Here is a 67,773-nt window from a genome sequence, read left to right as displayed (position 1 = left end):
TCTTTACTTTGCAGTCTGTTTAGCAAAAGACCTGGGTCAAGACACACTGGAAATGTGAATATTAAAACCATCAATCCCATTACAAAGATCCTTTCTCTCCTCCCCCACCAAAAACTGAGACAACCTAAAGTCATCATTATTAAGTTAACCTTTTAAATTTAAACTTAGACCAAGAAGTTCAATGCCTGCTCAAATCACTGATGCATAAAAAATGAAACTTTGAAAAAGGTCCCATGTGAAACTTACTTCTGCCCCTGATGAGGATTCTCAACATTAGGGCATATATTTATGCAGTGAGGGGATGACTAGGCTATACTGGGAAAGGGTTCAAGTGAGCTGCCCTAAAACAGCAGGGAGAAAAAAGGAAACTATTTTTTTCACGTTTCAAGTTTAAACCCCCTTATCTTTGGATGATAAATGCCACCATAACTCAAAAATACCTTGTTACCCTTCATGAAGAAATGTTAGAAAGCTCATTCTGAGAAAGCTGGCTTTGGGAGGTTATTTGTTCTTAATAGCAGGGCCAAACAATGTGACCCAGAACAATACATCATTGACAAAATGTTATTTCTCTGTAACACCCTGGTAGCATTATTGCGGACTTTTCCCCATGGGGCGGGGGGGGGGGGGGGCTGCATCCTCCTATTAGGTCAGAGCTGTAGGACAAAACTTGCTGGTGTGCACCTAAAAGGACTTAATCTAAGGGGGAGACAGGAGACCCTGGATCTCTACTCCCAATGCAAAAGTATGTCTGAGGAATTTTGAGGGCTAAAAACTAACAACAAGGAATGCCACCTTCTCTTTCTGAATATGACTTCGAAATAATTATTTTACAGACCAGAGAAGGCCTAGGATCTCCCGTTTAGAGAGGTAAGGAAGCCAAGGCCCAAAAGGTAAGAATAAGAATGACTTGGCTAGGGTCATCCAATTGGTGTGACAGAGCTGTGCCTCCACTCTCAATCTTCTGACTCCTAGTCCAGCTGAGCGGAGAAGAGAGGGCCACCAGATTTGGTGTCAGAAAACCAGTTCTTCCACTTGAGTAAATAACTTAACTGCCCTGGGACTCGGTTTGCTAATTTGGATTCTACAACAATACAATCCACCTTACAAGTCTGTCCGAAGGAGAAAAGTAAATGATAAACACAAAATGTGTTCTGTAAACTGTAAAGAGCTATACAAATATAAGCGACCGTTATTACACCACCGAGGAGGAAGGAGAGGCTGCAAAAAGCAACCTCTGGCACCCCCCAAAATTGGAAAGGAAACTACTCCTGGTAGGGTAGGTAAACGAAAGAGGGTAAAGGGGAGCAAATCTACTTTTCCAACCCAAGACATACAAAAGCATTCTAAATGTGTGCTCCTGAGAGGCAGTTGTTTAAAGTTTGATTTTGTTTGTTTTCCTCAAGCCCCCAAAGAGTAGGCCCTAGAAAACTCCCAGATCTCTCTGCGATGATAGTAGCGACTGTTTCCTTCTCCTTGCCCTTTGCTAATTTCAGGGATACATAAAGGAAAAAAAAAGTACATAAAGACCTTGGGTTCCCACTCTGCACGCCGCCACAGCCCACCACACAGACCCTACTCATCTTCTGCGCTGGTTTGCACAGGCACCACCCCCGCCCTGTTGAAAACAACTACATCCCTTATATTCCACTTCGAGTGTTTATTTCAGAGGCCGCAATTAATAAGACTCTTGACGCTTTCCCCTGCGGTCTGAAGTGCGAGGTTCCTCACTGGCCACCCGCCGCGCTCTCGCGACCAGCCGCTCCGACCCACGGAAAACCCCACACGCGGCGGGGACTACTCAAGAGAAAGACGGGTCGCCTCCCGGCCCGGGTTCCCAGCCCCTCCGCCCCGGGAGGGAAGGGCTGGGGGAAGCCGAGGAGGCGCCCTCGAAAAGGAGGCGGAAACGCCTCACGTCCGACCCCAGAAAAGTTGACCGCGACCAGCCTCACGTGGCCCCTCCCAAGGCCATCTCTTTAACTAAGGCGACAGCAGCAAGAGCGCATCATTTAGTTTCGCCGAATCCATCTTCAAAGCACAGAACTACTACGACCCATTTGTTGAGTTTTGTGAAACCTTCTCCGGGGATCAAATTCGGAGTCGCGGCCACTACGATACGACACGCCGAATATCGTCACACCGCGGGGGGACGAAGAGGATTACGCCTCGCGTCCCCTCCCCACCTCCGGTCTCTGCGACGACTCCCAGAACTTAGCCGCCGCGGGGGAACCGACCGCTGACCCAGATTCCGCCCGGCGGCGGTCGGCGCGCGCCGCTTCCCGGGGGAGTGGGCGCCGCCGGCCGCGGGCGGTCCTCACACTCCGCCAGGGACCCCAGCCCGCGCCCGGCGCGACGTCACACACCCGCGGCCTCGAGCCCGAGGACACCCCCCAAAAAAGAAAGAGTTGGCAGCACTGCAGAAAAGTTGGACTAACTTCTCAGGCGACGATGGCTGCGGCAGGGGCAAGTGGGACTGGGGGGTCGCGCCCACGCCGCCGGCCCCTGGGAGGAGGAGGGAACCAAGCGGCGGAGCTGCCCCCAGCACCCCGCTTCCCGCCCCCACCAGGCCTGGACTCCCGACTCGAAGAGAGCCTAAAGAGGCTAAGCCCCCAGGCACACAAAAACGCCCCTAGAAACTTAAACCCTTCGCCATTTTAAGTAGAAGATTTTAATGATTTAACACTTAGAATTAAATATCCCCCCAACCCTAACCCCAGGTGGGGGGTTAATTCATTACCCCTCCCCACACACCCACCCGCACCCCCAGAAACCCGATCCTCTGAATACAGGTCTGGTGGGGAAGGGGAGGGGGCTGAGTCATCTCACCTCCTCCGGGGCTCTGTTCCTTAACTCCAGGTTAATCCTCTTCTTCATCTCCATGTCCTCCTCCTGCTCTTCTGCTACTACTCCCTTCCCTTATCCTTTCCTGCCTTTCGCACTACCCCCAACCCTTAAATTTTTAAAAGATTTGGAAATGAATGAAAAGAAAAGCAAATATAAACGCCCACCACCTCCAGATAGGTGTGGGGGAGAAAGAAGAGAATAGCAAATGGAGTCCAAGGAGTTGGGACTCTAACTCGGCTGCCCCCACCTCCTTGTCCACACACTCGCGCGCACTCACACGCACGCACACACACACACGCACGCGCGCACACACACACACGCACACGCACACGCGCGCACACACACACACACACACACACACCGCAGTTCCTTCCCCTTCAATGGCTGCTCTGAGACTGAGCCTCCATGACACGGCACCGCCAACCCCCTGGCCTACACTCCACCCACCTCCCGAATGTATTGGTTAATTCTTCAGCATCGCACTGTCTCATTGGGCTGCATTAATGTCCATCAGTCTTCAGGGTGGACCTGAACCAGAAGCGCTGTGTCTATTGGCTATGACCAAGCGCGCAGTTAACTCCGATAGGTCCGGGAGGGTGTTCGTCCTGGGGAAAAGATTTTGAATCCCAGTAGCCCCCCGCCTTTTCTTTGTGTGGTTGGCGCGCTTTCCCTAGGCGTTCGGACGGTTTTGATACCTGCTGGATTTGTTTTTTTGTTTTGTTTTGTTTTTAGTGTGAAAGGGAGGAAGAAAGCATCCTTCTTATGTACCCAGGTTGCAGGAACTCATAATCTGGCACACAAACACGCACCGGCTCTTGGCTGTTTTAAAGCACCTTGCGGCCAAGGTGCACATGGGCTTTCGTGGCACTGCCCGGCTGGGGGATAGGCTTCTGGTGCAGAGCCAGACGCGAGATAAAGATAGTATTTTAACTTTCAACATGAAGGAGTGAACGTTTTTTTAAAACACTTGGGTGATGTATGTAAGTTAGGCACCTTTAAACAAAACTAGCCTGGAGGAATTGTTACTGAGGTAATGGTTGCTGTAATAAACACCAAGACCTTGGAGAAAAAACAGTGCTGGACTAGTGAAAATCAGACATCAATTCTCATAGAAATGGTACTGCAATGCCTCTCCTTTCTAATTTCCCTTTGGTCGGTTTCCATGGATACCTGTAGGTTAAATGTGCTTTTAAAAGTCTATGAATGTGAGACATAAACGAGCGGGATAAGAATGATCTTTTTTTTTTAATTTTGTCTTGAGAGTCTAACTTCTTAGTTCTTGCTTAAATTTGTCCTTTCAATCCCTTACACCATTCTCAGGATAAATGCCCAAAGAAATTCCAAATGATTTGGGGAAGAAAGTGGGTGAATAAGTCCAACCCCTTTCAGAGCGGAGTGCTTGTTTGCTATGTTTTCAGTTTCTCCAGTTAGAGACCGTAGGGTTTCAAACAGACTCAACACTTTGCCACCATCCCTCCTCCTCCCACACAAAGACACACAACTCCTCAATTAGGCTTACCTTTAAAATGTAAATATTTGGTAGTTAGCATGTTAAATACTTTAAAGAAAAACAAAATAGTGATTGTCTTCTCCTGGATAAGTGTTTCCTTTGAGTTTGTTTTTTTTTTTTAAGATTTTATTTGTTTATTTGAGAGAGAGAGAGAGCACGAGAGGGAAGAGGGTCAGAGGGAGAAGCAGACTCCCCGCTGAGCGGGGAGCCCGATGAGCGGGGAGCCCGATGCGGGACTCCAGGATCATGACCTGAGCCGAAGGCAGTCGCTTAACCAACTGAGCCACCCAGGCACCCTCTTTTGAGTTCTTGAAAAGGAAATTTTGTGAAGATGAAAATAGGGGGAGAGGGAGAGCTTTTGGTATAAAATGACATCTCTACAGGGCAATTTGGTGTTAGTCAAGTTTGTTTTAACACGGGCTGAAGGAAGCCAGGATGATATGAAAACAACCAAAACGGATTGAGGAAGAGTTTAAAAAAAAAAAAAAGGATAAAAAGGCTAAAAAGAAACCTGAAAGCACATCTTAGTACCAGCTTGGGAAGAAGTCCTGTGGTCTCATCCCACCAGCCACTGGAACTCTGGAATGGAATCCCAAAGAGAGTTCGGGAAGGAGATTCAGATTTAGGAGTCATACACATATGAGTAATAGTTGAGGCTATGAGAAAAAAAATAAGATGCCCATAGAGAATATATTTAATAAGGCTATCAGGCAAAGGGGAGAAAAATGTGATTGAGGGGAAAGAGGAGAGAGGGATTGTCTACCAAAGTAGTCGAAGAAACTGAGGAACAGGTAGAAAAGAATGAAGTGAATCCGGGGGCGGAAACGTATGGAAGCCAAAGAGTTTCAAGGAAGAGATGATTATTGAGGTTAAATGGTAGGACTTTTATCAGAATACATTAGACAGAATGGGAGAGTTATGTTGGAAATAATGAATGTGAAGACAGGCCATGAATTCATTTTACCCTTAGATAATAGCTTCACAAAATACACTGTGGTAAGCATAGCCAGAGATCCACCAAAGTGAGCCTTCCCTCATACCCTTGGTCCCCACACTCATGTCATCTCTCACGTGCCCTACCTCAATACCTTGAAACCTACCTCTTTCTAGTCTTAATCAAGAAGCCAGGATAAGAGGCTGGGGGAAGAAAGATTCTCCAGAGGGCTGGTGCTTGGAAACAAAGGTGCCTGGGAAGAGGTTGGATGAAGAATATCACCAGGCTAGTAGGTGGGTGTATGGAGCTAAATGAAGGATGAAAAAATAAAATAGAGTCAGGAGAAAAGCCAAACTCATGAACTAGAACATGTTTTAAGCTGAAGTAATGAGGCAGAGTTTATTTTAAATGGTAGAATGAAAAGTGAGGTTAAGTTATCAGGAGGTGGATGAAAGCAAAGGAGCAAGGAAAGGAATGAATGAGAGGGTGGCTCAGAACACTCCTCTAATCCACCAATAAGAAGCATGCATCAGGATATTATTTAACTCAATATGCCTTTAATGTTCAAAAGGTAAACTCATCTGCTGCTGCTGAATATCTTCTGTTGCCCCTCCAGATCCACTCTTCACCCTTCTCCATCCTGCTCTGTGACTCAAAACCCACAGAGTCCTGTGACTTCCTGGGTTTGGTCCATAGGAGAGAGCACTGGCAGGAGATCAGAAGTCTGGAGGACTGTAAGGATGGAGCATTTATTCCCCAACTTCCTCATGCCAAGTCGTGACAAGAAGGCTGTCTCTACCAAAAGCTACAGATCCTGTGGTGACCACCATGATGTACCACCCAGATTTTCCTTCAGGAATGAAGGACTTATTCCCCCTGGAATCTTTTTTTTTTTTTTAAGTTTTTATTTATTTATTTGTCAGAGAGAGAGAGCGCGCGCACACACAGGGGGGAGTGGCAGGCAGAGGGGGAAGCAGGATTCCCCACTGAGCAAGGAGCCTGATGCAGGGCTCAATCCCACGACCCTAGGATCATGACCTGAGCCAAAGGCAGACACTTAAACGCCAGGTGTCCCTTATTCCCCCTGGAATCTTGAGTAAATAAAGCATGGTTGTTATTTTAAACTACTCAGTTTTGAGGTGACTTATTACAATGGATAACTAAACAAGAGCAATAGATAACTAAACAAGGTATACCCAAGGTCCTAAGATTAGTAATTTGTAAAGATGAATCTCAAATCCAGTTCCTGTGATCAAAGTTAAAATCTTTTTCCAAAGGGGACCATTATAATCCTGTTTAATTCATAAATGCACAGAATGTTCTGCTCCCTGAAATATTCTTACTCCCTACTGATGCCCAAAATACCATACAGATATTTGATATTATGACCCCTGTTGAGATACAAAGACTCCAGGATAACTAATAAGTAAACTTGATTATTCTATTAAACCTTAGTTGGAGATATTTATCAGATTTGAGAAAAGACTTTGATTGACGCCAAGGATACTATAAAATAATTGAACTACCCTACATCTTCCAGGAATGAATGAGAGGGTGGCTCAGAACACTCCAATTCAATTTTTCCAATTCCATTCTTTCTCTAATTTGAGATCCTTTTCACTTTAGGGACTGTTAGTAAATGCAGAAGTAGGAAGCATACATATTATTACAGTACATTTTTTATTATTGCTATGTAAAAAACAAATTTGGTGGAATAGCTGCAAAAATTTAAAATTTGTGGTTGAGATTTTCCAGTTTGAGTCACCTCTTTTTATGTCAACATCGTGCAACCTAGTTTTAACATTAACCAAAGTCAAACAAAATTAGAAGAGTAAGTCTCCCAGAAATAAATCCATATTGCAATAGCAAATACAAATGATTTAGAGATTTTGTAATCTAAGAATTATTGCATCACTGCATTCTCCCAGTAGCACAAGGAATAAATAGTTGTCTTAAAAGAAATTTGTAACCTTGGTAACAAAATTACTTCCAAAAAACTAACTTGAAACTTCTCTTTAAAAGGCAGAGAATTTGGGGCGCCTGGGTGGCTCAGTTGGTTAAGCATCTGCCTTTGGCTCAGGTCATGATCCCAGGGCCCTGGGATCAAGCCCCGCATCGGGGAGCCTGCTTCTCCCTCTCCCTCTGATCCTTCTCCCGGCTTGTGCTCTCTCTCTCTCTCTCTCTGGCTCAGATAAATAAATAAAATCTTAGAAATATATATATAAAAGATAATGTATTTGTGAAAGTAAAAATGCTCCGGGGTGGCTCAGTTGGATAGGCAGATGATCAGGTCAAGATCTCCGGGTCCTGGGATTGAGTTCCGCATCAGGCTCCCTGCTCAGCAGGGAGTTTGCTCCTTCCTCTCCCTCTCCCTCTGCTCATCTCCCCCGTCCCTAACTCATGCTCTCGCTCTCAAATAAATAAATAAATAAAATCTTTAAATTAAAAAAAAAAAAAAGGAGCGTGCCTGGATAGCTCAGTCCGTTAGGCGTCTGCCTTTGGCTCAGGTCATGATCCCGGGGTCCTGGGAACAAGTCCTGCGACGGGCTCCTTGCTCAGCAGGGAACCTGCATCTCCCTTTCCCTCTGCCTGCCCCTCTCTCTGCTTGTACTCTCTGTCAAATAATAAAAAAAAAGAACATTCATGGAAGAAAGAACTTATGAAAATTAAAAATATGAATGCAGAAATTAATAATCCAATAGGGGTGACAGATAAAGTTGAGCAAATCTCCCTGAAAATAGAATAATCAGCAAAAAGGTATGGGAGACTGGCTGGCTCAGTCATTAGAGCATGAAACTCTTAATCTTGGGGTGATGAGCTCAAGCCCCAACTGGGTGCAAAAATTACTTAAAATAAATAAATAAATAAGAAGTAAAAAGATGGAAAATAGAAGGAAAAAGCTGGGAATATTAAAGACCAGTCCAGAAGGTTCAACATACAATTAATAGGAGTTTCAGAAGAAGAGAACATATAAAACAAAATTATCAAAGAAAAATATGAGAAAACATCCCAGAGCTGAAGAGCATAAACTTTTAGGCAAATGAGCCCACTGAAGACCTACAGCATGAGGGGCACCTGGGTGGCTCAGACGGTTGGTTAAGCGTCTGCCTTCGGCTCAGGTCATGATCCCAGGGTCCTGGGTTGGAACCCCACATCGGGCTCCCTGCTCCGCAGGAGGCCTGCTTCTCCCTCTGCCTGCCGCTCCCCCTGCTTGTACTCTCTCTTTCTCTCTGTCAAAATAAATAAAATCTTTAAAAAAAAAAAAAAGACCTACACCACGATACATTATCATGAAATAATAGAACATCTAGGGTAAAAGAAATATACTAAAACTTCCTGAGAGAAGAGAAGTCAGTCTAACTTCTGAACTGAAGGACAGAGAGTTCCACGAGGAATATTCCTTTAAAAAAATGTTATGACCAGTTTCCTGATACATTTGAACATGAGAGAAGAGTTACATTTTCAACAGTGAGTTTAGAGATGAATAAGCAACTATAAAACAAAAGCAAAGGGAGGAGGCAGGGGGATGTCATTATCAATTCAAGGGAAATTAAAAAGTTGTACAAGAAAAGACATATACACTGCTTGGCTCAGCTGTGGGTAAATATTGATGATTTTCTAAATGCTGATTCAGCTAAAATTATTATTCAATAGTTAATCACCAGGGAAATGCAAATCAAAACCACAATGAGATATCTTACACCTGTCAGAATGGCTAGAATCAAAAAGACAAGAAATAACAAGTGTTGGGGAGGATGTGGAGAAAAAGTCATCCTCATGAACTGTTAGTGGGAATGCAAATTGATGCAGCCGCTGTGGAAAAGAGTATGGAGTTTTTCAAAAAATTAAAAATTGAATTACCATACTATCCAGTAATTCCACTATTGGGTATCTACCTAATGAAAACAGAAACACTAATTCAAAAAGATATATGCACCCCTATGTTTATCGCAGCATTATTTACAATAGCCAAGATATGAAAGCAACCCAAGTGTCCCTCCATGGATAAAGAAGTTGTGGTATATGTGGTATATAACACAATGGAATAGTCTTTATCCATAAAAAAGAATGAGATCTTGCCATATGCAACAACATGGATGGACCTGGAGGGTATAATGCTAAATGAAATGTCAGAACAGAAAAGGACAAATACCATATGATTTCACTCATAATGTGGAATTTAAGAAACAAAACAAATGAACAAATGAAGAAGAGACCAAAAAAACAGACTTTGGGGGGTTCCAAAGTTTTATTCAAGAACTTCTATAAAATATTCCAGATAAATGAGTTTTAATCCTCATCTTCCTCCTCTTCCTCATCCTGGTAAATCTGGAAGTAACAATTCATAACTGCTGTTGGCAACTATGCACACCCAGTGACATAGATTATTCTTCAAATATATTTTGGTGAGATATTTCAAATGCCTTTTGGAAAAAGGCACCTCAAAAGGTACAGTAATCTTGCTACTTTCAGTGGTTGCAACCCCTCCACCGAGATTCCCAGCTTTTCTATTCACTTTGAATCTCTCTTGAGGAAACCGCTCAAAAGGGGCTGCATCCGTGATTCCGTCTTCTACAGGGTGGCTGCGGTCAGGGGTAAACTTCAGAACTTGCTCCTTTTTTTGCCCCCCTTCACCACAAGTTTTTTCACAGGCGTCAGGGTGGCAATGGAGGCGGAAAGGGAAGTGGGCATACTACGCAGAGGCAAAGAGCCCGCCAAAAATACCAGAGCTTCGGGGTTTTGTGGGTTTTTTTACGATTTTATTTATTTATTTGACAGAGAGAGAGAGCACAAGCAGGGGGAGTGGCAGGCAGAGGGAGAGGGAGAAGCAGACTCCCTGCTGAGAAAGGAGCCCGACGTGGGGCTCAAGGTGGGGCTCGATCCCAGGACCCCGGGATCATGACCTGAGCCGAAGGAAGACGCTTAACCGACTGAGCCACCCAGGTGCCCCAAAAACCAGAGTTTTAATTACAGAGAACAAACTGATGGTTTCCAGAGGGGAGATGGGTGGAGGGATTGGTGAAATAGGTAAAGGGGATTAATAATACACTTACCCTGATGAGCACTGAGCAATGTACAGAATTATTGAATCATGGTATTGTACACCTGAAACTAACATAACACTGTTATGTTCATTATATTTCAATAAAAAATATAATAACTATATCAGGAGGATAGGATAGAAATATGTGTTGGGGAGTAACACACGATGAGGTAAATCCTCATCTTTTGTATTTGGAAGTTAAAAGGTAATAATATCTGGGGCTCAGTCGGTTAAGCATGGACTCTTCATTTCAGTTCAGGTCTTGATCTCAGGGTCGTGAGTTCAGGCCCCGCACTGGGCTCCACGATGGCCATGGAGCCTACTTAAAAAAAAGGGGGGGATGCCTGGGTGGTTCTGCCGGTTAAGCATCTGCCTTCAGTCAGGTCATGATCCCAGGATCCTGGGATCAAGCCCCGCATTGGGCTCCCTGCTCAGCGGGGAGCTTGCTTCTCCCTCTCCCTCTGCCTGCCATTCCCCCTGCTTGTGCTCTTTCTCTCTCTCAAATAAATAAATAAAAATCTTTTTTAAAAAATAAAAATAAATATTTAAAAAGTTTTTAAAGATATTATCTGAAACTGAAAAATCAAAAAATAGCAGTATAAACATGTTTTTGAAAATTTGGAGTTCTAGGGGCACCTGGGTGGCTCAGTCAATAAAGCATCTGCCTTCTGCTCAGGTCATGATCCCGGGATCCGGGGATGGAGCCCCACATCAGGCTCCCAGCCTGCTTTTCCCTCTCTTCCCCATTTGTGCTGTCTCTCTCTCTCTAAAATAAATAAAAATAAAATCTTTTTTTTCTAAAAAGAAAGAAAATTTGGAGTTCTAGACTGCAAGCAACCATTAAAAAGTTGCAGTGATTGAGGAAGTACAAGTTGGATATGGGGAGAATAGACTGTTATGACTTTTAACAATCTATTTGGCCTTTTACACTATGTACCTGTACTACTTTGATAAAAATCAAAATTAAATTTAAAAAATTAATATGAGGTAGTGGCACCTGGGTGGCTCAGTCAGTTAAGTGTTCGACTCTTGATTTCAGCTCAGGTCATGAACTCATGGTTGTGACATTGAGCCCTGCGCTGGGCTCTGAGCTGGGCACGGAGCCTACTTAAGATTCTCTCTCTCCCTCTCCCTCTGCTCCTCCCCCCTCCTTCCCTCTCTAAAAATAACAACAACAACAATAATAATAATATGTAGCTAACAACTGACTTGTGGACCTTCTACAAAGACAAGAAAATATATTGAGTGTTTTAGCTGTCTTTAAGCCAACATTTGCTTTTCTTATTCTGTAGTAAAAGGTAAGAATATATATATATTTTGTTATAGAGAAGTTTAGCATGCCAAATCCAAACTCACTGTTACAAGATAAAGAGCTTATTCAATGCACAATGCCTGTTGATGGGATTTTGGTATATTCTTCTGCCATGTGTTTGAATAAGTATGTTTCCCTGTTTATTTCTTAATACAGCCTGGATTTTTGCCAAGGCTGTGTTTGGGTTTCCATTTAACTTTAGTTCAATCACGTCAACAGCTTCCACAAATACCAAAAACAAAGTCTTAGTAACCCAAGAGTTTATTGCAATCCTACTGAAATATATTGAAATTTGATAGAAGCTGGGTGATTGGTGCAATGTGGTCCGTTTAATTCAGGTTTTCTCCCGCTTGGTTATTTCAGCTGCTTTAACAAGCAGTATTTTGCATTAGTATAAATTATTTTGGTGTTATTATTTCTTACAAAATGGTGGGTTTACTTTCTTTTTTTAATTTTATTTTATTATGTTATGTTAATTACCATACATTACATCATTAGTTTTTGATGTAGTGTTCCATGATTCATTGTTTGCGTATAACACCCAGTGCTCCATTCTATACCTGCCCTCTTTAATACCCATCACCAGGCTAACCCATCCCCCCACCCCTCCCCTCTAGAACCCTCAGTTTGTTTCTCAGAGTCCATAGTCTCTCATGGTTCATCTTGCCCTCCGATTTTCCCCTCTTCATTTTTCCCTTTCTACTATCTTCTTTTTTTTTTTAACATATAATGTATTATTTGTTTCAGAGGTACAGGTCTGTGATTCATCAGTCTTACACAATTCACGGCGCTCACCATAGCACATACCTTCCCCAGTGTCCATCACCCAGCCCCCCATCCCTCCCACCCCCCCCCCCTCCCCCAACCCCCCCTTCGTTTCCTGAGATTAAGAATTCCTCATATCAGTGAGATCATATGATACATGTCCTTCTCTGATTGAATTATTTAGCTTAGCATAATACCCTCTAGTTCCATCAACGTCATTGCAAATGGCAAGATTTAGGGTTTTTTGTTGGCTGCATAATATTCTGTTGTATATGTACACCACATCTTTTCTACCCATTCATCTGTTGATGGACATGTTGGCTCTTTCCATAGTTTGGCTATTGTGGACATTGCTGCTATAAACATTGGGGTGCACATACCCCTTCAGATCACTACATTTGTATCTTTGGGGTAAATATCCAATAACGCAATTGCTGGGTCATACGGGAGCTCTATTTTCAACTTTTTGAGGAACCTCCATACTGTTTTCCAGAGTGGCTGCACCAGCTTGCATTCAGTGGGTTTACTTTCAATACGTGTTTTGTGTTTGTGCCTTTTTTTGTTTCTTCTTCCTTGTTTCAATGTGTCTTTGAAGAGCTTGCTACACTCACTAATGTAGACTTTACTCACCTTTAAACCAAAATTTCCTCCAATTGAACATATCTCTCACTTTATACTGAAAATCCATGAAAAGATGGGATTTGTTGTACAAAAACTTAATCATGATACAAGTGAATTTTATTTCTGTGAAATAGCTAAAAGGTCATGAGAGAGAAAAATACTAAATTTTTGCCTAGTCCTGGAACAACAATTGTAGGGTCCTTTGTCCATCTCTCCAGAGAAAGAAGGAAAGAGTGACAACTCATGTATATACGTTTGGAGGAGTATAACCTTTATGGAGGGCAATATTACAATAAATATAGCAAAAAAAACCCCAAAAAGGTGCACACCCCAAATTAAAAAGAAATACCGCAACACATATATTAGGGTGGCTACTTTTTTGTTGTTTTATTTTGCTTTATGTATATACATATATATGTATGTATGTGTGTGAATGTACATTGTATATATATATAACACTGACAATGCCAAAGGCTGGACCAACGAGCTCTCACGCATTGCTGGTGGGAATGAACAACAGTACAACCACTATGACAGACAAGTTTGGCTGTTTCTTACAAAGTTAAACATACACTTACCATACAACCCAGCACAGGGTGCTCACTCCCACTACTACTCCCACTCAAGAACAATAAAAAAGTAGGTTCATTCAAAAACTTGTACTCAAATGTTTATAGTGGTTTGATTCTTGGTTGCTAAAAACTAGAAACAACCCACATGTTCTTCAACTGGTAAGTGGATAAACAGTGGTACTTCCATAGAGTGGAAAAACTCAGCAATAAAATGCAACAAATTTCTGATATGCAACAACATGAATGAATGCTAAGTGAAAGAAGCCAGACTCAAAAGACTACATACTGTATAATTTAATATATAAGACATTCTGGGAAAGGCAAAATTATAGGGTCAGAAAACAGATCAGTAGTTACCAAAGGATGAGTGTGGGAAGAGAAGCTGACTACAAAGGGCACAAGGGAATTATGGTGTGGCGGGGTTCTGTATCTTTATTATGATGGTGGTTATGTGAATGTATACATTTGTCAAAACACATAGAACTGTACACTAACAAGGATGAATTTTACTGCATGTAAGTTACACCTTCATAAACCTGACTTTTTAAAAGGATTGGGGGCGCCTGAGTGGTGCAGTTGGTTAAGCACCCGACTCTTGGTTTCTGCTCAGGTCCTGATGTCAGGGTCGTGAGATTGAGCCCTGTATCAGGTTCCATGCTCATCGTGGAGTCTGTTTAAGACTCTCTCTCCCTACCCCTCTGCCCACCCCCACCATACGCGTGCTCGCTCTCTCAAATAAATAAATATATTTTTTAAAAGGGTTGAGTTTGAACTTTTTCATAATAAAAAGTTAAAAGGAAAAGCATAGACCCTCTTGCAATTCTAGGAAACAATTGAACAATGTGTAAATATGTATGAACAAGAATATTCTCATTGAAGTATTGTTACAGATAAAAACTGAAAAGAAAAAGAAACTCAAACAATCCCAAGGCAGAGGATTGGTTAAATATACTAGGTTATTTCTATACAATACTATGAAGTTTAAACAACTGTTGACTGAGGGGCGCCTGGGTGGCTCAGTCATTAAGCGTCTGCTTTTGGCTCAAGTCATGATCCCAGGGTCCTGGGATGGAGCCCCGCATCAGGCTCCCTGTTCCACGGATAGCCTGCTTCTCCCTCTCCCCTCCCCCACTTGTGTTCCTTTTCTCTCTGTGTCTCTCTCTGTCAGGTGAATAAATAAATTCTTGTTTAAAAAATTTTTTTAATTAAAATAAATTGACGACAGAGAAGGGGAGAGTGGGCTCATAGTGAACTTTTTTGATTGGGTTCATTATGAAGCATAAACATTTCACTATCAAAAAATCCAAACATATCTGGTGCTTAGAGTAACTCCAAAAACACACGTGAGGTTACTGTTCTGCTTAGTTAGCATATTGATAAATATAAGATTAGTAGGGGAAGAAGTGAATGTAAATTATAATTAAAGAATTTTCTGAAAGTGATAATACTTTGTAGCTCTAGTAAATATGAATATATACTGGGTTTTATATATGTTCAATAATTTAATATATAGGTCTCATTCCTTTTGTAATTAAAGAAAGGAACAAGCCATCTATTAAAGCGAAAGAAAGAAAAACAGGGAAACATGTTTATTGACATTGAAGAATGTTCACAAAATAATGTTAGAAAAAAAGGTTACAGGCCAAGTATGTGCATGGTATGGTCCCATTGTGTAAAAAGTACAATATTTATACACATAAAATGTATGCATTCATTTTTTTAAAAGATTTTATTTATTCACCGGAGAGAGAGCACACAAGTGGAGGAGAGACCGAGACGGAGAGGGAGAAGCAGACTCCCCGCTGAGCAGGGAGCTGGATTCGGATGCGGGGCTTGATCCCGGGACCCCAGGATCATGACCTGAGCCCAAGGCAGACACTTAACCTTCTGAGCCACCCTGGTGCCCCAAAATATGCATTTAGATATAACTTCATAGAAAAACGTTTGTAAAATACCAAATATTAACACGGTTATTTCTTTTTTTTTAAGATTTTATTTATTTATGTGAGAGAGGGAGGGCAGAGGGGGAAGCAAGGGGAGAGGGTAAGAGGGAGCCCAATGCAGGACTCGATCCTAGGACTCCAGGATCATGACCTGAGCCGAAGGCAGTCGCTTAACCGACTGAGACACCCAGGTGCCCACGGTTATTTCTAACTGAAGGAATTTTAAGTGATGTTATTTTTTTTTCTTTTTTGAATCTCCTATTTTCCCTAAATTCATCAGATATTACCTGTATAATTAAAAAATAATAAAGTAGGGATGCCTGGGTGGCTCAGTCAGTTAAGTGTCTGCCTTCGGCTCAGGTCATGATCCCAGGGTCCTGGGATTGAGTCCCACATCAGGCTTCTTGCTCATCGGGAGGCTGCTTCTCCCTCTGCCTGCCATTCTCCCTGCTTGTCCTCTCTCTCTCTGTCTGACAAATAAATAAAATCTTAAAAAAATAATAATAAAGTAATAATAATAATTAAAAGGAAAAGTGACAAGTCATTGCTAAGATCCAGTGTTCTCTACCATTCCAGAGCCAACTCCAAGAAATTATTTCCTTGTTTTTATTTATTTTTTTTAAGTAGACTGCACGCCCAGAGAGGAGTCCAAAGTGGGGCTTGAGGGACGTCTGGGTGGTTCAGATGGTTAAGGGTCTGCCTTCAGCTCAGGTCATGATCCCTGGGTTCTCGGATTGAGCCCCACATGGGGCTCCTTGCTCGGCGGGGAGCCTGCTTCCCTCTCTCCCTCTGCCTGCCCCTCCCTCTGCTTGTGCTCTCTCTCTTTTTCTCTCTCTCTCTGTCAAATAAATAAATGAAATCTTTTTTAAAAATTAAAAAAAAAAAACACAAAGTGGGGCTTGAACTCAATACCAAGATCAAGATCTGAGCTGAGATCGAGTCGGAGGCTTAACTGACTGAGCCACCCAGGTGTCCCTCCTTTTTATTTTTTTTTCTTTAGAAGGAGCAAAAAAAGTCAATTTTTCCCAATGTGAATAGATTTATAACGAACCTGTGAGAGTACTACTTAATTAAAATATATGTCATACCTAAAATGATAAATGCGTTGGACAGTAGAACAGTAGAAAGAATGCAGGATCTACGAGCTCATTAACAGATGCATTTCACTTTTGCAGATGTTCCTTAGAAATGACTTGAAGCTTTTGTTGGGTTTTGGATTTCCTCCTCCGAGCAATGCCTCCTCCGCTACTGCAGGGAATTAATTGAGGCGGGAGCAGCAGCTGGAACCAGAAATGTCCTCTATTAAAAAAAATCCTCTATTTTTCTTAAAGGTTTTTTGTTTTTTTAATTATTTTAACACTTTTTTAAAGATTTTATTATTTGTTTGACACACACACAGAGAGAGAGAGAGAGATTACAAATAGGCAGACAGACAGGCAGGCAGGCGGAGAAGGAGGCTTCCCGCTGAGCAGGGAGCCTGATGTAGGACTCGATCCCAGCACCCTGGGATCATGACCTGAGCCGAAGGCAGACACTTAACCAACTGAGCCACCCAGGTGCCCCATTTTAACACATTTTGAGTGAGGGGTCGGTCAGAACCTGATTCTTTGTCCCAGTTGTATTTCTATATGACTTCAGCCAAGTCACTTTACCCTTTAAGATTCATATTCTCTTTAAAAAAATGTGTAGCTACAGTGGGGACTGCTTCTCCCTCCCCCTCTGCCTGTTGCTCCCCCTGCTTGTGCTCTCTCTCTCTCTCTGACAAATAAATAAATAAAATGTATAGCTATTTTGAGATCAAATAAGATGTGCATGAAAACGCAGCAAACTCTTTCTCTTATAAGATTTCAAAGAAATCCAAATCATTTGTCACAATCTGACCTGAGAACAGACTTCTTATCTGGGGGATGATTTAAACCAGTAATAAGCTACCCATTGTAACAAGATTACACTATTATATTATCCCCTGATTCTTATTCCTATAGTGATTCAGACATAACACTTTCTTGAAAAACAAAGCAAAAAATATCTCTAACTGGAATCTTCTCACCATGGAAGGGAAGTGGCAGAAGTGTTAATATCTTTTGCTTGGGTTGGTATACAACGTACATTTGAGTTAGACAAATGGTAGAGAATAAGGAGAAAAGGAAGAAGACAAGCAGAATGAGGCAGCTACCACAGCAGACGGAACAAATAACTACAATTCCAGCGCACCCTGCTATCCTTTTTCCTTCCTTCTTGCAGAGGAAGCAATTTATAAAATGTATTAAGGAGAATCCTGCTTTGACAGAACCTATCCTTTGGGGTCACTCTCCGAGACAGTGACGCATGAATCTGCCTGCCTTGGAGTGGAATTTTTTGTTGTTACATATCACTCTAGGACCTGCTCCTATTCTGAGGAAAGATTGTTGGTATCAGGTAAAGAAAACCTCACCGCTAGTTCCCCATCCTCTTTGATTCCCGTAACATTTTGCTCTACCACTATTTAGAACTCCTCAGTGCTGCAGTCTAGTAATTGGGTAAGGCATCTATAACCCTTAAGAGATTGTGAAATTCTTGAGGGCTGGGATTACCTCTTGTTAATTTTTTATTTCTAGGGCATGGCGTGGTGCCTAGCATCTAGAAGTCCTCAATATATGATTGTAAACTAATGAAGGTATTGTGGCTCATCTCTATAAAGATGACTGCAAATAACAATTCCAGATGGCTGGAAGCCCTACCAAGAATGGCAAACTCCCTACTCCCTCCCCTATTCCAGTTGGTGTAGGGCTTTGGTTCTCAAGTGGGGTCCCCTCAGACCATCAGCATCACCTGAGGACCTGCTATAAATGCAATTCTCTGGACATACTCCAGACCTACGGAATCAGAAACTATGGGAGGGAGGCCCAGAAATCTGTAATTTAACAAGCTTTCCAGATAATTCTGATGCACACTGATGTTTGAGAACCAGTAGTGTAGTAGGAAATCCAATGGGGTCTGTGCCCTTGCCCTGGTTCAGCTTAGCTGCTATGTGTCTAACCATGAGAGAATCCCTAAGCCCCTCAAAACTCTGCCTTCACAGGCTATAACAAGGGAGTTGGAATGATGCCTGAGAACCCTTCTGGTCTAAAATTCTGCAAAATACCAAAGACAGAAAGAAAGTAAATAAATGTTCCAATGACTAGATTTAGTCATTCATTCAGCAAATATGTACGTACCAGGCAGTGATCTGGACACGGAATCAGTGCAGGACACAAAATTACTCCTTTTTATTTTTTAAGATGTTATTTATTTATTTATTTGAGAGAGCGAGGACGCACGAGAGCATGAATGAACAGGGGTGGGGTGTGGGGACGGGGCAGAGGGAGAAGCCGACTCCCCGCTGAGCAGGGAGCCCGATGCAGGGCTTGGTCCCAGGACCCTGGGATCGTGACCTGAGCCGAAGGCAGACGCTTAACGACTGAGCCACCCAAGTGCCCCACAATTACTCCTTTTTAAATAAAGTTGCAAGATTTCAGACCACAAACTTACCTGTCTTCTGTCTACAATAGTCTCACATTGCATTTGTTGGGGAATATGAACTGGAAAGCTGAGAAAAATGATCCAGAATTCTGACCACACCTCTCCCAAATTACTTGGACTTTAATTCTTTTGTTTTTTATTTTTTCATTTTTTTTTTTTGTTGTTGTTGTTGTTTTTTACTTTGACTTCAATTCTTGAGCCTCTTGTGTTTACTTAAGGGGCTTCAGTACTCATGTGTTAGGAGACAAGCGTGTGATAATAAATGTGATTATCTACCAAATTAGAATATCTCTGGGTCTACATTATTTCATGGCACAAAGTTGCTTGCTCTTTTAGGAAATCGAATTCCAGGAGCGCCTGGGTGGTTCAGTCATTAGGCGTCTGCCTTCAGCTCAGGTCATGATCCCAGGGTCCTGGGATCAAGCCCCGCATCGAACCCGCATCCGGCTCCCTGCTCCGCAGGAAGCCTGCTTCTCCCTCTCCCACTCCCCCCGCTTGTGTTCCCTCTCTCGCTGTGTCTCTCTCTGTCAAATAAATAAAATCTTAAAAAAAAAAAAAGAAATCGAATTCCATCTAATGGTCTCCTCATTGATTCTCTTTTCTAGTTACCAACTGTATTGCTTGAGTAAGTTCTTGTGTTGGCCATTCGCCTTTCTTTTTGTTTGTGTTTTGTTTTGTTTTTTAATTTATTTATCTGAGAGAGAGAACAGGAGGAGGGGGAGGAGCAGAGGGAGAGGGAGAAGCAGACTCCCCGCTGAGCGGGAAGCCTGATGCAGGGCTTGATCCCAGGACCCCCGGGGATCATGACCTGAGCAGAAGGCAGACACTTAACTGACTGAGCCACCCAGGTGCCCCTCCTTTTTTTTTGATCGGCCTCCCTCCCACACTGACTCTTGTATACCCCCCCCATCACCACACAAACTCAGTACTTAGTGGGCTCCTGCAAGGTGTTTTAGACTATTTTGGACATTTATTGAGTTTAAACATCCTTTTTTAAAAAGAGATTTTATTTATTTATTTAACAGAGAGAGAGAGAAAGAGTATGCACAAGCAGGGGGAGCGGCAGACAGAGGCGCCCCTAAATATCCTTTTTAAAAGGACCTCTTAATGAGATGCCTGGCTGGCTCAGTTTGAAGAGTATGCCGACTCTTGATCTTGGGGGTTGTAAGTTCGAGCCGCATGTGGGGTATAGAGATTCCTTAAGTAAGAAAAATCATAATAAAATAAAAAGGACTTTTAAGAAAAAACAAACCAAAAAGCCACCAACCACACTTGGACATTTGATTCTCTGACCTGTTCACATTTCACTGCATTTGAAAGGACAGGAGATGGCGCCAGAAGGCAGTGGAATGCCTTGGGTTTAGCCAGCTCCAGGGTAAGGAATGTGCTGGAGAGAGGAGTAAGAATTAAAACAAAGGTGCCAGAGTTTGAGTAGCTACTGAGATGAAGGGAGTAGGGGGGGAGGATGGCATTTTGTTTTGTTTTAACATAGAAGGGTCCTCTTGACACGTACTCCAAATTAGCTTGGTGACTACAGAAATATCCACAGTATAGCCAAAGAGCAAAATAAAGGCAAGTGCCTGGAGGATGGTGCTTGCCTCCTTACTCCCTCCCTCCCAGAAACCAAGGCCTTTGTCCACTGGGGTAGCACGAGGGCCTGGAGAGGCTGCTCACTCAGAAGTGGGAAGGTGCTGATTTGGGGCTAAGACATTTTTGTGAAACAATGTTTATTTCTGGAGGCAAAATCCCAAATCCCACCAGCAGTGAAACACTTCCTCGAGGCAATCACACACAGATTTTAAATTAAAATTTTTAAAAATTACCAAAAAAAATTCACGAGACAACCAGCAGGTGGCGCCTGGCAAGACACACTATCTGCCCGGGGAAGCTGAATTACAGCCCCAGCTGCTGGACCGGGACTCTGACCTGACGAGGTCATTCTGTCCAGGCCCATTCTTTCCTCCCATGCAGTAGATGTCTCTGCTTTTCTTCCTTTCTCTGTTTCTCTGTGTTAACTATCCTGATTCCCAGGATGTCTAGTTTATTGCCTTTTATTCTTCTTAGACGAGAGGGGTGGGGCTTTGGGGGAACCCCAAAACATAAAATGCGCCTTGTAAGGGAAAAAGAATTCTGAGGGTGATGAGAAAATGAAGAGGGAAATGACATCCGCCAAATGGTTTTGCTTTGCACATCAATCACAGGGGCCAGAAAGGCATGGCTACTCCTGCCTCAGCAGGTACCGATGATCCAGCACATGCATTATTCTGTTCATTTGGCTTTTATCCTGCTCCCTTATTTAGCTTCTGCTCCCTTTGTTTTGGCTATTTCTTGCTCCTTGGCAGGAGGGACGAGCGCAGAGGGAGCTCAAACGGGTGCCTCCTCAGGGAGGGTGACTCTGGTGAAGGGCACGGAGGAGAAAGAGGTCTCAGTGTCTGGCTTGAAATTATCTGTGTGTTTCACATTCTCTAATGAGGGCTTTAGGATGTACATTCCGATCGGGATTTCCAGTCCCATGGGGAAACAGGCACCAGCCCACATTCCTGAGACCCAGCAGCCTCTATACTCTACTCATCCAGCTCCCCGGTGGCAGATTTCACTCAGTCCCACATGTCCGGCCTCAGCCCTTTGTTGAGCAGGAGGGAAGACCCTGGGCCCCACTTCCAACTAGATCACATGGTCTCTCTCTGCTCCCTCCCCTCCCTTTCTCTAGAGTCTGCCTTTTTTTTTTTTTTTTTTTTTTTTTACGGTGGTAATGATTGTTTCAGAGGTCTCCCCATCTCTCCTCCTGCCCTGGCCTCCCTGCCAGGGGTCAGTGTCCTCTTCAATGACAAAAGCCGCCCTAGATATGGGCTCCCTGGGGAGGGAGGTGGCTGGGTCTGGCAGTTGGAGCCGCCGTCTCTCTGTGGTGCTGCTGCAGCCCCTCCCCCGCTGGGCACACAAATGGGCTTTATACAGCAAACAAAACCACCCCCCCACCCAGGCCGCACAGGCACGTGGACCCAGGCCTCACCGTGGGAAGGGGGTGGTGACAGGCACAGGAAGAGATCGCTCCAAACCAGTTCTCTTGCCTCACTTCTCTTCTTTATTTTCTACAAGCTAGGTCTTAGCCCTTGACTTCCTACCCTCCACCTGCACCCTGAGTCCCCAGCTCCTATCTCCGAACTCTGGACCCTTCCTGTTCCGGGGCAGTTCATAATCTGCAGGGGACAGGGAACAGGTCTTCCCACCCGCTGGCCCATGCCACCCAGGGGAGCTGCTCCTCGGAGAAGCCAGGCGGGGAATGAGAACATGGTGTCCCCCTGAGGGGGCTGGATTGGACCCCCAAGCCCTCCTTCCGTGGCCCAGGCCCGCTCCAGGGGACCCCCACCTGGACAGTGCCCATGGGAAGAGCAGAGGAAGGAAGAGCACACCCCAGCTGGGCGCCTGAGCCAGGGCCCGGGCTCTGTGAGCCCGCCGCAAGCTCCAACTCTGCATGCCTAATCGGCTATTTAAGGAGCTGTTCGCCAGCAACCCCGGCAGCACCCCCCACCCCCACGTACACTCGTCCAGAGCCACCTTAAAAGCAGGAGGCAATTGTGAAGTCGCTGGCCAGCAAGTGGAGTGAAGATTGTAGAGGTAGATTAACAAAGAGAGAGAGATTTGTCCTAGGGACCCAAAACCCTTCGGTACCCTACTGAAAACCAAATCCTCTGGAAGCTCACAGAGACAGCAAGAGAAAAAGAGATAAATACAATCAGCTCAGGCCCAAGAAACTCCTCTCTCACTCTCTCTCTCTCCGTCCCTCCCTCCCTCTCCCTCTCCCTCTCCCTCCCTCTCCCTCTCCCCCCCAACTCCTTCTCTGCCAACCCTAGTCCTCTAGTCCCCAAACTCCCAGTACCTGCTTCTTGCGGGGACACCATGTTGTTCTTCACTCTCCTGCTGGAGGTGATTTGGATCCTGGCTGCCGAAGGGGGTAGGTACATCTGGATGTCTGTGTGTCTGTCTGTGCTGATGTCCACATGCTCCAGGTTTACTTAATGGGGGGGGTGTTATAAAAGGAAGCCTAGGAGCTTGAATAAAAGACTCAGGGATGTGGGGGAAGAGAGAGGAGTGGGGAGAAGAGCACTTTCCTTCTTGCCCTTTTGCCTGTCCAGCCTTGCTGTTTGTGGGGATGGGGGGAGGGTTGGGGAGCTAGCTGGGGAGCAGGATGTGTACACACACTGCGGGAATCGCTCTCTGCACTCTTTCCTGCACCGCCCTAGTCCCAGACAACCCTCCCAGGCCCTCTTTATTTCAGAACTCCCTCAACTAGGGAGCCAAGGAGGCAGCGAGTGAAAAAATAGAGAGGGCTCTATACCCCTGCGCCCCCTGACTAACTCAGACCCTGCTCCCCAACTATGAACTGCATGGCCAATGTCCACTCTTGATTCTATGGGGCGACTGGTTTCCCGGTTTCTCCCTGCAAGCAGTAGCAATAACAGTCAACACTGTTGGGCCCTTCACAGCTTAGGAAGGACTTTCAGAAGCTCCCAGGAGATGAGGAGGACTCGGAGAACAGGCTTCCGGATGCTCCCTATAGTGTCCCCAGGACCCTTGCCCCTTATTTTTGTGTTTCCTATGTCTAGCACAGAATCCGGTACACAGCAGGTGTGCAATCAAGACCCCTTGGAAGAGCAGGGGGTGAGGGGAAGGGCCTGGAGGACAGAAGGGGAACGCAGGGAGGATGATGAGGTGAGGGGGCCAGCCACATGGAGAGCTGGAAAGTACATCTGAGGGAAAAGAAAAAAACAGGGAAAGAAGAGGAAGAGATGAAGAATCAGCATGTCGAGGATTTGGTGGGAGGGGAAAAGCAAGGCTGTCAGCCTGCACCAAATGGAACTGGGGAATTCAAGTTGACTTGAGTGTCCCATGGCGCTGGTGAGTGAGAGGCTGCCTCCAGCCCTCCCCCTTGGGCTGCTTTTCAGAGTTGTCTGAACCAAGGGGTGGGTCAGAACAAGAGCCCAAGGATGAGATCAAGGATATCTCAGAAGTCTGAGGAATTTGAGAGAATAAGAGAGAGAGAGGAAGGAATTTCGAATTTTTTCCCACAGAGCTTGAATTTGAACTAGAATTGGAATAATCCAGAGAAAACCGGCAGGAAGGCGGAAGCCATTGGCCTTGCGTGAGACTGGACCAGCAGACCCCCAGGCTCTCAGCCTGAGATAGGGCTGCGCGAGAGGCTGGCATGTGACCCGGCTGGCAGCTCTCCCTTCCGCACACAATGCTTCACTTTCAGTCGGTCTCTGCCAGCCTGGCTGCCTGGGCCCACCCACCACCCTCAACGTGGCGGGGACCCTGCCCCGACTCCCACCTTCCCTAGCCATCTGGGGATCTAGAGAGCAGAGGCTCCCGCTAACGGGAGAGCTACTAGGACCCGAGGAGGAACTTCAGTGTTAATTCACAGCGGAGGGCCTCGCCTCACGTGCTTGACACTATGCTTCAGAGCAGATGAATAATGGCCCTTCTCCCCTGGGTAGCATCATCCCCCACACACAACCTCCGCCCCCACACGCCCCCCGCCCGGTTCTAGTCCCTCTCCTCCAAACCCTCTGTCCACGCCCTCACCTCACCCTAATCTTCTAAGTGTCGGACTGGCTTGGCCCCGGCTGGAGAACAGTGAGCGCGGGGCAAGCTGCACTTTTGGGTCCAGGTTAATTTTAGTCTCCGGGCTCTCTCTACTCCCTTCCCCTTCTCCTCCCCCTCTCCTCAGCACGCGCCCGCACTGCCCGGGGCCGGCGATTTTAAATCGGCCCCCCGACCTTTCCGCCGAGGTGTCCGGTTTCAGGGCTTCCTTCGGGAAGTGCTCGGGGAGGAGGGTGGAGAGAGAACAGAGCGAGGTGGGGCGGCACAGAGCGTCCGCGGGAGGGGGAGGGCCGGCCCACGCTGTCGCCCCCCCCCCCCCCCCCCCCCCGCTGCGCTGGCTGCAACCCCGCTCTCTCTGCCTTGCAGGTCAACACTGGACATATGAGGGTGAGAGCAGAACCCAAGGCCTTCCGCTACCCCTTCCACACTGGGACCTCTTCACCTGCCGGGAAGACTTCTGTCGAGTGTGTGGGGAGTTCCCTTTAGCTTCTTTAGCTTCTGACCCTAGCTCCTCCTGCCTCCCAGGCCCCCCCACCCCGGCCCTATTTTTTACGTCTATGACTCCTAGACCCTGTTCTAACTGTCAAATCCCGCCCCCACTCCTCCACCCCCACCCCCGACTCAGCAGAAAGGCCAGTGATGTCCTCAGTCAGTCTGTGTGGGAATGAGGGAGCTGGAGTGGAGAAGAAACCAGGTAGGGAAAGGAACACAGAGCTTAGCTGCCCATCCACTTCCTGGCTCTTTTTCTGACCTCATAGATCCTCCTTGCATCTGGAATTGGGACAGAGCCTGAGGTCAGGGGTGAGGAAGAGTCTGGCAGGATAGTCTGTGACCCTGGTGGGGGTGGACTCAATTCCCCTGAACTGCTGACAAACAAGCAAATTCCAGAGTCAATGCAAGGTTCTGTGTGAGAGCAAGAAATGAATGGTGGGAAGTCAGCAGAGGGAATGCAATCCCCAGGCCACTCCATAAGGGGGCTCCCAAGGAGACTTGCTCTTTCTAGGATCATTTTATTTCCCCAGCTTTCCTGCCTCTGTTCTAGTCCCACCTCTCCAGGCATGCAGGTTTTCTATCCATCCCCTTTTCCTTTCATTCAGCTTTCTTGTCCCCAAACTACAGGTAAGTAAAAGCCACTACTCTATCAGGAGTAGTCTCTCAGGAGAGCTGGGGAGTCATCACTGCCTCAGGGAAGGTGAAGGGTGCTGCCACATCAAGTCCAGCAGGGACCCCTGCCTCACCTAGCCCTGCACAACTGGGGTCTTCGCCAGGGTTGGGGGGGGGGCTAGTTCCTGAAGGGTGGCTGGAGCTTGGAGGGCAGGACAAATGTCCGTGGTAATCCCTACCAGGCCCACATGGTCAAGACCACTGGCCAGCCTCTTACCCTGAGTGTGGAAGCAATGCCCAATCCCCCATCAATATCCAGACAGACAGAGTGACTTTTGACCCTGAGTTGCCCGCTCTGCAGCCCCATGGATATGACCAGCCTAGCACTGAGCCTTTGGACCTGCACAACAATGGCCACACAGGTAAAAAGCCCAGGCTCCAAGGAGGTGTAAACTCCAGTTCCAATCTTAGGAGTCGGGGAAAAGAAGCATTTGCCTAACTTCTAAATTCCTAGAAGGCTTCATCTACAAATTCAGACATGTGAGAATAGGGATGTGGTTCCTTAAAGCCAAAGGTAGGGAGTGAATGTCTACAATCAGGGTGAATTCAGCATCATAACATCAACTTGACCCTCATTGAGAAAGGCAGAGCTATGCTGGAAAAGCAGTGGTGGGAAGGACTGGGTGCTACTGGGAGAGGGAGGTAGAAAAGGCTGGCCCGGGTCTCCCAAGGAGCAGCAGCATCGGAGGGGTAGGAATGTGGCCACACTCCTCCACCAACCCTAGCTTGCTCTCTTTTCCTCACAGTGCAACTCTCTCTGCCCCCTACCATGTATCTGGAGGGACTTCCTCGAAAATATGTAGCTGCCCAGCTCCACCTGCACTGGGGTGAGACAGGGTCCCTGGGCGGATCAGAGCACCAGATCAACAGTGAAGCCACAGTTGCAGAGGTACCAGGGAGCAAAGCTTGGCCTGGGACATGGTGACAGGCATGGTCGGTGCCAGAGAACAGAAGGATCTGGAAACTGAGAAGAGTCATACTTGGAGGATAAGGCCAACCTTTGTGGGACAGGTGTAGGGCACGCTGGAGGTGGAGGTGGTGGCGGCTAGGGTCAAAGCTTTTGGGAAGGGGTAGTGGAGAAACATTAAATGATTTCATTCCCTCTCCTCTCCCTCAGCTCCACATTGTACATTATGATTCTGATTCCTATGACAGCTTGAGTGAGGCTGCTCCGAAGCCTCAGGGCCTGGCTGTCTTGGGCATCCTCATTGAGGTCAGTGGCCCCCAGTCCCTCCCAGGTCTCTCGCCCTCTCTCTGCCCCCCCTCAGTCCTATTCTGCCCATGTCTTTTGCTGCTCTCCCTCCCTAGGCTAGTCAGCAACCCACTCTGACCGTTTACTCCATGTGTGAACGTCTTACTGCAGACACATACTCATCCCCAACTCTCTCCCTTTCCAGGTGGGTGAGACCAAGAATCCAGTTTATGAACACATCCTGAGTCACTTGCATGAAATTAGGCATAAAGGTGAGCCTGTGAGATTAGACTTCAGGGGCACTTCCCCAAAAAGGCCTATGAAGCCTGGGATGACGATGAGTTAGGGGCCGGGGCTTTGCTTCTGGGAGTGCCATCTAGGTAAGCTGGGGTACAGTGAGGGGAAGAGGAGTCCTAGTCTGATCTCCTCCAGATCAGAAGACTTCAGTGCCTCCCTTCAACGTGGGAGAGCTGCTCCCCCCACAGCTGGACCAGTTCTTCCGTTACAACGGCTCGCTCACCACACCCCCCTGCTACCAGAGCGTGCTCTGGACAGTCTTCAGTCGAAGGGCTCAGATTTCGATGGGACAGGTGAGTGGTGGAGAGGTGAGGCAGCAGAGACATAACCTCAGACCCTTTCCCACTCCACAAAGTGAGTGACACTTCTCCCCTAACCCCCCTCTTCTACTCCTCAGCTGGAAGAGCTTCAGGAGACATTGTTCTCCACAGAAGAGGTGCCCTCTAAGCTCCTGGTACGGAACTACCGAGCCCCCCAGCCTCTCAATCAGCGAACAGTCTTTGCTTCTTTCATCCAAGGTGACTGCACAGGGCTTGGAAAAGGAGATGGGAAATTGGGGGACTCGGTGGCAGGAACTAGGGAGCCTCTGGGAAGAAAAGGAAGGCTAGGACGGGAAGGAGTTTCTCAGACTTGCTGGGACTGGGAATACCCCCACCCCGGAACGCCAGGTGATGGTCTCCCCCAGCACAGAGGCAGAGTGTACTGCTCCCAGCTGGGATGGGGAGCTCAAGTCCCACTGACCCACGTCTTCCTCCCTTACAGCGAGATCCTCCTACACTACAGGTAAGACAGCCTGAACCAGGTGTGGGGGAGGGGAGTGGCGCTCCACGGTGCCTGAGGGAAGGTCTCAGTATCTATGTTAGTCCTAGGATGACATCTCCTGTGTTTCTCTCTCCCAGGTGAAATGCTGAGTTTAGGAGTGGGAATCTTGGTTGGCTGTCTTTGTCTTCTACTGGCTGTTTATTTCATCGCTAGGAAGATTCGGTGAGGTCCTACTTTCCATTCCTTCCGTCCTTTCTTTTCTACTGAAAATCACTCTATTCCATCTTTAATCTGTTTCACCTAGGATACTAGTCATTTCCATGAACCATTCCCCCTTCCAGGAAGAAGAGGCTAGGAAACCGGAAAAGCGTGGTCTTCACCTCGGCACGAGCCACAGAGGCATAGACTCCCTCGCCGACATCATAGATGCCTTCCCCTCATGCCAATCAGGGAGCTTCTAAAATGAGCTGCAGGGACTGGCCAGAAGTAGTGGGCAGACACCCCTCCTTCCTCCAGACAGCCCCTACAGAGAGGCACGGACAGGCTCTTGTTCATGGAATAAGAGCAGAGCCTTCGACCTCTCAAAACCTATAGATCAGGACAACCCCATGTTAACAATGCAGACAGCAAACTGTGTCTAGTTGTAGGGGAAGTTGGGGATGTAACCCCCAAAGTCCTCCACCCCCTCGCCTTTATGTCCTTTTCCCTAGATATAGGGTAGGACCTCCCCTTAGGAAAAAGACTTGTTGCTGTTGGGGTTATGTATTTTTTTGCTCAATATACCTGGAAATTAAAGTTTCTAATCCCACCTCTGGGTCTTCCTTTGGGGCTCTTGAGAGTGGGGGAGTTCCTTAATCTCTCAGGAGGCAGAGGTGGGCGAAGGACAGGGGGAAAGAAGCATGGATGAATAACTCTTTTTACCCCAGTCCTGCAAGGGGAGATCCGCCTCTGGAAAATACTTAACCCAAAGTTCCTGACATGTGAGACCGTGAGCCCAGATTTCTATCCTTGTACCAAAGCTATGCTGGAGGGGGTCAGAGGTTGCCAGATAAGGAAGGAGGTTGGATAAGAGATGTGGGAGGACAGAAATCTCGATGAACATGTTATCCCCTCCCTTAAAAGCCAAGTTCCCCCACAATTATAAAGTCCTTTTTATTAGTCAAAATCACAATCACCTTGATTAAAAGGATGGAACATGCCATCCTCAGCAGAAAATGATACAGTTTATAGAAAACCTCCCCCCCCCCCCCCCCCACCCCAATTAAAAACTAGAAAAAAATCTGCCCTCCTTCCCTGTGATGTCATGGTAGTCTGACTTCTCCAGTGGCATTGCAGCTCTGGAGTGGGCCAGCTCACCGCAGCACCCTCCACTTCACCTTGGGGAGGGGAGGGATGCTGGTGGTCAAGGAGGTTAAAACATTAGTTCCAGTATTACCAGTTTCCCAAACATGCACTTCCTTCCTTTCCCCCAAGGCCTGAGACAAAGGGGAAAGGTGGACAGATATAAGCCCCACCATGAGGAGCAATTTGAGGAGGGAAAATATAGTTCAAGGAGGTTAGAAGAATTCCAACACACCTCTTCCCTCCCCCATTCAAAAAAAGAAAAAAAGGAAGGAAGGAAGAAAAAGAAAGAAAGGAAGGAAGGGAGGGAGGGAGGGAGGGAAGGAGGGAGGGAGGAAGGAAGGAGGGAGGGAGGAAGGAAGGAAGGAAGGAAGAAAAGAAAAAAGAAAAAGGCAGTTTGGGGTCTTTATCACACCAAAAATGGTTCCCCTCAGACCTGAGAAAAATACCAAGACGCCCAGTCTGGGGAGGAGGTACTGGGAAACTGAGAGCTCGTCTACCCTTGAGCCTCCATTAATTTCATCTCCACGGCAACAGCTAAGCTAGGTCCCTTTTCTTGGCAACCTGCACTGTCCAGAACTGGAGATGGAGAAATACAGGGCGAGGAGATCAGGAGGGCACCCCAGGCCTAGGGGTTCCCCCCCACGTTCCCTCAGTCCTCGGGTGGGATGCGCAGGGCAGAATACACCATCACCCGACTGTCCTCCTGCCGTCGGCCTGCAGAGGGGAAGGGGGGTGAGTCTTGCGCAGGGTGAGGGCAGAGCACTGACACATGGGGAGTCCTGGACAACAAGGGGGTCCCCAGAGGGTGGGGATAAGTACAGATTCAAACCCACCAGTCACTGACTGGCTGAACCCAGGCTGCTCCTGGTGAAGCCTAGAGACTAAAGGTCACGAGTGGACAAAGCAAAACCCTGAAGGTGGTGGGACAGACCGACGAGGAGACAGAGAATGGTGGGCAATGGACCCGGGCTAGGGCTGGGCTCAGTCATGGGCAGTGGGCAGGCAGGTGGGATCTGTCAGGCGATCAGTCCAGGTAGTCAGTCCTTACACGAGAGGCTGCGCTGGATACTTCGGAGGGAACCTCCAGCTGTGATGAAGGCCCAAAGCCCCATGGAAACAGTGACTGCATAGATGGGCAGCAGGCTGGCCTCGTACCAGGGGTTCAGGAATGTCTAGGGATGGGGTAAGAGTAGAAAAGAAGTTAGCTTCTCTCTCTGCCTAATCCCCACATTCTCTCCGTGCCTTTGACCCAAACCTCCCCCCCTACCCCGCCCCAGGTGGCTCACTCAAATCCCTAGTCCTTCCTTTCAGGGCACCAACATCTTGAGAGGTTAAGAGGACTTTTGATTTTTAGCTCCCTCATAGGTTTCTGCCCCTTCCTGCTCACCTCAGGCCATTTGTATTAGAGTTTGACTAATCCATTCATACTCCTCCCGGAGCATCCCCAGAGCAGGTTATACAACTGATGCTGAGGTGAGAGACTTCTCAACACTTACCTCTCTGCCTCCTCCCTTGGTGTGTTTTCAAATGTTAAGAAGTGAGAATATACCTCCCCTCCATCCCACTCACCATTAAACTTTTTTCTCTCTAACTCGGGCCCATGTCCCCAACTCACCAGTCCCGAGGTCAGTAGGTGACTCCCAACCACCAGGCCCAAAGCCCAGTACCGTCTCCTCTCACAGGCATCAAAGAACACAACTCCCCAAAAGGTGTGGAGCAGGATAATGGCTGCTGTCAGAAAGGCTGCAGAGAGGGAGATGGGGATGAGCTACATCCCTCATCCTCTCCCAGCCTCCTGAGATGTTGAGCCAAAGAGGTCTCCCAGCGAAGGCTAATACATCAGATCAGGGCCAGGGATGGATGGGGCATGAAGGCAAGACAGAAAGCGGGCCTTACCTGAAGTCAGGAAGTAATAGGGTGAGTCTCCATGGATGCCAACCACACCTGGCCCGAGCGCATCAGCCAAAATATTGATAACAGAGAAGACACCACTGATGATACCGAAGGAAAGACCAGAAACTGGAGGGAAGGAGGGTCTCATCAATGTCAGAGGTCTTTATAGCCTCATTACCAGTGATCCCACCCCATTCCCAGTCACAATTCCCCCACACCTACTCTCCCTCCAGACCACCTCCTTGGAAGTCAGGTATGAAGGAAAAGCAGCAGCCACTTAGAACACGTGGTTGTTTTCCACTTCCCTGGGAGAGGGGGGTGTCCAACTCCCTCCTCCAGTCCCTCTCCCTTGGCTCACCATAGGCCATCTGGCGGATGGAGATGGGTGATCTTCCGTCCTCACTCAGCGATGCTAACCCCTCATCTGCCTTCCTGGGATGGGGCGGGGGTGGGGTGGGGTAGGGGAAATATGAGGGAGGGCAGTAATGCTCCTTTCCCTCTAACGTCCTCCCCTAGTGCCTCCTCTTCCAAACCCACCACCCAGGGGCTGCCCCACTTCTCATAGTGCAATCCTCTGCCCTTCTCCCCTCCTAACTATCCCATCTTCTTACTTAAGCAGCTTGTAGTAGGCAAAGCGGAACACCTCCTGTAGAAGGACGGAGACCGCAGCACCAAAAATCAGGAGGCCATACTGGAGCCGGGCATCTGAACGGTCGGTCACATGGACCAAGATGAACCAGACCACAGAGGCCAAGAGCAAGGAGACCAGCCAGAAAAATGCCCTGAGGAAAGACAAGGGCAATCAGACAGGTCAGGGTAGGCAGAGCCAGGGAAATCAAGGAGGGGAACCAATCAAGGCTGCAGCATGGAAAGTGGAAGTTAGACTTCCGGATGGTCAGGGAGACTGGGAGGAGACAGGATCGGTGTCTCCACCAAGGGGGTCATGTAGGGATCTGGACCGGGGGAAGGGACAGAAATCTGATTAATGAGTCTTCAGAGCGATGAGAGCCAGAATGTACGCGCACAGTAGGGAGAGGTATCCATTCCTGGATCCTCCCTTAGGCCGGCGGAGGTCAGCACACCCCCCTCACGCGTCTTGGCCTTGGGCCTCCTCTGACGTCGCCGGGAGGAGTATAGGAGGAATCTGTGCGATCCCTGGAAGGCGGAAACCAACTGCGGGAAAGGGCAAATCATCTAGACCCCTGACTCGACCCTTTCCAATCTTCACCTCCGACTTGTCTCCCCCAACTCAGGCTCCCAAGCTCGCCCAGCCCCTTCCGGATCTCTCTCTCTCTGGCGCCCTCCCGCGTCTTGTCGACCCCCTACTCACCCTGCGACCAGGATGATTACGCGAAGAGGGTCCCCAGCCACAGTGATCAAGAAAAGCGCAAAGGCCGGGCCGAAAGCGACGAAAGTGCATCCGAAAAACACTGCGGCCCCCATGGCTGGGCAACTGGGGGCGGGGTGGAAAGCCTGGCCAAGAGGGGTTGATAGGGGGAGGACGCTAGCTGGGGAGTCCGCTTGGGGTGGCGACGCGACCCCGTGAGGGGCGCGGTGCAATGTCACCCCCGGACCCCGGGGAAGGGGAGGGGGGACACCGAAACCCCAGATACAGGTCCGCGCGACTTCCTCTACGGAAGCCGAGGAGGGAACAAACCCCGCCGCAGCCCCATGGCCTCCTCCCATCCAATCCCCACCCCCGAAGGCCAATGGAGAATCAGCGGGGGCGGAGCTGCGGGGGCGGGGCGGCACTACCTGCTGGGAGTTGTAGTCCTTCTGCCCTACTGAGCTTTCGACCTGGGTTCTGGGAGTGGCTCGAGCCGGTCAAAGGAGGGAGTGGGTCGGGACTGGCCCGGGTTCCTGGGTCTCGTTGGGCCTTGGCGCGGCTTCCTTTTGTTATTTTGTGGGGGAAGGGTAGTAGCAATTCTACGTCTTCTTGAAGAGCGGCGGGGGGCGGGGGGTAGATCCTGTTGGAACCTAAAGGACAAATACAAAGAAAGCACAGGATAGAGGGTGCAGGGAGATAGGGACGGGTATTGTTCTTACTTGAATTAGAGGAAATGAGCTTGAGCTACTGCCTAAAAGATGAAGGTTAGACTTAAAAGTAAGATTCTTTCAACAGGCTAGTATAGGAAACATTCAATTCAGTGAGTGTATCGCTAACGAAGCCTTCATCTGTCATGACCAGAGAATCGGAGAGAATAGGAGCCTGGAGAGCAACGTTAGGAAGGAGGTTACATGGGATTTGGTGTTAAGATTTCAAAGTTAAGACAGTAAAAAAGCAATTCGAGCTATGGGGTTGAAGGAAAAGCACACGCACGCACACACACGCACACACACACACACACACCAGCCAAGTCACACAGTTCCTTTTAGATCATACTTCCTCCATTTATTTTCTGAAAATGAACTCGGTGGTGTCTTTTCTTCAGGCTGGGGGAAGGCACAGTGGTTGTGTGTATTAGAGTGAGAGAAAATTAAAATAGGAGAAGAGGGTATTGTAACCTCATTTGGATGGGGCAAAGGTCAGTCTTTAGGGAGGATATTTAGGTAAAAGAGTACCAGAATGGGAAAGTGACAAAATCTGGAAAATTGTTTTTGAGAGACTAATCAAAGTACCAAAAAACCATAGAAATTGTTCAAAGAGAACCAGGTTTCCTTTCCTTCCTGGAAGTGATTTATGACTTAATGCATATGGGTACATTCACATAAGCGTTTTACATTTTTTTCCAGGAAATTCTTAAAAGGAGCTAAAGGAATAGATTGTATAGATACATGGAAAATCACCATCACCAAGCAAATCCTCCCCCACCCCGCCCCACCAAAAGGCTGAGAGGGTGTAAACATCCTGGCCAGTGCTCAAAACTCCAGTGTGTCTTGCTTCTGAGCCTAGCAGGCCGAGTCAGGGGAGGTGATAGGAGGAAGACACCTCTTCTTATCTCTCCTTTGAGCTATTACCACAGCATCTTCTGACTGATGAGAGCAGGCGCCAAACCTAACTTGTCCACCCGTGGTTCCACAGAGACTCTCATAGCGCCTGACTCTTAGTAGACGTTGAATAGATATTTATTAACTTCCTCTTAAAAAACATCACTACTCTTATTCCCTTGCCAGTGGACCCTGAATTGCCTATCAGACTAGGCCTAGCATATACATTACTGAATGTTTCTGAGTTGAATCGAATACAAATGTGAAATATAAAAGCAGAGAGAAAAGTGAGATGAACTGTAGCCCTGTGGGCTGGAATGGAGGGAGCATACCAAGTGGCTGAAAGTGGGAGAAGGGGGTAGCATCTACATGGGAAAAGAGGCTGTTTCCTCCCTTCTTCCATCCTGTATCCAGAAAGGAGAGAAAGAAGTGAAGTGAGGTCAGTACTTACCAGAGAGGAAATAACTAGCCTTGGCTGAGAGATTTTTATCACAAGTAATGTGCTTTGAGTGTCAGACAATCATGTTGTTACTCCTGTACTTCATAGTGCAGGATAGGCAGAGGAGAGGGAATTTTTTTGGTCTAGAAAAAATGCTCATCCTTTCCTCAGAACATTTTGACTGTGAAGAAAGATTGTGAATAAGCCTTGACTCTGCTTGATGATGATAAGTTAGGGACAGTGAGAAGGAGGGTGAGCTTGTTGTAAGGACTGAGGAGGGAAGAAGGAGAGGCGGGGAGACAGGAAGCTCCTAGATAGGCTGGGGTTTTTTGTTTTGGTTTGGCGTTTTGCTTGTTTGTTTGCTTGTTTTGGTAGTGGCCGCGGGAGTCCTGAATGGATCTAATCTCGGGCTGGGGGAGCTCAGTGAGCCCGGTTCGCCTCAAAACCCACTTTGCCTCTCTTAATCTGGGCAGAATCTGGCTGACCAGTGGAAACTGATGATCTAGTCCATCAGCAAGTGGGTGGAGAATTCTACTCCCTGGGAGAAGAGTTGCAACAGCATTGGAGGAGGGCAGAAGGCGGGGTAAATTTGGTGAGAAACTCTGTAATTTCCTTTTTTACTTTCACAGCAATAGTGGAGAATCCAGAATGCATGCCCTCCTCATAACCGTCCTTGCAGTGCCACTTATCCGGGGTAAGTTCACTTCTCTCCCTGAGCTTCTGGGCCAGGTCTTCTGTCGTAAGTGGGGTGGGAGAAAAAAAAAAGTGAGGAGGGGGTGAGAGGCGCAATTTGATGGGGAGTGATAACACACATCTGTGCCCAAGTCCAGTGTTAGGGCGGAGGGGGAGGGGTCTGGAAAGAAGAGCCAGGAGAAGGGGAGGAAAGCAGAGTCCTGTCAAAGAAGAGACAGCTGATGCGGATGGAGCCCCGGACGCTTGGAGGTCCTAACAAGAGTCACCTCAGCTCTCTGACACCACGGAGTTGAACAAGATGGTGAGGGACTACAGAGAGGGTGGAGGAGAGAGATGGGCTCTTGGAAGGTGGGGCAGTCTGAAACCAGTGAGAGAAGCCAGGGTATCTTCTTTCCCAGACGGTCAGAGAAAAAACCGTTATATTAGTAAGGAAACAGAAATGGGGGGGGGGCCTTTAGGGTAGTGGAGAGAGTCCCAAAAGTAGCTTGGCTCCTTCCCTCCTTTGTTCCCAGTCTGCCAGGTACTCTCATTGTTTCCTTTTCCTCCAGATTTGTGTGTCATTGCCTGGGGTTCGGGAAGAGCATTTAAGGAGTTTAGGGAAGTGTTCAGTAGGAGGCCTGGAGTCCTTGATCTAATCATGTCAAAGCCACATATTTTTAGTCCTGGGAAGGAAGAAAAACTAATGCAGATACATCATTTAGTCCAGCTGACTCATTTTAAGAGAGCAGGTGTTAAGTGACTTCTTCAGGATTATTCTGCTAGTTAGCAGTGAATCCGGAACTAAAACCCAAGTCCAGTGATGAACATTGGGGAGGGTATGTGCTATGGTGAGCACTGTGAATTGTGTAAGACTGATAAATCACAGACCTGTACCCCTGAAACAAATAATACATTGTATGTTCGTTAAAAAAAATAATAAACAAAAACCCAAGTCCAAAAGCCTAAGGATGTGTTTTTGTTATGTGTGAGACACACTGAGAAGAGAAGAAAGTCTCTCACAAATCCAATACCGTCTGTGGAATACTGGAGAGGCGATTTGGAGTTGTTCGTTTCTGGCACCTCTGCTTCCTACCTTTTTAGCTTTACCTCTCATTTTGGGTTTAGGGACTGGTTTTCTCTTTAGGAGTTCCTGAATTGAAAGGGCATGGAGTAACAGGCCTCATCACAGATATGGAGCCCCAAAGACCGAGAAGGGTTTAGAGGTACACAGGCAGTGAGATAGTAAGACCCTTGGAGGGGAGGCAGAGAGAAAAGAAACTGATAGAGCTGAGGTCAACTTCAGGTGTTCTTCTCTCGCTAAGGAGTTCCAGATGCCCCCATAGGACAAGAATATAAGGATGAAGAAGGACTGGGAGAGGATGATTATTATCAGGTGGTCTATTATTACACAGTCACCCCCAATTATGGTAAGTATGTATAAGGCTCTGACCCATAGCAGGATGGACCGAGATTTGGGGGATACTTAGTTCTGAGACTTTGCCTTTCTCTTTGCCGTTGGAACAACTAGATCAGAGAGAAACTCAGCTATGAGCAAAGACCTTAGCAAGGCTCATAATGTTATTTCTCAAGCTAGTGATTTTCAGTTCTTTGGAACCTGGTTGAAACGATTTGAAGATTTTCAAATTTGTAAATTGTTTTAGATACCAGGTTGAAAATATAAATGCAGGTACATTCACAAACATTTTTAACATTAAAGTTCATTAGAATTAGATTACACCAGTAAATTTTACAACTTGAGGAAGTTCAAGTATTCGGAGCAATTTCTTCTTCTTTCCATTTATAGACCTACTGCTACCTTTTTTGTTTGTCACTACCGATTTTTTTATCCTCCCCAGATGACTTCGGTGCAAATTTCACTGTTGATTACTCCATGTTTGAATCTGAGGACAGACAGGTGAGTGATCTCTACATCTAAGAGGGTCGGGATAGGTAACGGTTTAAAAAGAAATTGGTCAATATTGACATATAAATGATTAGCAGGAACACAAATGAGTTAGGTGAAATGGAACTGGGAAGTCCCAAAGCATATGTGTCAACCACAATTGGGGAAGAAAATAAAGCCAGAACTCAGTAGGTTTGCTAAGACATTGAGGGGGAGGGGCAGTCCTTGAGTCAGGGGAATTGGTGAATGGGATGGGTACATAATCCATGCAAACATAAAGTAGGGAGGATTCCTGAGCTTAAGTTTGGGGGATGAGGGCTGCAGGAGAGAAGGAGTCTAAATAGAGAAACTCTGAGGATGTTGGATGGAAGCAATGATAGCTCTGTGTTTCTTGATCCTACCGAGGGCAGAACAGGGTGGATAAGAAGGTAAGGGAAGCAGCAGAGACTACCTTTAGTCATGAAACAGAAGGTGCAGACCCTCAGAAGCCTGAAACACTGAAACCAATGACAATGGAACCAGTGAGTGGATTGGGGATGGTGGGGCAGGGCGGGGGGATGGGGGGGGTGGGGGGGCAGATCCCAGGGCTGGTGACATAGAACAGAGGGAGGGCTGAAATAATAGGCTTTGGTGGAAGAAGGAACCAAATAACTAATATAGCAATGCAGGTGTCCAGCTCAGCTTGGCCATCGTACCTCTCATTGAGATTTTTTTTAGTTGTTTTTTTTAATTAATTTATTTATTTGAGAGAGAGAGAGAAAGAGCCAGGGGAGGGACAAAAGGAGCAGGGAAAAAGAGAATCCTCAAGCAGATTCCCCACTGAGTGTGGAGCCGATGTGGGCCTTGATCCCAGGACCGAGATCGTGACCTGAGCAGAAACCAAGAGTCAGCCGCTTAACTGACTGAGCCACCCAGGAGCCACTCCATTGAGATTTAATACTAACCTTGTATTCAGAAAACTGGGAAGATTTGGTACAGTTAAATTTCAGTTCGATAGTACTTAAATGTGCATGTAACCTATGACTAAAACTGTGAAGGAGGGCGCCTGCGCGGCTCAGTCTGTTAAGTGTCCGCCTTCGGCTCAGGTTGTGATCTCAGGGTCCTGAGAGTGAGTCCTGCATCTTGCTCTCTGCTCAGCAGCGAGCCTGCTTCTCCCCCCTCCCTCGGTGCTTTCTCTCCCTCTCTCACTCTCTTTCAAGTAAGTAAATAAAAATCTTTAAAAAATAAAAAAAAAACCGTGAAGGATGTTGATGATGAAGAAAAGGAAATCTATGATGTTGTTATTGCCCTCAAAGTATTTATAAAACCCAAGTTCACGCTTACAAAACATTTAGAACAAAATGAAAAGGTTCGTAACAAAGTTCAATTACATATAAATTTGAGAGCATATGACATAGGCAAGTGTTTTAGTCGGTGGAAGGACAGAAATCAGTATACACTGGAGTTGCCTGGAAGACTTTTAGAAGGTGACTGTGTTTGAGATATACTTGGAAGGATAGGTAAGCTTTTGAGTGGCAGTAAGTTATGAAAGTATGAAAACAATTAGAAGGAAGAATGGCAGATGAAAGAGCTGCATTGGTGAGGGGATGGCATAAGCATGGCATGTTTAGTAGCATAGGGTATGATTGAAGGAGAAGGTGAATGGGAAGGAACAGTGCAAAATTAAGAAAAAAAATTAAAATTTACAAGGCTCCTAATATTCGCTTGGTAATTTCACATAGGTAAGGCAATAGGGCTGAATCACAAGAGAATCTGAAGTGTCAGGCTGAAGTCTGGACTTATATAAACAACGGGGGAGCCTAGTAAGTTCTTCAGTGTGGTAAAGATACAGTGAAAGTAGTATTTTATTTATTTTTTTAAGATTTTATTTATTTATTTGACAGAGAGAGACACAGCGAGAGAGGGAACACAAGCAGCAGGAGTGGGAGAGGGAGAAGCAGGCTTCCCGCTGAGCAGGGAGCCCGATGCGGGGCTCAATGTGGGGCTCGATCCCAGGACCCTGGGACATGACCTGAGCCGAAGGCAGACGCTTAACGACTGAGCCACCCAGGTGCCCCGAAAGCGGTATTTTAGAAAAACTATTTGTTGTATGCAGGATGCAACAGAGTGGAGAGAGATGCATGAGATTTACATCATTCTGGAAACAATCCATTAAAGGCTTGGACTAGGGAAGTAGCATTTTAAAGGGAGAGGAGAAAAATAAGTATTTTGAAGAAAATGCAATGAGCGGTAAATGAGGAGAGAGTTGAAATAACTTACAAGTTTTGAATATGGATGTCTGGGGAAATGGCTGACCAAAATAGGAACTGTGAAGGGTCAGAGTGGTTTAAGACTGAAGGTATAAATCAGGTATTGGCCAAGCTGAATTTATGGTGAGGGTGTCCAAAGGTAGCTTAACTAGGTCAGAGCTTCAGTTCTAAGTGCAAAGTCACAGTTACGAAAGTAAACAAGCTCAACAGAGCTGGTACACAGAAGACCAGAGGCCAATGACTGTGCCTGTAGTTAGGAGGAGGAAAAGGAATCAACCAGGAAAATGGAGAAGAACTGATTGAACAGGCAGGCAGATAGCCAAGTCTGTATTATAGAATCTAGAAGATAAAGTTTAATATAGTCAATAAAAAGCGACCAAGAGGCCAAAGAAAAGGAGGTCATTGGTAGCTCCAAAGAAAGAAGTTTTAATTGAGTGGTTGAGCAAAAGTTAGGTTTTATGGAGTTAGAGAGGGAGTACATTGTGAAGAAGGGAAGGGAGAGTATAGACCAATCATCTGAGAAATCTGGTAATGAAAAAAGAAGCAGCCGCCAAAAAGGGCAAGAGGACCAAAGTGTAGCCTGAATATAGTTGAACACAGATGGGAGGGGTCAGTAGGAATGGAAAGCTGGGGATGGATGACCAGGACAGGGAAAGATTTTAAGGTACATAGTAGGCTCCACTTAGATTGTAAACTCTCTGAAGAAAGGAGGGAGGTCTTAATCACACTTATATCCCCGCTGTAGCACCTAGCACAGTGACTAAGCATAGTGTCATGCACATAACAGATTAAAAAAAAATGCACATTGTTGAACTGAGTTGACCCTCCCCGGTATGCTCAGGAGGCTGAAAGGCACAGAGGAAAGGACTCCTCATAGTTATGGGGAGGAGAGCTGGATCTTTCTCTAAGCTCCGAAGAAAGGAAGATGGAGGTTGGTATAAAGAGATGGCTATCCTTCCAGAGGGGGAGGAGGGTTGGTAGGAAGGATGACACTGGCCTACCATGGGGGGATGTCTGTATTTTTAGCAGAGTCCAGATCTGAACGATGCTGTATCCAGTCTGCAGAGTCCTGTTCCCCTCCTCCTGTCCTGGGCCCTCGTTCAGGGGGGGATGTATTTCATGTAGAAGGTGAGAGTGCAGCCACTGGCCTTGGGGAATCAGTGAAGTAATTTTTTATTAGCCAATTATTTTATTATTTATTATATTATTTAGCCAATATCTCTGGCTAGTGTTTCCAGCCTGGTCAATTCTCAGCTGCTTAAAGGACAAGGGATTCCATTTAGAAAAATCTTATCTAATTTTAAAGAGGTTTAGGAGATGTTGAGGCAGAGACTTTTCTAACAAGAGTCATTACTTTTTCTGAATTGGGAGGACTTCAGGACCTCCTACATCAGAAGCAGGTGAAACAGGGAAGAAACCTCTCCAGATTTCCAGTCTGCCTTGAGGAATCAAAGCTGGTTCCATCCAGGAGGTGGTTTAAGATATGGCAGTTGCCAGAGGGCATAATGGGAGGTGCCCTACAACCTGGCAGTCAAGAGGCAAAGGTCAGAGGCAGAAGGGGTCTGCCGGGTTGGTTCCCTAAAGTAGAGGAGAGATGGTGGAGGCAAGCAGGAGGGAAGAGAAGCCTATACTATAGGAAAGGAATTTAAAATTGGGATTCTAAAAAAAACTATTGGGGGGAGGGGGTGAAGAGATTTCCCAGAGGAAGGAGTGAGGAGGGGAGGGGACACATCTTCCAGGAGATGGGGGAAATCTTGCCCAGAATATGAAATCTGGGGAGTTTTCATAGAGGTGGGGGGCCACGAGGGGCTTCCTGAGCCACCTGAGCCTAGTGTTTTTCCCTTTCTTTCCTTTTTTAGGAGAAAAAAGGCTGCTACAACTCTTTGGATGGGGACTCGGGAAGAGGAAATTGGAAGATAAATAAATGAAATAATCTGGTTACTGTCTACTCCTTCGTGAGGGTCTGTCCTAATCTCACAACACTAAAGAGAGCACCAGGATATGGGGATAGGAAAGGTAGATTAGAAAGGGAGTTAGGTGGCAGTAGAATTAGAGGGAATAATTAGGACTGTGAATAAACCTGAAATGTTGTGAAGAATGGAGAAGAGCACCAACAGACAGTTAACTTCATCTAATTCTAATATTTTATTACACATGGCGTTGAAACAGTGTGTTTGGGAAAAGAGCTGAGGTTTATGAAGAACACTTTTTTCTTTTTATAAAATAAGCACATTGTTAAACATATGTAAAATATTAAAAACTACTTAGAATAGATCTTAAAAACTGACACCCTCCTCCACTTACACCCCCAACCCCCAACAATGTGCCTTTTCCAGCGTGTAATTAGGGCAGGCAGGGACATACTTTAATTCTCCCTCTGTCCCCGAGACCCTAATCAGAACTGGGCTGCCCCCTTGCGGTCTCTTCGGTGTCACAGCCTCAATCAGCCCACGGTCCCTGAGCCCCTATCCCCTTCGCCTCGCTGTACTTTCAGTACTGCGAGGGGCATTGAATAGTAAATTCCGGACTCTCTCAACTCCGGACTTGCCACCTTCCCTCCTTCCAAGCCTTTCGAATCTTCTCCAGGGAACAAATAAAGGAAATGAAGCTGGACAAAGGTATAATCTAGGCGATCAGGGACCTACCCATACTCCTTTCCCTGCGCTAGGAATCCGAGGACCCCGGACAGAAAAGTCAGGAACAACCGAGTTCGGCTTTGACCTCTAGAGTCGTGGCTGGCTGGCATCTGAGCTGGTAACGTGCGTGGCGGGTTATGTAAGGAAAGGGCCGGAGCCGCCCCAGTGGGAGTGCGCGAGAGGACGCGGTGTTCTCGGCAGCAGTCCCCACCCTCCTCACCCAGCAGGGCAGGAGGCACCCAACTTGTAGAAGGAGGAGGCGGAGAGGGTGAAGCAGAGACCCGAGAGTCACGAGGGCCGCGCGGCCCAGAGGGGGAGAGGATACACAGTGGCATACATCCATTCTCTCACACACGTTGCAGACCCAAGTCGCTGACGGCTTCCACGTGCTGCCCTCGTGAGAGGAGGCGCTCAGCGGGAGGGGGGCCGCGGGGGGTGGGGAGGGCGTCTGCTACCGAGGAGGAGCCCGGAGTCCCACATCCCAACACGCGCGCCTCAGATCGCACAACCAGTCTGCACACTCCAACCGCACGTCTCCTGCCCACCATCATCCTATTTAAGGCCTCGGGCTCCGCCCTTTTCCACTCTTTTTCCATCCTCCTCCTTTTCTCATCACCGGGTCCGGTTCGCCAGCCGCATGTAGGGGCGGGGCACGGAATGCTTCCCTTCCAGCCAATCGTCACCTACCAGCGTCTCTATTGGCCGAGCCCCTGCAGGCTGTAGCAAATGGGATGTGAACTTCAGTAACAAGAGTCACGTGCCACCGGCTAGGCAACCAATGAGGGTGCGAGGTCTGTGTACGCAGGGGGAAGGCACGTGCCCAGCCGCACGTGTCTGGGAGGGGGGGGAAGGGGCGGGACCCAGTGGGAGAGAGGCGGAGGTGGGCAGCCGAGACCCGCAGAGTTGGAGAAGGAGCCGGAGACAGCCTGGGCTGAGCCGACCGATACAGGTGAGGAGGCTTGCAGAATAAGGAAGCGATCCGCGCGAGAGGATCAGACCCGGAGGGGGTAGGTTTAGGGACCGAAAGCAGATCTTGGTACTGGGAAGGATAGCATCACGTGGCAGGCGAGACTGTAGAGGGTCCGGCTCAGGGATCCGGATCAGAAAGATTGGGAAGAGGCGTGAGGTCCCTGTGGGGAGTGGTCCCTACAGGGTCACTAGGTGGGTTACCGGAGATTTAGGGCTCTCCAGTAGCCCTCGCTGCGGGGTCAGGCTGGGAACAGACCTGGCGAACAACTCTCAGGGGAAGGTGTCAAGTTGGGTGATTTACTCTGAACAGAGGGGAGTAAAGAAGAAGAGTCTGTATCAGACTAAGAAGCTGTTCTGCGGAGGCCAGAGGGGCAGTCCAGGTTTTTAACTGAGGGGGGCAGGCGGGGAGATGACTTTTTCTATTGTCTCTGAGACATGTAATGCTGGGGAGAAGAGGTATTATCGTCCCATACAGTACACCCCAGTCTCCCGGTCCATTTCCTAATTTCCAGATTATGGTTACAAACTCCCTCGCTTTGCTCTTCAGTTGCAGGTTCCGATCGTTGGGTACTTCGCGATTTGCTCTCCAGCCCCTGCTTCTGAACCTATGGATTCTCCAGCTAGCATTTCTTCCTGTTCTTCCTACTCTCTCTGTTCCTCTTTTTCCACCTCCCCAGGGAACAGTGACTTTGGCCTCCCCTCCGATAGTGAGGGGGAGGACAAGGCTGCCCATGGCCCCAGGTCAGACCCTGTTGGGCAAAGGGGAGGTTCTCGGCCCAGCCCCGGTCCTATCCGGTGCAGGCAACGGCCCAAGGTTTCCAGCAACCAACATACAGCAGCATCTCACTTGGAACAGCGGGGCCTGGCCTCTCCCATGGCAGGATCTGGGGTCAAAAGATCAAGAGATGGTGGATTACAGACCAACATGATCATCCAGGGTTGTACCACAGAAGGAGACCTGCTTTTTGCTCAGAAGGTAAGAGAAAGCAGGGTAAAGTCGACAATAGTGGAATGGCTTAGCAGCCAGAGGGGTTAGTAAGGACCCAATTCTTCATTGGTTCCCAGATTTGGAGGTGGGGAAGAACAGTAATGTAGGGGCAATTCCCAGTCCTCTCATAGCCTTTGTCCTGTTTTCCTACAGTGTAAAGAGCTTCAAGGATTCATCCGCCCTCTCACAGACCTACTGAATGGGCTGAAGATGGGTCGATTTGAGAGAGGTAATTATCTGATTAGTTGCAATTATCTGGCTAGCTTCATCTCTTTCTCTTTCTCTCAATGTTTTAAATGTGTATTTGTCTTAAATCTTCACAGCCTACATTATTACTTTTCTGCCTCTGTGGTTTAATTTCTTTAGGTGAATTTATTTTATCCTGTTCTTTCCTTCCTTTACCTGACTAAATTCTTGAATCTCAATCTTTGATGTCTTTCTCTCTCCCTGACCCCAGGATTGAGCAGTTTCCAGCAGAGCGTGGCAATGGATAGAATCCAGCGTATTGTAGGCGTTTTGCAGAAGCCACAGATGGGGTAAGTTCCCCTGCTTCTTTCCTAAGTACTTCATAAAAAAGGAGATATCTACAATCCTGTCTTGTTGCTTTTTCACACTTAATGACTTTTTAAAGAAATGTCTTTTTCACAGGGAACGTTACCTAGGAACCTTGCTACAGGTAGAAGGGATGTTAAAGACTTGGTTTCCTCATATAGCTGCCCAGAAATCATCACTAGGTAATAGCAGGCACCAGCTGACCAAGGTAAGAACTTGTAAAACTGAGGGGGAGACAGGGATATAGGGAAACGAAGTGTACCTGCAGAAATGGGTTCCTTCTTCTGTTTTCTCTTGAGTCTTTTCCTCTTTTCCAACAGGTTCCTTTTCAGGGGAGGGAATGCCTCGCTTTCCTTCATTGTCTTGATTCTTGTATGGTTTTTGTTCTATTTTTGTTCTGATCACTACAAAGAACTCCATGAAGTTTAACCCTATCCCTCATGTGCAGCTTATCTGCTTTCTGCATAGATACAGAAGGCTTCTTGCTTGGCCAAATGAGTCATGCAGGAAGAGTCCTTAGCTTTTCTCTACAAATCCTTTCTTCTCTGTTGCCCTAAAATTCTTTCCTTCTCCCTCTTTTTACTCCTACCCAAGTATCCTTGTACCAAACCCTCTGGAAGCGTGGGTTTCAAGGACTGGTCATAGCAAGTATATCACTGGGAGGGGAGGAGGGCACCCATGGGGCACCCATAGAAGGAGTGTTGGATAGATTCTTAGACCCATTTGGAAGTGACCTATTTTTTGTGCCTTCAAACGATAGGGTATTTATGGGATACTCGAATTACAGGGAGGGTAAAGTCTCCTATAGATAATGGACAGTCGTTCTTGTATTCAATCAACCACAGTTATTATTGCTGTGGGAATAACTCATTCAAAAATAGGCAAGAGGATCTTGCCTGCATGTTAATTTACATTTCTTGAGAAACTCAACAAAGGGAAATTAAAATTTAAAATGCAGAAATTGGAGAATGATGATTCCAACTAAAAATTGACTTTTAAAAAAGAAGTTATAAAATGAGTTATTTTATAAATAGTGAGAACCTATGGGACTGTTTGTTTTATTTTGCCTGCTGGACGTCCAGTGCCTGATAGAGTGTGTGGTACATAAAAGCCTTCAAGTATTTGTTAAGTAAATGAAAGAATAACTAGGTTACTAAAACTTTTAATCATCACCTGGCAGAAAATGAGCTGTTGCATAAAACTAGGTATGTTTGCATTGCAAACAGATTCCCCAAGGAAATAAAAGTTTTAAGCAACCTAGTGCAGTTAATCTGAAAGCTCTCTCACATATTTTTTTTTCTTCTCATCTCCCCCTTCTAGCATTTTCCAAGCCACCACAGTTACTCAGCTGCTGCTTCTCCTGTACCTCCAATGGAAAAGATGGACCAGACACAGCTAGGACATCTACTGTTGAAACCAAAGCAGCCTTGGCACCTCACTGAATGGCCAACCATGCACCTCACTTGGATCCACACCACTCCAATTTGCAACCCCCCACTCAGTTCCCCAGGTACCATTTCCTTTAGCCATGGTCCTTTAGGCTCTGGGGCCAGCATTGGTGTCATCCTTTTTGTCCAGCATGGAGTGCAGCCCTTCACCCACTCTGCCCCAACCACTCCAGTTCCAGCTGCTACAGCATCTGTGGTCATCCCTGGTGATCCTAAGAAACTCCCTGGAGAGGGACCTCATTGCCACACTTTGCCAGTAACTCTGCCATAAGCCTGGAGCTGTACCCTATCTGGTCCTGGTCTACCCACCATGGCCAGAGAGATGACTGTGGGACATCTAGAGCAGATGAGAAGCCATCCTCCAGTTGCTCCTGATGTCCATTTTCTCAACCCCTAATCCAGGACTCGAGACTGTGGTTTCTAATTTGTGTAAATATATGTCTCTCTCATATATATTTTTTACTTTTAATGTGTGCATTTGTGTTGAGGGAAGAGAAGTGCTTTTTGATTAAAGAAATTTTATACCTAAAGAGTTTGTTGATTAAAGGAAGTTGAAACTTTCTGCTTGAAATACCAATATTGATCCTCTGAGCAGCAGAGAAGAAGAAAGAAAGGGGATGGGAATGTTTGAGACAGTGAGCTCCAGCAAGTCAGAAGTCTGGATGGGATGACAGAAATCCTGTGGAGAGCAAATGAGACTCTGCTGCTGGCTTCCTAGGGACCAGTTACAGGGTTCAGAAAACTTCCTGGGACAGTTACAGGGTTCAGAATTGGGCTTGTGTTTTCATTTAGTCTCAGAGACTAGTACCTTTCCCTTTGTACTCTTCCAGCTGGCCCAGACTAGCAGGTTCTTCTGCTCTGGGATAGCTCTTTGCTTTGATGGGAGCTGTTGATGCTTGTGGATAAATGCATATGTCATCTACTGTGGGCCAGAGGAGGGACACAAGAGCCAGAACAGCCACTGTGGTTGCCAGTTTTGAAGAGGAAGGGGTGCCCTAGAACTGTCATAATGGGGAGTCTCCTCAGACGCAGGGCCACATCTTGATTCAAAAAGCTGCAGGAGGGGTGCCAAGGTGGCTCAGTTGGTTAAGCTTAAGCCTCTGACTCTTGATTTTGGCTCAGGTCACGGTCAGGGTTGTGAGATCAAACCCCATGCTGGGCATGGAGCCTACTTGAGATTTTCTCTCTCCCTCTCCCTCTACCCCTCCCCCACTAAAATAAATAAATAAATAAATCTTAAATTTAAAAAAAGCTTGCAGCCAAACGTGTGCAAGACTAAGGAAAGCTACCCAGTGTCACGGGGAGGCAAACATGAAAGTCTGTGAATTTATCTGCATCTGCCCTTCTCTGTATATCACTCTGACTTATTTGTCCCAGTTTCCACCAAAACTATGTCTTCTCCCATCCTAAGCCTTGGCAGTGTATCAGACTACTTGGTCATTTTAGTTATTGTTTATTGGCCACTTAGCATGTTTCTCACAGCTGGTTACACATCTTTCCCCTATTTCTCAAGTCCTCCATTTTCAGGGAATAATTGTCTCTTGATTTCAAAGAACATGACCTCCTTTCTCTTCTATTTTATTTTATTTATTTGAGAGGGAGCATGAGCAGAGAGAGGGGCAGAGGAGCAGAGGGAGAGGGAGAAGCAGACTCCCGGCTGAGTAAAGAGCCGTGGGGCTCGATCCCAGGACTCCTGAGGTCATGACCTAAGCCAAAGGCAGATGCTTGACCAACTGAGCCACCCAGGCGGCCCACATGACCTCCTTTCTAAGGCAAACCTATTTGTGCTCTTGATTACCTTTCTCCTCTGGAACTTTTGCCATATCGTTTATCCCTTCTTCACCTTGTAACTTCACGTTGTTCTTGAATTGTTTATTTATTTGTTTATTTCTCCTACAAATAATATTTATTCCTCCCATAAGTGGGATCAGGTCTCTCCCTTCCGGAAAACATCTCTTGAGTCTGATTGTTCTCTTTCTTATCTTTTCCTCATATTTTTTTTAAGATTTTATTTATTTATTCATGAGAGACACACAGAGAGAGAGAGAGAGAGAGGCAGAGGGAGAAGCAGGCTCCCAAGGAGCAGGGAGCCTGATGCGGGACTCGATCCCAGGACCCTGGGACCACGACCTGAGCCGAAGGCAGACGCCTAACCATCGAAGCCACCCTGGCGCCCTTTTCCTCATATTTTTAACAGTCTAATCTTTCTGACTCCTTTCTACCACTCAAGCCTTAGGCTCCTGCAGCTTAGCTACTGTCACTCTAGTGCACCTTCCAGAGTCACTAACTATTGCACGGAATCAGGTATTCTTTTTTTTTTTTTTAAGACTTTATTTATCGGGGGTGCCTGGGTGGCTCAGTCAGTGAAGCGTCTGCCTTATGCTCAGGTCATGATCTCGGGGTCCTGGGATCGAGCCCCTCATCGGGCTCCCTGCTCAGCCAGGAGTCTGTTTCTTCCTCTGCCCTTCCCCCTTCTTCCCCCCACCCCCACCTGGCTTATGTTCTCTCTCTCTCAAATGAATGAATAAAATCTCTTTTAAAAATTAAAAAAAAAGATTTTATGTATCTATTGAGAGAGCGCACAAGCAGTGGGGAGGGGCAGAGGAAGAAGCCGACTCCCCACTGAGCAGGGAGCCCAATGCCAGGCCTTGATCCCAGGACCCCGAGATCGTGACCCAAACCTGAAGGCAGATGCTTAACAAACTGAGCCACCCAGGAGCCCCCAGGATCAGGTATTCTAATGTAGCTTCCACCAAATCAATAGCTAGATCCAAGCACAAAGGCTATGTGCTTCATGCTCTCTGTAGCACTTGACACTCTTGATGCTACCTACTGAAACTCTCCTCCCTCGGATCCCATGACAACACACTATCCTAATTCTCCTCTTACCTACCTGGCAGCAACTTCCATATCTCTTAATGGCCCCACTTCTGCCTGCTCTGGAGTGTGGGTGCTCCCTTAGGCTCAGTCCTTGATCCTTTACTCTTCTCTGACTACATTGTTTCACTTAAAGATTTCATCTTTCATGGCTTTATTGCCTCACCTTTGAAGACTTCTGAATCCCCATCTCTAGTCCCGCTCTCTCCCCTAGAAGACATATTGAAAGTCTACATCTCTGCTGAACAATTCTATTTCCATGTTATTAACACCTAAATATTGTTGAAAATTTCAGCATTTTAAAGCCAAGAGGTATCATTCACCCCCTAATTTTTTAGAGATGAGGAAATTTAGGTGGCTTGTGTAAGACAGCACAATGTGGGTACAAAACTCTGGGTTTCCAGTCTGGTGCTTTTTCCAGTGGTCACCAATCAAAATATTATCTTTCCTTTAAAGATGTCCTGTTCTTCCTTTTTATACTCTTTTTCTTCTGTTAACACTGTCTAAGCTACCATTGTTTTTCTGGATAACTGAACTTAAAACTTGGTGCCATTCAGTCACCAAATCCTTCATATACATATATATATATAATTATATTGTATTACAGATTATTTATTATATATATTATTATTATATATATAAATATATACATATTTAAAGGGAGCGCACAAGCAGAGGGAGAAGCAGGCTCCCTGCCAAGCAAGCAGCCTGATGTGGGACTCGATCCCAGGACCCTGGGATCATGACCTGAACCAAAGGCAAACGCTCAACCTACTGAGTCACCCAGGCGTCTCACCAAATCCTTCTTATTCTGTATTTGGAATGTCTCTTAAAATCCATTTCTTCCTACCCATTTCATTGCCACATCTTTGGCCTAAACTTTAATTATAGCAATAGTCTCTCTTACCTCTAATCCCTTCTCACTGATACCAGATTACTTTTCCTAGAACAGTGTTTTGCATGTCATTTCCTATTCAAATCCTTCAAAGGCTCCTCAGTGCTTTGAGAAGTTCAAAGCCTTTACTCAAAGTCTTTGTTTCTCCTTCTGTTCACCTACTTGATCCCTTTGTTCGCTTTTTTATTTGCCCTTGATGAACACTGTAAGACTTTTTAACTCTAAACTCTTGTTCACGCTATTCACCTTGCCCAGCCTTTCATGCTTCTCTCAATTAAACCCTACCCTTCTTTAAGAGACTCACTCAAGTCCTTTTCCCAATTATTCTCTCCATTAAACATGATATATAAGCTCTCTTTGGCCCTTTACTCCAACAAATGAGATCATGCGCATAAAGTGCCCATACAAGGTTTGGTATATAAGAGATTCTCAAAATGTTACTTTCCCTCTTCCTTTATTTCAAAAAGAATTTTATATTTTATCCCATTTGATTCCCACGACAAATTTTTTTTCCCATGACAAATTTTGTGTGATTGAGTGCAACTACCCAACTCTGTCATTGTTGCCCAGAGCAGCCATATCTGATAAGGTAAACAAATGAGCACAACTGTGTTCCAATAAGGTTTTATTTACAAAAACAGGAGTGGAACTGGATTTGACCTATAGGCAGTAAATTTCGGACTACGGGTTTAAGTGACATAGACATATGAGTATCAGAATTTGGACAGAAATCAGATCTCTTAACTTCTAATCCAGTGCTTTTCCATCATATTATCCTTTTGCCTATATAATTTATTTTGCATTTATCATATGCTAACTTGTTTTACTATTTAAAGTTATGTTTACTGTACTGTCTTCTGGTGGTCCAAAGGGCACTGGAATGGTATCAAAACACCTAACAGGGGCGCCTGGGTGGCTCAGTCGGTTAAAGGTCTGCCTTCAGCTCAGGCCATGATCCCAGGGTCCTGGGTTCGAGCCTCACATTGGGCTTCCTGCTCAACCAGGAGTCTGCTTCTCCCTCTTCCCCTCCCCTTGCTTGTGCATTCTCCCTCTCACTCGCTCTCTATCTCAAATAAATAAAATCTTAAAAAAACACTTAACAGAGTAGGCGTTCAATAAAAGTTTGTTAATAAGCCTAATGATGTCCCAGTCTAGCTCTATTTTGGTTCTTTGAACCTGGCTTAACTTATAAGACAAGTACCCGCTTGTGTACCTTTTTTTTTTTTTTAAGATTTTATTTATTTGTCAGAGAGAGAGAACGCGCACTAGCACAATCAGTGGGGAGCGGCAGGCAGAGGGAGAAGCAGGCTCCCCGCTGAGCAAGGTGCCCTATGCGGGATGCTTGTGTAACCTTTCTTCTTTTGAGCCTTTCTCTACTGTTTTCCAGTAGCCACTAGATCTGAATTTATGTGAATAACCACAGATGGATATGTAGATGTAACATATGAATAAAAGAAAATCTGTTTCCACAGTGAAGAAATAAAGGAGATATTTCTACTAGGTCTCACTGGGAGGCAAAGGGATAGAAGTTGTCATAAAAGTCTTCAATTCAGGGCGCCTGGCTGGCTCAGTCCGTGGAGCTCCGGGCTCTTGATTTCGGGTGGTGGGTTCGAGCCCCACCTTGGGTGTGGAGATTGCTTAAGAACAAAAATCTTAAAAAAAAAAAAAAAAAAGTCTTCAATTCTAAAACCTGCAGGCGTTTCCCAACTCTCTGTTTAGTAATTTCACTTTATTTAGGGAAATGCCTGGGCAGATGATGTTATAGGAAACTCACGGTATGTTCATTTCGTTTCTTTTCCTTAGTTTTTAAGCAGATGAGGGGCGTGAAGCTGAATCTGTGTCCTTTGAGAAAACAGGAAGCGTGTTCAGGAAGCTTTGCCTATTTCTCTAATTTCCATTCCAGAAAAAGAAATGACTTAAATATCTATTACAGATTTGACAGGATTAGGGAATACGGAATCGCGCTGACCTTCTCAGAGACCAAAGGATGAGAAAACGAGGAACCTGTTTTGGGCAAATTTAAGGCAACGAATATCTTGCTTTGTCAGGTGTCGAATCCGGGCTGGAGGCGTGGGGAGTCTGGCAGGGGGCGTCGGGGAAGGGGGCGTGGAGAAGCCATCAACTGGAGCCAGGGAGAATGTTGCCATGGTTTCCAAGCAGTTTTTCTCCTTCCAGCCTGAATTTCTTCGCGCGGCGCAGGAGATGACGTCTTTCCGCTTCCGGCCGCGAGCTAGCTTTGTGGAGCTGGTCCCTGAGGGAGTTGGGTGAGGATCTGGGGCTGGGCATGGGGAAAGCAAAGTGGCTTTGGAGGGAGGGGAAGCTTGCGCGAGAAAGACTTCGTACCCAGCTCCCACCCCAAACCCTCCTGGGGCGGTGAGCGGTAACTGGAGTACCCTGTGGCGCGTCCGGATCCTCCCGTGCCCGGCCACGTACATCCCCGTGATGACGCCCTGCTACCGTCTCTTTTCTTCCCTATGCTTGGCAAAGACAGCTAGGCAGTCTTGATTATGATTAGTGTATGATCTCTAGGATATGAAGAATTCCACGTGCCCCTGTGTCCCTTGTTCCTGGGGCCGTTGCTTTTCCAGACCCTGAGTAAGCCATGCGGTAGAGTGTGCATTCTGCTGTTTCTCTTTCTTACCTGGTCTCTATACTTTGCCTTTATCCATTATCCTTTAGGTCCTGCAGAGTGAAGATTTAAATCCCAAGGTCATGGCAAAACATATGAAGTTCATTGCCAGGACTGTGATGGTACAGGAAGGGAACATAGAAGGTGCATACAGGACCCTAAACAGGTAACCAGAATCGTGCCTAGACAAGCTCTCTTGGGAAGTGCTTGGGTGGTTATTCTCTCCCATTGCCTGTCATAGATTGTTCTCAAACCTCCGCCAGCCCAGGTATTTAGTCTCTTGAAACTTTTCAGCCCCTTAGTTTATTATCTTAAAAATGAAGTTTTTCCCCAAAACCTAACTGTATGGGGTTTGTAGATACAGAGCCTGAATTCTCTCCCCCAAGACTTAAGGAACCCAAAGGGAAAATAAAAATATAAAGTTGCTGGGAAGCAGGAATGTAGTACATGATAAATAGAGGGTCGAGGGAGGGATTGGTGTAGGGCAAGGCTAATGGAAAGATGAATTCAGATTTGGGATCTTGGAGAAGGAAGCAAGAGATAGAAAAGTGTATCAGGTTTAGAGGAAGGTTACAGCAAAAGCAAAAGCATAAAGGTGGAAATGAACTGGGAGTAGAAGACCTGTTTTGAAAGGTTTTGAATGCTAGACTAAGAGATGTAGAAGGGCTGTAATAAAGAATACCTTAACGTCATACGTTCTCAGGCCAATAGTTCTTTAGTCTTCCCTTATTATTGGTTGTAAGGATTTTGACTTTCTGGCTTGCTTCATCATTTTCTCTCCCCAGTGTGAAAGAAACAAATGCTTGTTGAGTTGAATTATCAAAGAATTGCATGAAAGAGATCTTAAGAGAATATATGAGCTGACCTTCTGCCTTAAGGCCAGTATGGTGGTAGCTTTATTACACAAGTAAGGGAAGCTTAGGACATGTAAATTTATGTTTCTTGGATTACACAATTATTGAATGGTGGAAAGGAGCATAAAACACACCTTTCTACTACAGTGTTCTTTGCTTTTATGTCACTAGATTGTTTACTAGTTCCTCTGGAAATGTAGACACCTATGGCAGTCATTTTCCAGTTAAGAATCTTTATTTCATTGGGTTTATTAGTGGGGTTCTTGGGGGCTGAGAGGATAAATGAAGGAGAAACTACTTCTTAGCAAGGAGTTTTAGGTGTGGAGGCACCTGTGGATGGCAGAAGACCATAGTTAATGAGGACAAAGATGCTGTCAGAAGCTCTGTAATTGAGAAGCAGTTGCAAGCTCAAGATGAATTGTGTCTTTTAAGGATCTGGTCTTAGGTCATCCCCATTACCTCATTCAATGTCTGTGCATACCAGTCATATCCTTGCACAGAAGGTGTTCCCTAAAGATAATCAGTTAAGTACTATGTGGTAAGATACCCTATATCATTTTTTCTATCGCTGCTCATTCCCAACTCTTTACTATTTCAGACCTAGTGGCGTGTCTGTGAGAGGGTCAAAATGTCTAATGACCTTTCTCTGTCCCTGTAAGCACAAAAAGAATGTCTTTATAGACAGTAGTGAATTAGCTAGTGAGATGAAATACTGACTTTGGGAAAAGGAAGTCTTGTAGATTTCTCCACCCTTTTTCAGATCTTTTCCTGTGAGTCTTTGTATGATTTTTTTTTTTTTTTGGTGGATTTAGATGGGTCTGTTAGCCAGGGTGATTGAGATGTTTGTATTATTGAGGGATGTCAAAGGCCAGCTGTTACTTGATGGTAAAACAGATTTCCAAAGGTTTAGCTTTAGCTCCCCTAACCTCCCCTGTTCCAAAAGTGCAAATAACACAAAAGCAAAAATTTGATTTTTAAGAAATGAGCTGCTTTGGCAAAGAATGAAAAAGATTATTTATTAAACCATTTCTTATATTTGTATCAAGAAAGTAGCTACAACTTTAATACTTTTGACCAAAGCCATGGCTTGAATATAAGAGCACAGAACTCCCTTCCCTGGGTGTCTGGGTGGCTCAGTCAGTTGAATGACCATCTCTTGATTTCAGCTCAGGTTATGATCTAAGTCTAAAAAAAAGAAGAGCACAGACCCTTAAGCAGACTGCCTGGTTCAGATAGATCTCTGCTCTGCCATTTATTAGCTTTATGATCTATGGTAAGGTACTTAATGTCTCTCTGCCTCAGTTTCTTCATCTGTAAAGTGGAACTAATAATAGTACCTGCCTCTTGGGGTTGATGTGAGGATTAAATTAGTTAGTATGATTAAATTGCTTAGAATAGTGTTTGGCACATTGTACATTAGCTGTTATGATAAGTTGGAAGTCATTGTAAGGAAGTTTTTACCCTTTTGGTTTTGCTTGTGGGTGATTTATTTATTTATTTTGAATGGTTAAGTTTACTTTAGCTGTTTTTTCTCTATCTTCCTTGATCATTAGGTTATGCTCAAGGTGGCCTGGAGATGAAAAAATGAGAAAATTAAGCTTTATTTTTTTAGGACAATCCAGTTTGCTGCTAATACTGGAATGACTTTTTTTTTTTTTTAAGATTTTATTTATTTATTTGACACAGAGAGAGAGACAGCTAGAGAGGGAACACAAGCAGAGGGGAGCAGGAGAGGGAGAAGCAGGCTCCCGGCTGAGCAGAGAGCCCGAGGCGGGACTCGATCCCAGGACCCTGAGATCATGACCTGAGCCGAAGGCAGACGCTTAACGACTGAGCCACCCAGGCGCCCCTGGAATGACTTTTCTTATAGACAGTGATACTTTCCAACCAAGTCTCTTCTATTTAGCCTATTGCTACTCTCATTTTGAAATAATAGCATTTATTCCCTCTGTATGCTCTGCTCTTTCATCTCTATTTCTAGTTATAAAAATGTAAAACCTGAAAAACAAGGTATTCCTAATTTCCTGCCTGAAGGAGTTGATCCTCTTTCCATTGATGTCAGACCTGAAGAAAACATTAGGCCTTCTACCTTCTGAGATACCTTTCCGATGTCTTTGTCTGGGATCATTCTAATTAACTTAGAACCAAACCTCTATATATCTGCATCTTCCAAAATCCAATATATTTTAATTTTAATCGACATTAGAGTTTTTCTTTTCCTGTTTTTTTTCTCTTTTTTTCATTTTATCTAAAAATCCTTCCTGATTCCAGATGCAAGTGGGTGGCAGGTGAAGGAAGAATAAATAAATGGCAGAAGATGAGGCATGTTTGGATTCTTTCTGCCATCTGGCCTGGCCTGGTACTACATCAGTTCTTGTTCTTAGGAATCTGTTTTCATATCCCTCTCTGTCTCTCTTTTTTTTCCTCTCTCTCTCTCTCTCTCTTTTTTTTTTTAATTCATTGCCATTGCATCTGTTCTAGGGCTAGCACCTCCACCCCTATTCAAGTTAAAATTGGTGCTCTGGGCAAATGCATCAAATTTACCCAGAGACTTTTGTCTCTGGATTATACCCTTGGCACACTGTCAAATATCCTAATTAAGAAACATGGCGTTACTGGGGAGCCTGGGTGGCCTGGGTGGCCTGGGTGGCTCATTCGGTTAACTGGCAGACTCTTGATTTTGGCTCAGGTTATGATCTCGGGGTTCTGAGATCAAGCCCCACGTCAGGCTCCTTGCTCATCGAAGAGTTGGCTTGAGGATTCTCTCTCCCTCTCCCTCTGCCCCTCCCTCCACTTCTGGTGTCTCTTCCCACCCCACCCCCCAAATAAATAGATAAATCTTTACAGAAGAAAGAAACATGGCATTACTTTTTCTTCATTTCAGGGATTAAAACACCAATTTAGGAATAGCTTTTGGAGAAAAATTATATAGTACTTAAAAAGGAAAGAATATGATCAGAAAGAAGAGGAATGGTTGGAAAGAAAAATAGACGAAAAGATTCAAGACCCAGAGACTCAGGGCCTCAGGTATGATGATGTCTTTTTGGCTTCCTTATGAATTTAGAAAATTCATACTTTGTGGCTGGGATTATCTAGGAAAGCAGTGCAAGATGTGCATGTTGTTGGGGTGCTTGGTGGTCCAGTCGGTTAAGCACCTGCCTTCGGCTCAGGTCATGATCTCAGGGTCCTGGGATCGAGCCCCATGTCGGGCTCCCTGCTCAGTGGGGAGCCTGCTTCTCCCCCTGCTTCTGCCCCTCCACCCGGCTTCTCTCTCTCTCTCTCTCTCTCTCTCTCTCTCTCTCTCTCTCCTCTCAAATAAGTAAATAAAATCTTTGAAAAAAGAATTAAAAAAAAAAAAAAAGAACGTGTTGTTGGAAGGTGCCAGGTTGGAACAAGTGTTACAGTAGTGATTTTAATAGTCTTTCGGGAGGATACTTATTTTGTCAATTGGCATTCAGTCTTTAGGAAGCTATATTTCTCTTCCTTTTAATCTTGGAGTATTAAATATATATGCTATAAATTGTATTTTAGCTTCAGGGGGAGAAAATGGACAAATATTTTACCCTTAGAAGGATTTTCTAGGCAAGGAGTTTAAGCATGAAAATGTGAACCAGCTGGTTCTGGAGTATCCCAGTCTTCCTGTCAAACACAGTATTTTCTGATGTACTTTTCTTATTTTTCTCTGCTTTTTCTTAATGTCCTCTCTGGCCACCTTTTCTGTATTACACCTTTTCTGTATTCTGTATTCTGTATTCCACCCCAGGCTTCTCCTTATCTCTCCCAGCTTTCTGATGGTTGGTAGTTTAAAAATGAGTTGCATGTCCTGTGGTCTAATTACAACAGTAGGCAGGAGAGCAAATGAGATAAGAGGAAGGTGGTTAAAGCTTTGGCGTGTTTGGAGCACAAAGGCAGTCTTACAAAGGAAACGGCCTATGTGTCTGTCCAGTGAGACCACCACAAAATGTTTGTTGTATAACCAAGAGCCCTCATTCCTGCCCTCAGATAAGGAGATGGAGAGTGGGGGTTGCTAGGAAGCCCTGTATGATTGGCTGGCCCCCAAGCAAGGAAAGGCAAGCACACTAGAAGTGTGCCTGGTTGACCTCTTTTAGTCCCGGTAGGCAAGCTTCTGGGCCCAGTGAGTCCTTGTGCATACACGTTATCCTGACGTAGGCTGGCTACACTGACATGTGAGTTTGCCACTTTCAACCTCCCCCAGCCTGGGTAGCTCAGCTCCTTTTACATAATCTGATGAATTTAACTAAAATTGGCAGCAGATTTCTCCTTCAGTGTTAGGTTGCCAAGTGCCCAAACTCCAAGCTGATTTGTTTACTCTAAAGCCCTTGGTCTGCTCGTCCTTGAACTACCTTTGGAAGCAGAAGCCTCCTTAGTAACACTTCTCTGTTTACTTCATTAGTTCTACAAAGCTCTTTCTGCATCCTTTTTTATTAGAAGTATGTTGAGTAGATGCCTCTACTGTAGGGACTCTGGAGCTTTTGAAGGTAATCTGTACTTTTTTAGGATAACTAGAAAGAACTGGGTAAGGCTTAGGTAGTGTAGTTAGAACCATCCAGGGAACACCATTTAGCAACCCCATGGACCATGATCTTTTCATTCTTTCCCTTCCTCCATTCTTAGATCCTTCTTTTACTTTTTTCTTATCTTGCTTTTTTTGCCTGACCACACAGGCATTTACTTGGTAAGATGATCACTTTTTTTTTTTTTTAAGATTTTATTTATTTGAGATAAAGAGTGAGAAAGAGAGCACGAGCAGGGGGGCAGAGGGAGGAGCAGGATCCCCACTGAGCAGGGAGCCCCGACATGGGGCTGGATCCCAGGACCCTGAGATCATGACCTGAGCCAAAGGCAGAGGCTTAACGGACTGAGCCACCCACGTGCCTGGTAAGGTGATCACTTCTGTTTCAAACCCTTTGAAACTCCAGTAGGATACCTGACTGAGTATATGTCTGAACTCCCCCTTCCTTTTGCAGTTTTCTTTCATCACACTTTTAAACTGTCTTTGTCAAAAATAAATAAACTGTCTTTTTTGTCATTCCAAATAGGATTCTCTTCCTAGTGAAGTCATATCCAATGTCCCTGTTTTTTTTTAATGGTCTCTCTTCAAACCCAGTTTCCATGTCCTTTTTATATTATATATCCAATTTTTTTCTTTCAGAGACTTTTCTGTTGTTTCTCTAATGTACTAGACTAGTCCAAAATGTGGTCTTCATTAGACAGCAGCAAACAAGATCTAGACAAATTAAGGCTTAGATCTTTGGATCATTCCTTTCCCAACAGTGTGCCATGTCTTTTTGGCTCCCATCTTTTTTTTTTTTTTTAAGATTTTATTTATTTATTTGACAGAGAGAGACAGTGAGAGAGGGAACACAAGCAGAGGGAGTGGGAGAGGGAGAAGCAGGCTTCCAGCTGAGCTGGGAGCCCGATGTGGGGCTCAGTCCCAGGACCCTGGGATCATGACCTGAGCCGAAGGCAGACGCTTAACGACTGAGCCACCTAGGTGCCCCTCCCATCTTTTCATCTGGATTCTATTTCTAGCTCCATTTTGTGATCTTGGGCAGGTCATCCTCTCTGGACTTCTGTTTCCTACTCTGTAAAAAGATGACATTGCCTGCTTCTTTAATTTTATAGGATTGTATTAGGATCATGGATGTGAAAATGCTGTCTAAACTCTAATGTGCCATCTTAGGAAAGGTAATATTATTGAGACTTTCTGAGCTGTTATTCCCAAGAACTGTGTCTATTATAAAGCCGCTTAATCCCCTGAGCTGTGGACATGTGTCAGTCACCTAGAAGATTCATTTTTATGAATTCATTTTCAAAAATGAATACAAAAATAAACAATTTCTAACCGTAGAAAGCACACACCCCAATAAGGGAGATTTTATTTATTTATTTATTTGAAAGAGAGAATGTGAGCAGGGGGAGGGGCAGGAGGAGAGGGAGAAGACCCCAAGCAGACTCTGTGCTGAGTGCAGAGCCCGACGCAGGGCCCCATCCCAGGACCCTGAGACCGGAGCCAAAATCAAGAGTCGGATGCTTAACCGACTGACCCACTCAGGAGCCTCAGCAATCTATGTTTTAATGGGTTATCCAGGCGATGGCTGCAGGCTAAAGTTTGAGGACCACTGTGCTTTGGGAACAGAAGGAAGGAGTGATCACACTCTATTGTAATTCTTGTATAATTATCTTCTTTACTAGACTGCAAGGGTAGGGAACCATGTTTAAGCTTGTTTTCTGTCCTCAGCATTTAACACAATGCCTGGTACCAAGTTGGAATTCCATAAACATTTATTGATTAAATGACCAGTTAGATGTTTATTTCTGTAGTCCAGGTATAAGATGATAAGGACCATAATTAGAGCTGTGGCCATAGGAAAGGAGAGAAGAAAGAGATCTAAGGTTATAGAATTCTCAGGTTATAGAATTTATAGGATACGGTAAGTGTGGATGTGGGAAGTAAAAGAGAAGGCCTAGTCCAGGAACATGCTGAGATTTTTAGCTTGAGTAATTGCTGATGTCATTAATAGTATAGAGGAGGAAAAATAGATTTTAGGAGGAGACAGTAACTTTGGTCTTTGTAAGGTTTTTTGTGTGTGTTTTTTTTTTTTTTTTAAAGATTTTATTTATTTATTCATGAGAGACAGAGGGAGAGAGAGAGAGAAGCAGAGGGAGAAGCAGGCTCCCAAGGAGCAGGGAGCCCGATGCGGGCCTCGATCCCAGGACCCTGGGACCATGACCTGAGCCGAAGGCAGACGCTTAACCATCTGAGCCACCCAGGCGCCCTGTGTGTTTGTTTTTTAAATGTACAGAACTTTATTACTCAGAAATGCAAACCATCATCTGAGCTTTCAGTGAGTCATAATCACTGACCACAGATCATGGTCTTTGTAGGTTTTGAGGCAATTGGAAATAACAGTCTAGCTCTAAGGGAAGATTGGGACTAGAGATAAAAAGATTCAGGAGTCAACAGTATCTGTGTCCGTTCTCAGGTGGGGCTCTGTGTTAGAATTACCTGGGAGTCTTTTAAAACATTTCTAGTGCTTAATTCCATGCTAGACCACTTAAATCAGAATCTTTGAGGGACGGGGCCCAGGAATCAGTACTTTTTTTTTTTTCCTTAACATTTAATTATTTGAGAGAGAGTGTATGAGCGCAAGCCCATGAGGTCTACGCAAGTCAGGGGAGGCGCAGAGGAAAGAATCTCCAAGCTGACTCCCGCTGAGCATGGAGCCTCCTGCGGGGCTTGATCCCAAGACCCTGAGATCATGAACCAAGCTGAAACCAAGAGTCAGCTGCTCAACCAACTGAGCCATCCAGGCGCCCCAGGAATCAGTACTTTTTAAAAACCTTTTAGGGGATGATTCCATTGTGCGTTAGTGTTGAGGCTCACTGGTAAAGGTTAAGGAAGTCATGTAGAACCAGAAAGAAGGAGGTTTTTAGTCAGAATCTGAAGGGGGGATGCCAACATTTAAGAGTAAAATAAGGAAGGGGGGGAATCGGAGGGGGAGACGAGCCATGAGAGACTATGGACTCTGAGAAACTGCGGGTTCTAGAGGGGGGGGGGTGGGGGGATGGGTTAGCCTGGTGATGGGTATTGAGGAGGGCACGTACTGCATGGAGCACTGGGTGTTATGCACAAACAATGAATCATGGAACACTGCACCAAAAACTAATGATGTAATATATGGTGATTAACATAACAATAAAAAAATTTTAAAAAATTTACATTGTAAGGCTGTGAAGTTATATAGTAAAGCTATGTCTGGAAGGTGAAATTAAAGGAGGCTTAAATTTTCTTAAAAAAAAAACTAATGATGTAATGTATGGTGATTAACATAACAGTAAAATTTAAAAAATAAAATTAAAAAAAAAAAGAGTAAATTAAGAAATAAGGGTAGCAAAGGAGACCCTTTGTGGCCCAGGATACGGAGTCTATTTTAGTTTTTGGTGCCTTACTTCTCTATTGTAAGATTCTAGTGTTGGATCCACATGACTTCTGGACATGACTATGTTTCCACTAGAAGCTGAATTATCTGCTTCTCCTGCTTCTGGGAATTTGCAGCAATTCCCTTGCCCCCCATCTTCCTACCACTAACACCTAGACAAACCGATTTATACAAATAATGATTTTCTAGTAGCATTCTTGATATTAAACAGCAGCAGCCTGGGAGTGGATCCCATAGGACGGTGGTTCCCATGTCTATTCACATTTGTAATTTACCCAAAGCTCACATCTTTTCAAGTTCATGTTCAATCTATAGTTGTTATCTTGGGCTTTGTGGTATAACATAGCAGCAAGAAATAGGGCTTCCCACTGGGCAGAAGTAGCTGGTGGTTTCTTTTATTTTGATTTTCTTTTTCCTCTATCCCCCTTCTACGTAACCTCCTTATCTCCAACTGTGTTTGTGACTTAACTTTTTACCTGTAATGAAAGAACAGGGTGAGCAGGAGAGGGCCCATGTAAACAATGCCAGAAATGGAGGGCAGCAGCAGATGCCTCTAGACCTCCTTAGGTCCGACTGGTGATGGATTGAGAGGGAGTAACAAATTACAGATTGGAGCCAGAGTTCTCAGGAGCCTAGGGATTGAGTAGTTTATAAAAGAAGCTCCAGTGTCTGTGGAAGAACAAAGAGGTAAGTTTGAGTTAGATGTGTTACAAATCCAACAAGAGTACCCTATGACCCAGCAATTGCACTCCTAGGTATTTACCCAAAGGATACAAAATATAGGTTCAAAGGGGTACATGCACCCCAACGTTTATAGCAGCATAATCAACAATAGCCAGACTATGGAAAGAGCCCAAACGTGCATAGACTGGTGAATGAATAAAGAAGATGTGGGGGGTGTGTGTGTGTGTGTGTGTTACTCAACCATCAAAAGAGTGAAATCTTGCCATTTGCAATGATGTGGATGGAGTATTATGCTAAGTGAAATAAGTCAGTCAGAGAAAGACAAATACCATATGATTTCACTCATGTGGAATTTAAGAAGCAAAACATATGAACATATGGGAAGGGAGAAAAAGAGAGAGAGGGAAGCAAACCATAAGAGACTTAACGATAGAGAACAAACTGAGGGTTGATGGAAGGAGGTGGGCAAGGAATGGGCTAAATCAGTGATGCATATTAAGGAGCCCACTTGTGATGAGCACTGGGTGTTGTATGTAAGTGATGAATCATTAAATTCTACTCCTGAAACCAATATTATACTATGTGTTAACTAACTAGAATTTCAATAAAAATTTGAAAAGAAAAAAATATATATCCAACAAGAGGAACTGCATTGCAAGGAATTGGATGGGCAGGAAAAAAAACAGATTGAGCTCAGTTTTATAGACCCTTAAAGAGTAAAATAAAACATGGTTTCTTCCTTCAGAGATTTTCAGTCTAATGAGGGAGACGTTTGTATAAATAACAGAATGAAGGAATGAAATAATCGCTAAGTAGGTCTACAGTAAAATAAATTATTTCCTCTAAGAAGATATTCTTTCTAGGGCACCTGGGTGACTCAGTTGGTTAAGCAACTGCCTTCAGCTCAGGTCATGATCCTGGAGTTCCTGGATCGAGTCCCGCATCGGGCTCCCTGCTCGGCAGGGAGTCTGCTTCTCTCTCTGACCCTCCCCCCTCTCATGTGCTCTCTCTCTCTCATTCTCTCTCTCTCTCAAATAAATAAATAAAACCTTTAAAAAAAAAAAAGGATATTCTTTCTAGAGAGGTGGCATCTAAGTTTGGCATCAAAAAGATGAGGAAAATTTTACTCAGAAGGTTGGCAACTGGAGGTGGGGGCTGCTTCCTCAACCTCATTCTAGGTTGAGGAAGCAGCATGAATAGAGACTTGGTATTAGAGTGTGTTCAGTAGTCAGCAAAGTAGTGTGGTTGGAGCGTGTGGTACATGGGGAAAATGATGGGTGAGGCTGTTACTTAATACTCCCATTTGTATCATTGGTGTGATGAAGGTCTCTTCTCTCCTTGTATTAAGTAGGTCCAGGGATATCTCAGGCCTACAGACTTCCCTCTCTCACTGTGTCAGTTGTGTCAGTTAAACTGTAGGGATAGGGTAGCATTTGTCACTAAGGACCAATTAGGAATCACCCCTAATGATTTGTTTTTCCTACTACAAATGACTCACCCCATCTGAAGATTCTGAAATGATCCCTTGGTTGAGAATCACTGCCATAAAGAGCCACTGTTCTTAAGGACTGTGTCACATCCCTCAGGTGTGCTGTGGGCGAATAAAGGTTGAAAATATGACCCTGACTGTGAACTCCCCAAGAGCAAGGACTGTGTATTAATTGCTTTGTTATTTCCCACAAATTCCTATTTGGGGATTGCCTCTATAAGTAGGCAGTTAAAGCTATATAACCACCATTTCACATCATAATCTTTATAGACACCAGTTGTTTGGTCAGTTGACTTCTGGCCATCTGTGAAGTTGGAAAAGAATAATAATGAGCCCAGGTTTCTAACTTCATTGCCTGCCTTTACACAGAATCCTCACCATGGATGGGCTCATCGAGGACATTAAGCGACGGCGGTACTATGAAAAGCCTTGTTGCCAACGACGACGGGAAAGCTACGAAACCTGTCGGCGGATCTACAACATGGAAATGGCTCGCAAGATTAACTTCTTGATGCGAAAGAATCGGCGGGATCCATGGCAGGGCTGCTGAGGCCTGTGGATAGTAGGCCCAGTATGAAAATCCCTATCCAGCTGTCTCCTTTCTTTCTACAATCCCATTTTCTCTTACCTTTCTTATAATAAATTCAATCACATATGTGCAAGAAGGCCTGCATATGTAGAAGCAATCCCATAGTCAGCAGTGGACCCTCTCTTTTATTATGCGAAGGAGAAACTAACTCAAAAAGTAGTCTAGGAGTAGAATGGTGGTTGCCAGGGGCTGGTTGGGAATGGGGATTTAGTGTTTAATGGGTACAGAATTTCAGTTAAGGAAGCTGAAAAAGTTCTAGAGACAGATGGTGGTGATACTTGCACAACAATGTGAATGTACTTAGTGCCACTGAACTGTACACTTGCATGGTGAAAATGGCAAATTCCATGTATATTTAGCTATAATAAAATTTTTTTAAGTAGTCTAGGAGAGGTGAGGAACTTTTCTAAAATGTAGTGGAATGTATCTACCATTTCCTACTCAATTCTTAGGAAACCCAAAGCAAGGCATTATTGGAAGAGCATCTGTTACTCTTTACTGAATTGTCCCCTCTTACCAACTGTTAGATAAAGGGAGAGGAGAGGAGGCATCTACGTATTTGGAATAAATTTTGCTACTGAAACACCCATCAACCAGACTAGAGTGCTGGAATCCTTATCCAGAGGGATCCTTTTTTTTTTTTTTTAAGATTTTTTTTTTTATTTATTTGACAGAGACACAGCGAGAGAGGGAACACAAGCAGGGGGAGTGGGAGAGGGAGAAGCAGGCTTCCTGCGGAGCAGGGAGCCCGATGCGGGGCTTGATCCCGGGACCCTGGGATCATGACCTGAGCCGAAGGCAGCCGCTTAACGACTGAGCCACCCAGGTGCCCCGTGTTCTGCTATTTCTTGATCATCGATTTTAGATATTACCTATTTGACTTCCTTTTATGACAGGAGGGATTTTATTTATTTAAAATTTTTTTAATTTTTATTTATTTATTTATTTTTTAATTTATTTGACAGAGAGAGAGACAGCGAGAGAGGGAACACAAGCAGGGGGAGTGGGAGAGGGAGAAGCAGGCCTCCCTCTGAGCAGGGAGCCCGATGTGGAGCTCAATTCCAGGACTCTGGGATCATGACCCGGGCCGAAGGCAGGCACTTAACGACTGAGCCACCCCAGGTGCCCCTATCCCGAGGAATCCTTAAGACAAATCTAACATTCACTCCTGTTTTCTGTCTTTCCTTTAGTTTTCCTAAGGAAGGCTAATGAAGGGATAGTGGAGAAGAAAAAAAGCAGTAGGTGGATGGTAGAAAAGAAGGAATGGGCGTGTATTAAGAGATACAAGGGCACAGAGCCAAAAATATCTACAGCAGTGATTCTCAAAAGTGTGGTCTTCAGATCAGCAGTATCAACATCATTCAGTTAATTGGCTGAAATGCAAATTCTAGGACCTACTTTAGACTTTCTGAATTGGAAATTGGGAGTTAGAACCCAGTAATCTATTTTTACAAGCACTGCTGGTGATTCTGATGCCTGCTAACATTTGAGAACCCCCCTGCCCTATCCTACCCCGTTTCCAGGCAGAGGTCCCCACTATCACCCCTACTTCCGCTCAACAGGCATTCTTGGGTGTGTGATCTAGCCGCTCTGCTTCCTTTCCTGCGGTCTGTTTCCTTTGGCCTTGCTCCCCTGACAGCCACACTACTAGTATAAGGAGAGTTGGTGCCAGCCCCTGTAGGAGAACACAGTAGGTAGGTGGAGCGACTAGCCCCTCTCTCCTCACCCAGGCTCCGGCCCTCGGTATGAAGGAGGTAAACAGCCGACTGCCAAGCACCCTGTCTCTCCAGATTACTAGTGTTCAAACACTGCCCCCTTGTGGTATAGCTGCATGAAATCGATTTCTTGGTCTTAATTTCAGTCTTTTCAATTATTGTTTCTCCCTTTCACAATTATGCTTACTGATTAGGCAGGCCTGCGTGAAGTTATGCTGGAATCACCATTCCTTGCCTTTCAGGGCTTGATCATCTTTCTTCCCCTGATCAGTAAAGCCCATGGTGAATAAAGCATATTATAGGGCACGGCATAGGAAGTAGCTTAGAAATAGAAGATCTGGTCCTTGCGCTCCAGAAATTTACACTGTGGTTGGAGAAATTCTATATCCAGACTGATCAATTTTGTTACCTTTGTACAACCTCATTTTCAAGTTATACATTGATACTCTGAATCCCTTTCCAGTCTCTGATTTTGGTCTTTATCACTTTTGAGTGATTTTGAGCCATGGCATTGTTTCACCTCCTGCCAATTGCTGCTGCTGAAGAATAAAAGCCTGGCCTTTGCCAAAATGGTAGGATATGTTTGTGATAGGAGAGCCAGGCCTATTCCTTGGCAGTATTCCTCTGAGATTACAGTTGCTCTTGGGCTCCCTCCAAAATATCAAAGGGTGGCTTAAGATCTGGAATTTCCTTCATCTCTGAAATTATCCCCTGCTTGTTCTAGTCATTTTCCTGACCATTGCCCATGTCCCCCAGAGCAGTGAACGGTGATGGGTTTTAGCAGTTGGCCAGTTGAGAGGCTTCTTGTGTAAAGGGGGTAATTGTCTGGCTGCCTCAAGTCCGGTCAGTTTGTGCTGTCGTGGCCAGGAAAAAGACCTTCCACTCCCTGCTCTGAGAAGGTAGAAGGTACCTCATGGTCATCTAATGAATAGGAATTTCCCTAATCCTTTTATCCCTGCCTTGAGTTCAAGAGAGGGGTGATTTGGTGTCTGACCCAGCTGCAGAGAGTCATAGATGTGGTACCTCCTATCCTGATCTTAGGCACCTGTGACATTTCTTAGATGTCCACTGGATTTCCTCGGACAGGTCCATTCCAATCATAATTTAAGGATCTTATAAGAATGTTTAGTGCTCTGGAAACAGTTACCCCTTTAAAATTGGGACTCTGTTGTGAAATTTGACATTGTATGTTAAAGTTTTCAAAAGTGCACGAAGTATGAAATGAGAGTTTGCCTCTGTGTTAACTGAAAACATTAAAGAATAGTAACTCACTGAATACTAACAAGGTAAAGTAATAATGGAGTGATATGTTAAATGTAGGTGTTTGAAGGGAGAGGAAAATATTGGGACTATGTACCAGTTATCTTACATATGTAGTTTTTTACTTAGATCTGGATTTAATCATGATCTTGGCAAATTGTTTAACATAATATCTAGTTTCCCCTGTAAAATAAGAATAATTATATATAGGGGTTTGTGGTGAGGATTAAATGAGATCATGCATGTCAAATGCTCAGCATGGTTTCTGGCACATAGAACTTAATAAATGTTAGCGATAATCCCTCAGTTGTGCCAGACAGAAGCCTGATCATTGAGTCTTCCTCCACACTCAACCATCACTAGTATCCACTTGATCCCTGTCTTGAGGACTAAATGCCACAACCCGAGCCCCAGCTCCCTTCTGGATTACAACTCTTTTGGATTACAACAGTCACTTAACCATTTTGAATCAGTGTTGCCTGGCCTTCAATCCCTCCACCCTTACTTAGGTCAGAATGATTGTTCTAAAATGCAACCTTTTTTTTTTTTTTTTAAGATTTTATTTATTTGACAGAGAGAGACACAGTGAGAGAGGGAACACAAGCAGGGAGAGTGGGAGGGGGAGAAGCAGGCTTCCCGCGGAGCGGGGAGCTCGATGCGGGGCTCGATCCCAGGGTCCTGAGCTGAAAGCAGACGCTTAATGACTGAGCCACCCAGGCGCCCCCTAAAATGCA

The 67,773-nt window shown here is 45.5% G+C and overlaps 6 protein-coding genes and 1 pseudogene across 14 annotated transcripts in view; 4 read left to right on the top strand and 3 right to left on the bottom strand.

The window, feature by feature from the left end:
* The window catches only part of ANP32E (acidic nuclear phosphoprotein 32 family member E), a 14,258-nt gene extending 10,990 nt beyond the window's left edge, over positions 1-3,268 (bottom strand). Inside the window, exon 1 of one of the 3 annotated variants that reach the window (XM_025858409.2) lies at positions 2,827-3,268. In XM_025858409.2, the coding sequence (XP_025714194.1) occupies positions 2,827-2,880 (54 nt within the window). In that variant the 5' untranslated portion in view covers positions 2,881-3,268. Of the gene's footprint in view, positions 1-1,530; positions 1,951-2,076; positions 2,223-2,826 lie in introns of those variants that run through there. The other 2 variants (XM_073888385.1, XM_025858410.2) reach the window with 2 other exon arrangements.
* Positions 3,269-9,578: 6,310 nt separating this feature from the next.
* Positions 9,579-9,980, bottom strand: LOC112813314 (large ribosomal subunit protein eL22 pseudogene; annotated as a pseudogene).
* Positions 9,981-22,091: 12,111 nt separating this feature from the next.
* CA14 (carbonic anhydrase 14) lies at positions 22,092-28,869 on the top strand. 4 transcript variants are annotated; one of them, XM_073888501.1, is made up of 12 exons: positions 22,099-22,661; positions 22,898-22,998; positions 25,014-25,034; positions 25,994-26,173; positions 26,558-26,700; positions 26,929-27,024; positions 27,209-27,275; positions 27,436-27,593; positions 27,698-27,818; positions 28,063-28,083; positions 28,200-28,284; positions 28,404-28,869. In XM_073888501.1, the coding sequence occupies exons 2-12, from the start codon at positions 22,944-22,946 to the stop codon at positions 28,465-28,467; spliced, it is 1,011 nt and encodes a 336-aa protein (XP_073744602.1). In that variant the 5' UTR covers positions 22,099-22,661; positions 22,898-22,943; the 3' UTR covers positions 28,468-28,869. The 4 variants fall into 4 exon arrangements, with proteins under 4 accessions (XP_073744603.1, XP_073744602.1, XP_073744604.1 ...); XM_073888502.1 differs by having other exon boundaries at positions 22,092-22,998; positions 25,014-25,111; positions 26,071-26,173; XM_073888503.1 differs by having other exon boundaries at positions 22,099-22,998; positions 26,071-26,173.
* Positions 28,870-29,200: 331 nt separating this feature from the next.
* Positions 29,201-33,000, bottom strand: APH1A (aph-1 homolog A, gamma-secretase subunit). The gene is made up of 7 exons (XM_025858391.2): positions 32,630-33,000; positions 31,911-32,081; positions 31,658-31,731; positions 31,303-31,425; positions 31,022-31,149; positions 30,455-30,578; positions 29,201-30,120 (listed from the first exon to the last, which is right to left on the bottom strand). The coding sequence occupies exons 1-7, from the start codon at positions 32,983-32,985 to the stop codon at positions 30,056-30,058; spliced, it is 1,041 nt and encodes a 346-aa protein (XP_025714176.2). The 5' UTR covers positions 32,986-33,000; the 3' UTR covers positions 29,201-30,055.
* Positions 33,001-34,922: 1,922 nt separating this feature from the next.
* Positions 34,923-41,427, top strand: CUNH1orf54 (chromosome unknown C1orf54 homolog). Of its 4 annotated transcripts, XR_012376909.1 has the most exons (8): positions 34,925-35,183; positions 35,296-35,360; positions 36,661-36,765; positions 37,195-37,253; positions 37,652-37,762; positions 40,332-40,421; positions 40,517-40,618; positions 41,350-41,427. XR_012376909.1 is itself a non-coding variant. In XM_025858393.2 (7 exons), exons 2-6 carry the CDS (start codon positions 35,315-35,317, stop codon positions 40,613-40,615), a joined length of 417 nt encoding a protein of 138 aa, XP_025714178.1. In that variant the 5' UTR covers positions 34,938-35,183; positions 35,296-35,314; the 3' UTR covers positions 40,616-40,618; positions 41,350-41,427. The 4 variants fall into 4 exon arrangements, 3 of the variants coding, with proteins under 3 accessions (XP_025714179.1, XP_025714178.1, XP_025714177.1); XM_025858393.2 differs by lacking the exon at positions 40,332-40,421 and having other exon boundaries at positions 34,938-35,183; positions 40,520-40,618; XM_025858392.2 differs by lacking the exon at positions 40,332-40,421 and having other exon boundaries at positions 34,940-35,183.
* A 1,549-nt stretch (positions 41,428-42,976) lies between these two features.
* CIART (circadian associated repressor of transcription) lies at positions 42,977-46,624 on the top strand. Its single transcript, XM_025858417.2, has 6 exons — positions 42,977-43,075; positions 43,643-44,071; positions 44,237-44,312; positions 44,541-44,619; positions 44,732-44,843; positions 45,956-46,624. Exons 2-6 carry the CDS (start codon positions 43,703-43,705, stop codon positions 46,352-46,354), a joined length of 1,035 nt encoding a protein of 344 aa, XP_025714202.1. The 5' UTR covers positions 42,977-43,075; positions 43,643-43,702; the 3' UTR covers positions 46,355-46,624.
* A 5,406-nt stretch (positions 46,625-52,030) lies between these two features.
* On the top strand, positions 52,031-64,140 carry MRPS21 (mitochondrial ribosomal protein S21). The gene is made up of 3 exons (XM_025858358.2): positions 52,031-52,119; positions 52,535-52,650; positions 63,845-64,140. Exons 2-3 carry the CDS (start codon positions 52,568-52,570, stop codon positions 64,023-64,025), a joined length of 264 nt encoding a protein of 87 aa, XP_025714143.1. The 5' UTR covers positions 52,031-52,119; positions 52,535-52,567; the 3' UTR covers positions 64,026-64,140.
* The last annotated feature ends 3,633 nt before the right edge of the window (positions 64,141-67,773 follow it).

This window comes from Callorhinus ursinus, unplaced genomic scaffold (genome assembly GCF_003265705.2).
Source record: "Callorhinus ursinus isolate GAN/ISIS: 27379988/994484 unplaced genomic scaffold, GSC_fseal_2.0 scaffold90, whole genome shotgun sequence".
Classification (NCBI taxonomy): Eukaryota; Metazoa; Chordata; class Mammalia; order Carnivora; family Otariidae; genus Callorhinus; species Callorhinus ursinus.
Note: the sequence above shows the minus strand (reverse complement) of the source record. Positions and strands in the feature narration are given on the sequence as shown.

Excerpts from the sequence above, each read along its gene's own strand:
- CA14 (XM_073888502.1), top strand. The coding sequence starts at position 22,944 with ATGTTGTTCTTCACTCTCCTGCTGGAGGTGATTTGGATCCTGGCTGCC. Across the intron at positions 22,999-25,013 it reads GATCCTGGCTGCCGAAGGGG|GTCAACACTGGACATATGAG; the intron begins GTAGGTACATCT and ends TCTGCCTTGCAG. Across the intron at positions 25,112-26,070 it reads GCCGGGAAGACTTCTGTCGA|ACAGACAGAGTGACTTTTGA; the intron begins GTGTGTGGGGAG and ends ATCAATATCCAG.
- APH1A (XM_025858391.2), bottom strand. The coding sequence starts at position 32,985 with ATGGGAGGAGGCCATGGGGCTGCGGCGGGGTTTGTTCCCTCCTCGGCT. Across the intron at positions 32,082-32,629 it reads GTAATCATCCTGGTCGCAGG|GGCATTTTTCTGGCTGGTCT; the intron begins GTGAGTAGGGGG and ends GTCTTTCCTCAG. Across the intron at positions 31,732-31,910 it reads GCCTACTACAAGCTGCTTAA|GAAGGCAGATGAGGGGTTAG; the intron begins GTAAGAAGATGG and ends GCCCCATCCCAG.
- CUNH1orf54 (XM_025858392.2), top strand. The coding sequence starts at position 35,315 with ATGCATGCCCTCCTCATAACCGTCCTTGCAGTGCCACTTATCCGGG. Across the intron at positions 35,361-36,660 it reads TGCAGTGCCACTTATCCGGG|GAGTTCCAGATGCCCCCATA; the intron begins GTAAGTTCACTT and ends TCTCTCGCTAAG. Across the intron at positions 36,766-37,194 it reads CACAGTCACCCCCAATTATG|ATGACTTCGGTGCAAATTTC; the intron begins GTAAGTATGTAT and ends TATCCTCCCCAG.
- CIART (XM_025858417.2), top strand. The coding sequence starts at position 43,703 with ATGGATTCTCCAGCTAGCATTTCTTCCTGTTCTTCCTACTCTCTCTGT. Across the intron at positions 44,313-44,540 it reads GATGGGTCGATTTGAGAGAG|GATTGAGCAGTTTCCAGCAG; the intron begins GTAATTATCTGA and ends CCCTGACCCCAG. Across the intron at positions 44,844-45,955 it reads GCAGGCACCAGCTGACCAAG|CATTTTCCAAGCCACCACAG; the intron begins GTAAGAACTTGT and ends TCCCCCTTCTAG.
- MRPS21 (XM_025858358.2), top strand. The coding sequence starts at position 52,568 with ATGGCAAAACATATGAAGTTCATTGCCAGGACTGTGATGGTACAGGAA. Across the intron at positions 52,651-63,844 it reads GCATACAGGACCCTAAACAG|AATCCTCACCATGGATGGGC; the intron begins GTAACCAGAATC and ends GCCTTTACACAG.